The sequence below is a fragment of the Lycium barbarum genome, chromosome 1 (assembly GCF_019175385.1).
Source record: "Lycium barbarum isolate Lr01 chromosome 1, ASM1917538v2, whole genome shotgun sequence".
Lineage (NCBI taxonomy): Eukaryota > Viridiplantae > Streptophyta > Magnoliopsida > Solanales > Solanaceae > Lycium > Lycium barbarum.
The window spans coordinates 96,247,442-96,319,530 of record NC_083337.1 but is presented as its reverse complement, the minus strand read 5'-3'; the positions used below and the strand labels follow the sequence as shown (position 1 = coordinate 96,319,530).

At 40.4% G+C, this 72,089-nt stretch overlaps 1 protein-coding gene across 2 annotated transcripts; it reads right to left on the bottom strand.

Moving 5' to 3' along the window:
• Positions 1 to 16,701: 16,701 nt before the first annotated feature.
• LOC132641756 (uncharacterized) lies at positions 16,702 to 44,645 on the bottom strand. 2 transcript variants are annotated; one of them, XM_060358877.1, is made up of 3 exons: positions 44,181 to 44,645; positions 39,936 to 40,012; positions 16,702 to 16,990 (listed from the first exon to the last, which is right to left on the bottom strand). In XM_060358877.1, exons 1-3 carry the CDS (start codon positions 44,595 to 44,597, stop codon positions 16,894 to 16,896), a joined length of 591 nt encoding a protein of 196 aa, XP_060214860.1. In that variant the 5' UTR covers positions 44,598 to 44,645; the 3' UTR covers positions 16,702 to 16,893. The 2 variants fall into 2 exon arrangements, with proteins under 2 accessions (XP_060214860.1, XP_060214923.1); XM_060358940.1 differs by lacking the exon at positions 39,936 to 40,012.
• Positions 44,646 to 72,089: the final 27,444 nt, after the last annotated feature.

Sequence of the window (72,089 nt, the reverse complement as noted above, 5' to 3'; positions counted from 1 at the left end):
TTTGACCGGCGATGTCTATTCCGCCGCTCAGTTTGTATTTGATATGTTATTTTGATTTGGCGTGACCGCTTAAGACATATTTCGATAAGTTATGTTTGATATGATTTTTATGAAATTCTGAAATAAGTTTGGATTTGGCAATGAATACGTAATTTGGTCTGGGTACCCAAGTAGGGTGCCAGTCGCGGCCCACGGGGCTGGGTCGTGACAAAAGTGGTATCAGAGCGGTTTGTCCTCGGAATATCTACAGGCCGTGTCTCGTAGAGTCTTGTTTATCGATGTGTTGTGCACCACATCTATAAACAGGAAGCTACAGGGCATTTAGGATGTTACTTTCTTTGGAATCTTAGATCGTGCGATAGAGCTGTGCTGTTAGGGTGATTTTGATCTGACTCGCTATTGTGTTTGCAGTGATGCCTCCGAAGAAGGCAACGGCGGCCCAGAAGGGCAAAGCGAGGATGGGAGAGACTAGTCAGGCACAGCGCGCTACACGGGCTCGTGTCTATGATTTGCCCGAGGTTGTGCCTCATTCTGAGGGGTCTGCTACACTCCCACTAGTACAGCCTGGAGCAGGACCTTCAGCAGCTCCAGAGGTCCGTGTACCCGCTCCTGAGACTCCAGCTCCTCAGCCAGGGGCGGAGGATCGAACCCTGAGGGAGGCTGTACAGCTGTTGACTACACTGGTAGCAGGACAGGCTCGCAGACGCGGGCGGAGGGATGATGATGACGATGACGATGACAGGCGGGACAGCCTAAGAGTTCGGGAGTTTCTGTTATGTGGCCCTCCAGAGTTCTTCGGGTCTAAGCCCGATGAGGACCCCCATGATTTTATTCGAGGGATGCGACGCTCACTGGACTTGGTCAGGGCTTCAGAGACCGAGTCGGTTGAGCTGGCTTCGCACATGCTTCGAGATGTGGCTACCCACTGGTACGAGACTTGGGAGCTGTCTAGAGGAGAGGGTGCCCCTCTAGCCACTTGGGATCAGTTTGTGACAGCATTCACCCGCCACCTTTTGCCCCCAGAGTTACGGCGGGCGCGGGCTGATCGATTCTTACGTCCGCAGCAGAGGGGTCGGAGTGTTCGCGAGTATAACCTTGAGTTTGATTCTCTGGCCCGATATGCACCGGCCGTGGTAGCAGATATGTCTGATCGGATGCACAGATATGTTATGGGATTGGACCGGTATTTGGTTGATAGCTGTATGGCAGTGTCATTGCAGGCAGACATGGACATTGCCCGACTTCAGGCCTATGCGATGGGTATGGAGGACCGTCGCAGGTCTGATCCTTCTGGCAGAGATCGAGACAGGAGGCCGCCCAAGAGGGCTAGGTCCGAAGATTATTCTGGAGATTCTCGAGGAGGACAGCCTCAGCAGCAGCAGTCAGATAGACATTTTCCTCCGTCCGGCCGGAGTACTCAGTCAGGCAGCCGGAGATTTGATAGTGCGGGACCGTCTGGGGCCGGTCAGAGCTCCAGAGCGGCAGGTTCACAGGTATCCAGGGGTCCCAGCCAGGCCAGACCACCCAGGCCCCGTTGTCCTCATTGCGGGAAGTCTCATCCCGGGGAGTGTTACCGAGCGACTGGAGCTTGCTTTTCGTGTGGTGGTCAGGGCCACTTTATGAGAGACTGTCCATTGGCTAGCGGTTCTGGTAGTGCTGCTCAGCAGACAGGGTCAGCCGCCGGTTCTTCATTTGTTCCATCTGTTGCACGCCCTGGAGGGCGAGGTATTTCAGCACCGGCAGGACGCGGTCGAGGCCGCGGTGGCGTTTCAAGTTCTAGCGGTCCCTCGAACCGCATATATGCTTTGGCCAGCCGCCAGGATCAGGAGGCTTCGCCAAAGGTCGTCACAGGTACATTACTGGTTTTCTCCAGATCTGTATATGCATTGATTGACCCTGGCTCTACTTTATCATATATTTCCCCGCTCGTTGCTAGTAAGATTGGGATAGTGTCTAAGCCTATAGAGCCATTTGAGGTAGCTACACCAGTTGGGGATTTTATTGTAGCAAGACAGATCTATAGAGATTGTTCTGTGATCATTTATGATCGTAGCACTAAGGCTGATTTGATAGAGTTAGACATGCTTGAGTTTGACGTCATTATGGGCATGGACTGGTTGTCTTCCTGTTATGCCAATGTCGACTGCCAGAAAAAGGTAGTCCGTTTTCAGTTTCCAGGGGAACCAGTCATAGAGTGGTTCGGATCTACTACCTCGCCGAGGGGTAAGTTTATTTCATACCTCAAGGCTAAGAAGATGATCCAGAAGGGTTATATCTATCATTTGGTTCGTGTGCACGATACTGCAGCGGAGATACCTACCCTTCAGTCTGTTCCGGTCGTCAGTGAGTTTCCAGATGTATTTCCTGACGAGCTTCCTGGCCTTCCGCCTGAGCGGGAGATTGATTTCACTATAGAGTTGATGCCGGATACGCGGCCTATATCTATTCCTCCGTACAGGATGGCACCGGCTGAGTTGAAAGAGTTGAAGGAGCAGCTGAAAGATTTGTTGGATAAGGGCTTTATCAGACCCAGCACATCACCCTGGGGAGCGCCGGTATTGTTTGTCAAAAAGAAAGATGGGTCATTGCGGACGTGTATCGACTACCGGCAGCTAAATAAGGTGACTATTAAGAATAAGTATCCCCTTCCCCGGATTGATGAATTGTTTGATCAGTTGCAGGGTGCTAGACATTTTTCAAAGATAGATCTGCGCTCAGGTTATCATCAGGTGCGAGTACGGGAGTCAGATATCCCGAAGACTGCTTTCAGGACCCGATACGGGCATTATGAGTTCAGAGTTATGTCTTTCGGGCTGACTAATGCTCCAGCAGTATTTATGGATCTGATGAACCGGGTATTTCGGCCTTTTCTGGATATGTTTGTTATTGTGTTTATTGATGATATCTTGATTTACTCGCGATCAGCCGAGGAGCATTCAGATCATTTGAGGACGGTACTTGGCATTCTCCGTCAGCAGAAGTTATATGCTAAATTCTCTAAGTGTGAGTTCTGGTTGACTTCTGTGGCATTTTTGGGCCATATTGTCGGCGCAGACGGTATTCGGGTCGACACGCAGAAGATTGAGGCTGTGCAGAATTGGCCCAGGCCTACTACTCCGACGGAGGTGCGCAGTTTTCTGGGTTTAGCTGGGTATTATCGTAGGTTTGTGGAGGATTTTTCTTCTATTGCAGCACCACTGACGAGGCTTACTCAGAAAGCAGCAAAATTCCAGTGGACAGATGCCTGCGAGCGCAGCTTTCAGGTGCTGAAGGAGAGATTGATTACAGCACCAGTTTTGGCTCTTCCAGAGGGATCTGACGGGTATGTTGTCTATTGTGACGCCTCTGGTATTGGGATAGGTTGTGTATTGATGCAGCACGGTCGAGTCATAGCCTATACTTCCCGGCAGCTCAGACCGCACGAGAAGAACTATCCCACTCATGATCTTGAGTTGGCCGCGGTGATTCATGCTTCGAAGATTTGGCGGCATTACTTATATGGGGTCCATGCTGATATCTATACGGACCATAAAAGTCTCCAGTATATTTTTAAGCAGAAGGAACTAAATTTGCGGCAGCGGAGATGGCTTGAGCTACTAAAGGATTACGACGTTGATATTCTGTACCATCCGGGGAAAGCCAATGTGGTAGCAGATGCACTTAGCCGCAAGTCTATGGGCAGCTTGGCTGATGTACCGTCTGGTAAGAAAGATTTGGTTCGTGACATTCGTCAGCTGGCCAGCCTCGGAGTTCGTTTGGCGGATTCTGGAGATTCTGGGATTTCTGTTCGTCCAGTTGCTGAGTCATCTATTATTCAGGAGGTAAAGCAGCGCCAGTTTGAGGATCCTCTTTTGATTCAGTACAGAGGTGTGGCCCTTAATAAAGCAAAGACTCAGTTCGAAATCTCTCCTGAAGGAGTATTATTATACGACGGCAGATTCTGTGTACCGGACGTTGCGGGCTTACGGCGGCAGATTATGGGCGAGGCACATTATGCACGGTATTCTGTTCATCCTGGTTCCACTAAGATGTATCGGGATCTCAGGTGTTTGTATTGGTGGGACGGCATGAAGAAAGATATTGCTGAGTTTGTTAGTCAGTGCCCGAACTGCCAGCAAGTTAAGATCGAGCATCAGAAGCCCGGTGGATTATTACAGGAGATGGAGATTCCAGCCTGGAAATGGGAGATGATTAATATGGATTTTGTTGTTGGGTTACCGCGCACTCCACGCAGGTACGACTCTATCTGGGTTATTGTTGACAGGCTGACGAAATCAGCCCATTTCCTTCCGGTTCGGACTACCTATTCGGCTGAGGACTATGCCAGATTGTATATCAGAGAGATAGTCAGACTTCACGGAGTCCCTATATCTATTATTACTGACCGAGGTACCCAGTTTACAGCTAATTTCTGGAGGTCATTTCAGGAGGGATTAGGGACTCAGGTGAGCCTCAGTACAGCTTTTCACCCTCAGTCCGACGGACAGGCCGAGCGCACTATTCAGACGCTCGAAGATATGTTGCGGGCCTGCGTTATTGATTTTCGGGGCAGCTGGGATGATCATTTGCCGCTTATTGAGTTTGCCTATAATAACAGTTATCACTCCAGCATCCAGATTGCTTCGTACGAGGCCCTTTATGGCAGGAAATGCAGATCTCCTATTGGTTGGTTTGACGTGGGCGAGACTAAGCTGATTGGGCCAGATGTGATCCAGGAAGCTGTAGATAAGGTAAAGCTTATTCGAGAACGATTATTGGCTGCTCAGAGTCGACAGAAAGCTTATGCAGATAGACGACGTCGACCGCTAGAGTTCCAGATTGGCGACTGGGTATTCCTGAAGGTGTCGCCCATGAAGGGTGTCATGAGATTCGGTAGAAAGGGTAAGTTGAGCCCCCGGTATATTGGGCCGTATCAGATCGTTCGAAAGATAGGCAAGGTCGCCTATGAGCTAGACTTACCATCCGACTTGGAGGCCGTACACCCGGTGTTTCATGTGTCTATGTTGCGAAAATGTATTGGTGATCCTTCCAGGATATTCCCAGTTGATGACATTCAGGTGACGGAGCAGTTATCCTATGACGAGCAGCCTGTATCTATTCTGGATCAACAGGTGCAGAGACTACGCACTAAAGAAGTGCCCTCCGTCAAAGTCCTGTGGCGCAACAATAATCGGGAGGAGATGACTTGGGAGGCGGAGGACGAGATGAAAAGGAGATACCCTCACTTGTTCCCGGCGTCCACAGGTAATCTAATTTTTTTCAGTTTGTTGTGTTGATTGATAAAATGAATTATGTATGTCATTATTAAAAAGGGACACTCCTGCCTTGATCATAAGACCTTATAAGATTAATTTAACATTCGGGGACGAATGTTCTTAAGGGGGGGAGAATGTTATGTCCCGTGTTTTCGTATAATTGGAAATCGAGAAATAATTACAACTTATGTGTTCTAAGGAAATATTTTGATTTTGGTGAATGTGACTATGTTGGTTATGGAATCTTAAATGTTAAGACATCGGGGAAGGCCGAGGGTAAATTTGGAATTTCGGAAATTAGTTTCGGGAATTACAAAACGGGACTTTTCATGAATTGGGCCAAGAAAAATATGACACAAAGTGGAGGCCCAAAACTTGTGAAGTGGCCGGCCATATCCATGGCCCAAGCCTCTTCCTTAATGATCATATGCTATGCACATGATCAATTATTGGATATATATCATCCTCATTTAGTAATTATCAAGATCAACTAACAAATTCAAGAACACCACAAAAAGGGGCATTCGGCCGAGACTAAGAAAAGAGGAGAAAAAAATTTCCCAAGCTTTGTTTTTGATCCAAAAATCTCGTTCTTTCCATAATTGTAGTGTACTCAAGACGCTCTTCAACGTGACACAATTTATTTGGCGGAAGAATCACGTTTGCGGAAAGTCAGAATTTCAAGTAAAGGTAAGAATTTTGCCCTTTTAATGTTATGGAATTGGTATGAATATGATAAGGATTGAGAATAGACGAGAATTTCGTAGTTTTGATGTGTGTATGAAGCCGTGGGTGTGTGTGTATATTGCATGTTGGCCGTGAGCCCTAGGAAGAAGAAAGTGGTGTGAATTGATCTTGTTTAGTTTGTATAATGTGTTGTTGTAATCTTTATGTCGTAAATGATTGATTGATGAATTGGATTGGTGTTGGAAAATGATTTCGGAACGTTATCGGAAAGTGTATACCTTTTGTATATTCGCGTATATCATTGTATATCTTTGATGCAAAAGACTTTAAATGTGACATATAGTTGATGTTAATGAATTCGGAATGAAACGACGCAAGTTAGAATGTCCGTCGTGACTTTTGATGTTTTGAATGAAATATGGAGAATAATGAATTTCGGAAACTTTCGTATATGGTTTGGAATATATTTGGGATGTGATTGACTAATCTTGAATAAGTAAATGAATATAATGATGTGGATATAGATTTGGAGTTTTGGAAGTTTGAATGAAAAGTTGCGCACTTGTGTACTAAAGTAGAACTTTGAAGCTAGAGTGATTTGTATTGTTTGATGATGTGTGGGCTGTTGTTGTTGATGTATTTTGAGCCGAGTTAGGTCTCGGGGGTGTTAGATTTATAGGGGAAATGCTGCCGAAATTTCGGTAGGCAAGAATGAAGTTAAAGGCATTTTTAAGCCTAAGAGTCTCAATTGGTAACTTTGACCATTTGCAGATTTCGGGCGAAACGGGACTTGACTTTTGGGAGAGCGTAAGACATCCGTAAGGTATGTAAAGCTTCCCACTCCTTCGTTTGGCATATCTTAGTATGATAGGCGAATATGAGAACTTCCGGAGCATTCCTGCTCCTCGAAACCCGATCCACAGAAAAGTTACTATTCATTCAATTCAATTGAAGCCTAAGGGCTCTATTTTGGCTAGAATGCCACCACTCGTCCGAAACCTATCGAAATGTGGTCGGGTAACTTAGAAATGATTATGTATGACCCTTTGGCCTATAAATGTTCAGAAAATATGTTCGCCACCTCAATTTGACTCGAGGTGGGCCCGCTAACCCCGATACGCCCTATTTGCCTTATTGGGCTATCTTTGTGAATAAAGTTTGATATGATACTTTCGATTTTGGAACTCCCTCCTATGAGATATATTTGGAATATTATGATATGATAAGTTACGTTTTGAGCCATACGTACCACTTTGGAAACTTTTGTGAAACGTATCTTTGTATCGACTAAGTATTCGCTTATCTTGTGCTATGGAACGATTTGTAAAACTATTATGTTTTGAAAGACTATTTTGAAGTATGATTTGCATTTGCTTGCTCACGACTCCGCTCGTGCCTTATTATGACTTCGTTCACCGGTTCCCGGGCCGGTTATGATTCGTGTGCCCTATGATAATTCGGCCGTATGCTGTGTTACGGTTCCCGAGGCTTCGCCATAGGGCCGGGTTCCGTTTGGAGTTATGTTGTGATATGGCTCGTGATGCGATACGCTCACCTATGATTATGTTTGTGTTCGGGGATGTACGGAGATTTGAAACCTTCTGGTGTTATGCTGTGTGTGGCGCCAGCGTCGGAGTGGCGACCACGTTCCTAAGCGTTTGCATGATTTCGTTTGCATTATATATACGTATATGATTTTGATACGGATTTTGACATACCGATTTGTACCCCACTTTGTCATTCGGTTTGCTTTCGATTTTGATCCATATTTCTGTACTCCGTGCTTTATATACTAAGTACCTATTTCGTACTGACCCCCTTTCTTCGGGGGCTGCGTTTTATGCCCGCAGGTACAGACATTGGTGATCCTCCACAGTAGGCTTCACTCTTTGCCGTTCCGGAGTACTCCTCTTTGATCCGGAGTCCACTTTTGGTACAGACTCCTTTTGCTTTGTATATATTCTGTACATTTGACTATTTGGGTACGGCGGGGCCCTGTCTCGCCATATGTCTTTGTTTTGAATTCGTAGAGGCCTGTAGTCATATATGTGGGATGAGGGTCCTGTATGCGTTGGTTGATTTCGTTTTCTGGTCTTAAAGCGGTCTGTTCATTATGATGGCCCCAAATGGCCCTTATGCCTACGTTTGCACTTTTGACCGGCGATGTCTATTCCGCCGCTCAGTTTGTATTTGATATGGTATTTTGATTTGGCGTGACCGCTTAAGACATATTTCGATAAGTTATGTTTGATATGATTTTTATGAAATTCTGAAATAAGTTTGGATTTGGCAATGAATACATAATTTGGTCTGGGTACCCAAGTAGGGTGCCAGTCGCGGCCCACGGGGCTGGGTCGTGACAGTTATCCGTACCCAACTGCAATGGTACGCGCGATAGATATCATACCCGGCCATATAAGCTCGGTGTTCTTAATAGTCATACTTTGATATACATATATATATATATATATATATATATACACACACACACATAGGAGTACATACGTATCCTCAACATCATCATCATCATCATCATCACTTTCATTATATCCTTCCTTAGAGGATCAACTATCATAGGATGGGACCAATGGTATCATGAGAATATCAAGAATCATGTGCTTTAGTGATTCTAGGAATGAAGTCATCTTGGAAGACATTATGGAATTCACGTGAAGGTACACAACAATGGGATCATGCCTTAAGAAAGAAGGGTTAGCCTTACATACCTCTTTGTCTTCTTAACTACTTAACGTTTACCACCAAAGCTTGAGAAATCTACATTTAAAAAGGATTCATACCAAGGTTAAGTCTTAAGGACACTTTTAAATTCAAACTTGACTAATTCATGAGCTAACGAGAATTGGGCAGCATTTCCCCTATTTCCTCTACTTCTACCTAATTTCAGAACAACCCCCAACAACAAAGACATTATGAACAATACTATAATCAAGAGACTCTACTCAAATTTGACATCATTCAATCCCCGAAACTCATTTTCAAGATCATTCATAACAATAGCTACAACACACCATCATATATACTTACCTATAATACCTCCCCATCATCATTAATATCATCCACAACAAGATTATACTTATAATATGACAAGACACAATTTAAGTTAACGTATAGCTCACAATATCCTTAAATTCATGCTTGACCCCATTTTCACCTTTTCTTCCTTCAACCAAATGTTGTAACAATCAAATAGCCTTAACCATATGTAAAAGATGTAAAAACTTACCTTAATCACACAAGAACAAGTCTTGGATCAACTTACTCCACCAAAGTGAAAAACCCTAACATCAACACCCAAGGAAAACTTGAGTTCCACAAGCCCTAGCAAGATCCTTAGCACTTGGATCTCTTAATTTTCTTGGACTTGGCTTAGATTAGTTTATGGAGTTGAAGAGAGGGATTTTGGAGAGCTCTTGGATCTGATTTGGGAAAACAAAATGTCTAAATGAAGTGAAATGAAATATATAAAGCGTGACTTAAAAAGCCGTCGAGCAATCCTACGCCCACTTAGACGGACCGTCAAAATTCCTACGGTCCGTCAAAGTGCACCGTCAAAGTTGCTAGCCCAACATGGCTCACTGTGACTGTTATACGGTGGTGCTCCACAATTTGATGGGCCATCAAATGTTATACGGTCCGTCAAATTGCCATCTTCCGATAAGTTGCTCCTTTCAATTCGTTTGACTCCCAATCCTTATAGAACCTTCATGGCACTTGCATAATACTTCATTAACCATACAAGAGGCCCCATAGTGCCTCCTCAATACATTACTAAATAAATATTAGCTCACTTATAGAGAAAACCTTTCCAAACATGACTTACATCTCACTTCCTTCAACGAACTTAATTCCACATATTCATATGACTTTAATATTCTATGGTACACACTTTAAGCTATCTAATACTTTCCTTAATCTCGTAAGGACTTCTTATTCACCTTAAGCTCGCATTAGTCTACTCACAATGCAACAATCCGAAATCTCTGAGATGTAACACGAGATACGGCACCTCAGAAAGAAAAGACGCCCTTTGTGATTACAGGGGATGGAGTACTTAGGTATTGGGGTAGATTATGTGTTCCCGATGTTGTATGCCTTCATCGGCAAGTTATGGGGGAAGCCCATTATTCTTTCTATTCTGTTCATTCAGGAACAACAAAAATGTACCATGATATCAAGGAAGTTTACTAGTGGGATGGTATGAAGAAAGACATAGCGGAGTTTTTCGCTTAATGTCCAAATTGCCAACAATTCAAAATAGAGCACCAGAAGCCCGGAGGTTTATTGCAGGCTATTGAGATTCTGACATGGAAATGGGAAGTAATTAATATGGATTTCATTGCAGGTTTTCCCCGTGTTCAGCGGAAGTATGATTCAATATGGGTCATAGTTGATAAGCCTGCAAAGTTAGCTCACATTCTACATGTCAGAATTACTTATTCAGCTGAATATTATGTGAGGCTCTATATTAGAGAGATTTTACAATTTCATGGTGTTCCTACATCTATTATTTCAGATAGAGGGGCACAGTTCACAGATAACTTTTGGAGATCTTTCTAGAACGGATTGGGGACTCAGGTGAGTCTTAGTACTGCATTTCAACCACAGACAGATGAACAAGTTGAGCGTACTATACAGACACTTGAGGATATACTGAGAGCGTGTGTGATTGACTTCTGAGGTAACTGGGATGATCATCTGCCTCTTATTGAATTTGCATATAATAAAAGTTACCATTCTAGCATTCAGATAGCTCCTTATGAGGCTTTATATGGGCGGTGATGTAGATCACCTATAGGGTTGTTTGATGTTGGAGAGAATCAGCTAGTAGGCCCAGATTTAATTCAGCAAGCGGTTGACAAAGTAAAAGTGATTCACGAAAGGTTACTAGAGGCACATAGTTGACAGAAATCCTATGCAGATAATCGGCGACGTAAGCTAGAATTTGAGATAGGCAATTGGGTCTTCCTGAAGATCTCACCTATGAAGGGAGTACTGAGATTTGGTAAGAAGGGTAAGTTAAGCCCTCGATACATTGGGCCATATAGAATCATTCGTGCAGTGGGTAAAGTAGCATATGAGTTAGAACTACCTTCTAATCTACAGTCTGTGCATCCAGTAACTACCTTCTAATTTATAGTCTGTGCATCCAGTAACTACCTTCTAATCTACAGTCTGTGCATCCAGTAACTACCTTCTAATCTACAGTCTGTGCATCCAGTATTTCATGTGTCCATGCACTGTAAGTTTATAGGAGATCCCTCGAGAGTTGTACTGGTAGATGATGTTCAGGTGACTGAGCAATTATCATACAAGGAGACCCCAGTGGCTATATTAGATACACAGGTTCATCGATTGTGAACTAAGGATATGGCTTTTGTTAAAGTGCTATGGACAAATAATAATGTTGAAGAAATGACATGGGAAGCCGAGAATGATATGAAGATCAGATGTCCACACCTATTCTCATCTTCCGAGGAGGTTAAGACTTCAGGTATGTGATACTTATGGCTATTTTATTTTTGTCGTGTGAGGTCATAATGTGGTATATTTTAGCATGTGGCCCTGTGTAACATTATTTTGTGTTGCTGTGTACAGGTTGGATTGGTACATTTACAGAGGAGACTCTACCGATTGGATGTTTTTGATTATATATTTATATGTAGGCATTGATATTATTGTTGTTGATGTTTTTGTTGATGTTTGGGTTGAATTGGAAATTGAGGGACTGTTAAGTTTACAAAGGAAATGTTGTCCGAAATTCGTTAAGTTCCTTTCGTAATTGAATTGGATAATAGGTGATGTAGATGGTCTAATTGTGACCTATGTTATCTTGATTGTAGACTTACGATTTCGAGAAGTAGACGTTGGATGATTTGATACGCTCCAAGGTATGTTAAGGCTGTCCCTTCTATTCTTTTGCCATGATCCCTATCATATGAAAAAGAGAAGCAAGCGAGCGAGTTCCAAAGACTCTACTCTTAGGTGGTATAGAATTTATTGTACTCTTGACTTCATATGTTTCGTATCTACAGTTTCCGGAGTATCCGTTCATGAGTCTTTCATGCATTTATATATATATATATATATATATATATATATATATATATGCTTAGCTATTTTCTCACACCACGTCGCGCTATAGTCGGCCGGGTAGGCACAAAGATATGTATACCACTGCAGTGGGCAGATTATGAGATTACCCCAAACGTGAGATGATATGATATATGGATCGGGTTGTACATTCCACAGCACTAACATTATGGGTGTGGTTGTACGTTCCTCAGCACTAACAATTATATTATATATGTATACGATTTTTTTTAAAGAGAGCATGCATATCATACGCCGCAGAGGCACTTTCAGACATTGAGATTAGCTTTCCTGTTTCAGATATCTTTCATGGTTCTTATGTACTTGTTGTTCTTATGCCTTACATACTCGGTACATTATCCGTACTGACTCCCCTATTGCTCGGGGGGGCTGCGTTCATGCCCGCAGGTTCAGGCAGACAGACAGGAGGTTCAGTCAGTAGGACTTCCACTCAGCGGTAGTCAGTGGGCTCTACTTGGTCCGGAACTGCAGTCCATTTTTGGTATGCTACATTTGACATGTATATATGGGTATATATAGGTATAACGGGGCCCTGTCCCATCCTTTTTACAACTTTGCACTCTATTAGAGATCAGTAGACTGTTGTATGTAGTTGGCATGTGATGTAGCCTTGTCGGCTCCTATTTTTTTGTGTATAGCATATATAGCGGCCTAGTCGGCTTGCACTGTTCTTTTCAGTATTTATATACACAGGTGGTTGTGATTTCTTTATGCATAGCTTATGGTATTCTTGTAGAAGTCAGTAGAGCTCAGTTGCAAGTCATATATGGGCCACCCTGTTGTTTAGTAATGTCCAGATACGAGTATAAGTGTGTCCAATCAGTAGAGGTTAGACACTCGTCATGGCTCATCGGCGTGGGTATTGACAATATCATCTCTACCCAATCAGCTAAGCCATTCTGTACTTTGCCGGGGTACAAGACATGAATATGACATGAATGGATCCAATAACCCACAATGGGTAAACATGAAGGAATTGTCCTAACTGGGCGGAGCGATCCTTATCCTACGCTGATATACGTAGTTTCGGGTATTAAACCTTCTCGATATTCAGTGCAACTCCCAAAACATGAACATGGATATAATTGGGTTAGTAGCCCATGAATTAAATAAACATGATTCAATATTGTATTGTAACATGAAGATAGATATATAGTATAACTTGTATGAAAACATGGAAGCATGTAGCGGTTCATGAAAATAAACATAAAAGTTCATATCTTGCATTTAAGAACCCATGGAATGCAAAGTATGGGTTTTCATGGATTACAGATAGATACTGAATAATCAGAGTAGACTATTAAGAACACAATAACGAAGTAATAATACAACATGGTATATTATGGTACATGCAATTAGGGTTATCATGAACATGGCTGGAAACCCTAGTTTTAGTGAAATTTTGTATACTCATGAAAATAACATGGCGTGGGAAAGAACAAAGATGTTCCCATACGTAGATAGAAACCCTACATACCTATTAATGCTCCAAAACTTGCAACTAATGGTCTGAACTTGGAGAAACATCCAAAAGCCTTAATCTTGAATCCCTCAGATGTGTTTTCTTGAAACCTTAGGTTCGAAACAATGGATTCTTGTTTAGAAATCATGGATACATGTTAGAATTATCTTGAAAGGCTTGGAATAGACTTACCTTAGTATATATTGATGGTAGGAGGAGAAGAACTTTGTTCTAGGGCTTGAGAATATGAAAAGTGGGATTAAAAACTGAAGTCCCGAATTTATACTATTTGCTGAATCAGGGAAAGTACGGGCAATAAGTATGCCTGTACAATATTGTATGTCCCGTACAATCTGGGCGTACCTCATGTGTCAAATTTTAGAAATCACAATTTTTAGTCTGTGAGGTACGTGATGAAAAGTACAGCCTGTACTTTAAAGTACGTCCCATACAAATTGTATGGCCAAGAAGTACGGCCCGTACATTCAGGCCGTACCTGAAATGCCAAATTTTAGTTGTTCTTATTTCTACCATGTGAGGTACGTCCAAGTAGTACAACCCGTACATTTTGACGTAAAATGTACTTTTATCGTTCCAAGGGAAATTTCAATCCAACCACTGCCCATCGTGATTTTTAAGTCTCGAATCATGAACATAATATAGTTAGCAGGTATGAGGTGTTACAGGATATTAGCAATATGGTGTCTCCTCATCTATGTGATTTGTTAGATGACGAAGGAACAGATGGCTTTAGGCCAAATAACAGGTAAATACATTTTTATGTATTATGCAGAATACTTATGCAAAGAACCTTGTCGTACATCAAAGCGCTCTGAAAATGTATTTATTCAAGAGATATTACGAGGAAATGAGACTCGTTGTTATGAAATTTTCGATTGAAGAAGGTGGTGTTTATTGATGTATCCAATGACTTAACTGAAATATATGGGCTTAAACCCAAGTGTGGAATGTCTACACATGAAATGTTAGGCTTGTCCTTGATGACTTGTGCACATAGAACTCGAAATTGAATGATATAAGAAATCTTTCAACATTCTAGAGAGACGGTTCATAGACACTTTTATAGTGTTTTAAAGGCCGTTTGTAAGCTTGCAAGAGATATCATTAGTCCACATCCAAATTATAATGATGGTGCAAAAGCTCACAAGCCATGTAACGAAAGATATCTCCCTTTCTATAGAGTAAGTAACAAGTTTTTTTTTTGGCATACTACTTTAAATTAAGTAACCAGTACTATAAAATTATACCTTTGCATAATACTTTGTTATACTTTAAGATATCCAAGAATGCATGTTTCTTTGGTGCTTCTCAATAAAAGAACTTTATATGGTAGAAGTGTAGCAATTCAGTGGTTCTGAGTGTTCTGACCAAGTGAATGACTTAGGCCAGAAGTGACAAAAGATAGATACAAATCATGCTATGATGGTGCCGGACATAATTGCTTGATACTGAAATCATGATATAACCAAATTCTGCATAAAAATAGCTAAACATTCTAACAATTCTTTTCTGTCTAACGAATTGATAATGTAGAGTACCAAACCAGTTCCAATAAAAAAAACTCATGTTTACTAATTCTCTCATTATTACTTAGTAAAGTTAATTTTATATATTTATATACTTGTAGGATCGTATTGGAGCTATTGATGGCACACATGTTAAAGCTAGAGTACTGCAAGGTCAAGAGATCCTATATATTGGACGAAAAGGTTCTCCGACTCACAACATTCTTGCTATTGTAGATTTTAATATGTGTTTTACATTTGCATGGGCTGGCTAGGAAGGACCAGCTCACGATAGTCGTATATTTGGTGAGGCTCTTCATAGACGAGAGCTCAACTTTCCACATCCACGCGGAAACAAATATTATCTAGTTGATGCAGGATATTTGCACATGAATGGATACATGGCTGCATACAAAGGAGCTAACGTGAGATATCACCTAGCTGAATTTCGTCGAGGTGCAACACGACAATTGCGAGAGCCAAGAGGACGCATTGCTAGATTTAACCAGTTGCATTCTTCTTATAGAAATATAGTAGAGCGCACATTTGGCATTTGGAAAGCAAGATGGTCTATTTTGCGAGACATGCCTTACTATCTCATTGACCCTCAAAGGGACATTGTACTTGCAACTATGGCCATTCACAATTATATTAGAAAGAAATGAAATGTGGATGATGCATTCCAAACAGCTGAGAATGAAAGATATATTCCATCGGTTGATTCGAATGTTGGCACAACTTCAAGAGCTAATAATGTAGATGTCGAAAATGTGGGAGAACAAAGTGATGTCTATTGGATGGGGTTTCATGATATGGTTGCTAGTGAAATTTCTAATGCTTGATGCTCGTATTACATGAATCTTGATGCTTGTATTACATGAATATTTTCCACTTTTGTATTTATAGCTTCGGCAGTATGACCACTTTCCAGTGTGAACACCTAACTTGAAGTTATGTAAATTTAATAGTTCGGACATTAAGAATAAGCTTGGGGTAGTTTCTTTTCAGTGTGAACACCTAATTTTTCTTATCATACTCGAGGTTTTTCACCACTTTTTAGCATTTGCATATTTTCTAGCATTAATCTTGACTATTGAACTATTGGCCTTCTGTCGTTGTGATTAATTTTATCCCTAAAACTTTATATTATGGTTCAATCTTTATCCAACTTAAAACTAAAAGTAACATATATTTATAAAATTAACTTAAATAATCAGTTTATATTGAAATTGAATTAAAATATAAATTAATTATATTTTGAATCAATTTTGAATTAAAAATCTTATAGTAATCAACTTTTTTGTTGTGTTAACAACTTTAAGGGTATTTCAGTCATTTTGACAGAAAAAGTGCTTAACAGCACTTATGTACCAAGCACAGCAACAATTTATTTTCAGCTTTAGCAGTTCTATCCAAACACGTAACTGCTTATTTATAAAATAACTTTCAGCACTTATGCTTAAAAGCTACGTTTTTCAACTAATCCAAACAGGTTCTAGATGATATAAAAGTAATAGAGGCATGATCTGTCACGACCCAATCAGGCTAAGCTGTGCGGGCACTTACCTTTTCCACTTCGGTAAGCAAACCCTCAACTCAACAAAAAATAAAGGCATAAATAAATGAATCGATTAAGCGGAAGATAATAATCATGTAAGTCTTACGATAATAAAATAGAAAAAGTGCGGAAATAAAGAAATACACCCAGGGTCTGGTCTAAGCCATACAAGAGCATCTAGAATTTGAAATATACAAGTATGGAAATATAATACTACATCAAATCTGTATATGTCTCAGGATGGGAAAGTAAGACATAAATAAGGAGGAGTCTTCAAGGAACTGACATCTCGTGCTCACCCTGTAGACTCGAAGAAGTCCTGACAGCGACTATCAGCCACAGGAGACAGAAAAAGATCCAACCTGGAACTCTGCACTCGTTAAAGAATGCAACAAGTGCAGATCAGTACAAAACCACAATACTGGTAGGTATCATAGGCCGTCCTCAATTAGTTAACATATATGCAGAAAGTAAATGAAAGATAGGCATGCTCACAATCAAGTACAAGTAAAAAACATATTCTCATCAACACGTATTAAGTCCTCAAGTGTCCATAATACAAGTCAGTATTCAACCGTCAGCTACCAACAAAATTACATGACTGATCCAATCTATAGGGAAGTATCTAAACCCGGGTGCTTCCAGTCTAATCATATCCAATCAAGCCTATTGTATAAGCATCTGATCCTAAGTGTTCCAAGTACTCATCTTAACCGATAATATATGCAATCATGTTTTCGATCAAGTAACCGCCACACAATAACAATACAATGACAACGATGATAACAAGTGCAAAGCAATGCAATGATACGAATATTATGAATGCAATGGCCATATATCAATAATGTGTGCACACATGCCTCGAGTGGAACATAATGTCTCGATAGTCATGACCCATGGGAAACCCATGACGTCTTCATATCACTCGCTCCGGAATGTCTCATCAGATCACGGGCACAATCAACATACAGGCCACATCGTCACCCCCTATCAAATGTGTTATATCCCGTATTTTATACGTTCGGACATTCCAAAGTAGTCGTGGCAAGTTAAGGGAAAGGCTACGTTCAAAAATTATTTTAATATATAAGTTGGTTATAAATATCAATTATGGATATTAGTGTTATGGAAATATTGAGAAACGTTAAGGGTAAAAAGGGAAGAGAACTCTAGGAAATAAAGAAAGGAGCATGTGGCCATTTCATAAGTGAAGGGGGCAAAGTGTAAATATGAAAGGGCTAAAGTGTAAAAAGAGAGAAGACACTTGGTCTTCTTTGACCAAGTAAGAAAATTCAAAGAAAAGAAAAGTCAAGAAAAAGGAAGAAAGTTCTAGAGAGGGGCATGTGCCCCTCACATGCTTGGGTATATATATATATATATGAGCTTGTCTTCCAATTCAAGACAAAAGAAGAAGAATAAAAGAAAAAAAAAGATGAAGAGAGTGCAAGGGTTTCGGCCATGGCTCTAGAAATTTAGCCATGGGAAATTGACCAAGGAAAATTATTTTCTCCTAGCTTTTCTACTAATTGGAAGATGCTCTTTAACATGGTGAAGTTGTTGGAGCAAGCAAGACACTTATATGGACAATTCATGAACCTTAACCAAGTGGAGAAGTTGAAGAAGAAAGGTGAGTTTTAATCTTGTCTTATGTGTTATGAAGGGTTTATATGTGTTGTAGTATGCTAAGATGGAAGTTTGCATGAAGAATATGTAAGTTTGCATGTGGCCGAATGGAAGTGGTATAATGTAGATGTGCCAAATCGATTTTATCTAGTAATTTGATTGTTGCGTTGTGAATTCTATGATGTGAAATGAATGAAAACCATGAGACCTTGCATGTTGTGTCTTGGCCGTGTGTATGTAGTATGTTGGCCGTGCATATGTTATGTGGTATAGAAAGAATGGAATAATTTATGAAATATGTTGGTTGTTGTTGTAACGTATAGAAATGAATGGAAAACTCATGAAAATATGCATGTTGTTGTGGAGGCCGAACATGGTGATATTTGAAAGTGTGAAAGTGAAAGTGTTATACTAGTTCTTAAACCTTAATTCTATTCCGTAGCCATGACACTAGTTTCTAAAAGACTCCAAAGCGTATGAATTGACGGTTATAATGCCCATAATTTCATTTTATGCTCTGTCTTAAAGCTATTTTGCGTTGGAAGTCTCGCCTTAAAATACTTGTTCCTTCCAGGCGAGACAAGGCGACCACGATTGTTCCATAATGTAATCGGAGGCTACCGACCTTACGTCACTCCGACGTGGAAATGGTTTTCTTGGACTCTCGAACATGTTGTATGCATGTTACGAGTATGTGTATATGATAAAACAACCAGAGCGCTATAGACGCTGATGTATGTACATGACACATGTATATGTATATGATAAAAGAGCCAGAGCGCTATAGATGCTAATATATGTACATGATGTATGTCTACGCATACGGGGAAGATGGAAATAAGGGCAGCGCGTTATAAACGCATATCCACCTGATCAGTTGGCATTATATGACATGATATCGTCCCGGACGCGGGATGCCCGGACGCGGGATGTGTATATTTATGGTTAAATGGATCGGCTGCCGACGCCTCGGCAATATGATATGTCTTATTTTTATATATACATATGAACAAGGAATGATTTTAAAGGAAAGCTAAGCATGCATGGTATCCGCCAAAGGGCATTTATATGTACAGGTTAACTTTCCACCTCATGACATGGGCTATGTCTCCTTTATGTTAGTATCCCTATTCTATACCTTCTGTATGTTATTATGCATGCCTTACATACTCAGTACATTGCTCATACTGACCCCTCTTCTTCGGGGGCTGCGTTTCATGCCGCGCAGGTACTCCCAGATGATTAGAAGAACTTACTGAAGGTGTTCCAGCGGAGATGGCGAACTCCATTTGTCCCGGAGAATTGCCAAGTCCAAGTATATGCTATGATGTTTTGTTCTATGTTAGAGACTTTGCAGACAAAGCAATGGGTATTGGGTTGTCAGTCTGTAAGCGGCTCCAGCAGCCGATATGCTATTATGTTTTATGTCACGAGTCCTACATGATGTCAGAGCTTACTTATGGAAAAAACAAAAATATTGGAGAGCTTACTATGTATTTCTTTCTTTACTGATTCAAGGGTTTCTATACGTAACAAGAGTCAGCGGGTTCGCTCGGCTCCAGATATGGGGTCGGGTGCCCATCACACCCTAGTAAAGTCGGGGTGTGACAAAGTGGTATCAGAGCAGGTCGGTCCCAGGGTTGTCTGCAAAGTCGTGTCCAGTAGAGTCCTGTTTATGGGTGTGAAGCCGGCCACATTTATAAACAGGAGGCTGCGGGGCATCTAGGAAATGTTGACCTTCTTTCTGTCTCAGATCGTGCGATAGAGCCAAGTCATAGGAAATAAGATTCCTTATACTAACTGTCAATTCTCGCAGACGCTCAGTGATGATGAAAGAAGACAAGTGCCGAGATGGCGAGCATGTGCCATAGAGTTGTACGTTCTGTAAGGCATTGATGACATTGGCCGTATACAGGTTTTGAATAATAGGAACAGTAAAGAAGGTTTTGCCAGAACGGGTACGCCCCACAGGAAGAAGTATGGGAAAGAAATACTGTGAATGGGTAATAAGTGAAATGTGTTGGTTCAGAAAGGTTATGGATTTGGGCGTGGCAACAAAGGTAAGGTCGCTACCATCGGGAATCTGGAAGCCCAAGACAGGAGGTAGTCATACACACAAGCGAAAGGTGAACATCGGGAACCAAAAGGGTAAAACGGTAATTACAAGAGAAGGGACGTGTTACGAAAATGTTTTGGGAACTGTAAGACTTTGACTTGCTCCAGAGCATGCAATAAAGGTCATGTGAGGAAGCTGACGCGAAAATATCTGCATTAAGGCACCGAATTTCAGTGAAGCTTTTGGGTTAAGCGTGCTCAGGTGGGAGCAATTCCATGATGGGTGACCCCCTGGGAAGTTTGTAAGGAATTTTACAAATTCTGACATAAAAGACAAATGGAAAACTGGAATAGCCTAAGTGGAACTACGGTATATAAGATGACGGGAGACCATGAGAAGACGCGTGAAACAAGGCAGACTAGCTCGGTAAAGAGACAGAAAATGCATCATAGCCCTGGAATTAGGATAGGCTTGAACAACGCTTGGAAGTATTTTGTGAACCAGTTGATCGTGAATATGTATGTATATACGAATGTGTAAGATATCCCGAATAATTGTATCGGTGGCGTGCGAGCCCCAGCAACCGAAACTACGAGAGGAAAGGTATTGATCACGTAAAGGTGCAGAAGTGCGAGTGACAGCAAGAATAAACGGTGCCACCGTCATAAGGTAAATCGTTATTATTTTACCGTAGGTTAGAATTGAAAGATTTAGTGCAGCGATACTTGGAAAAGAAAGAGAGTGTGAGTAAATGGAAGATAGGAAGCTTAAATGTCGGAAAAGGAGAAATGGGGGGAGGTTGAGAGTTGATTTCAACAAGTAGGTCTAAGTGAATGATGACCAGGGTAGAGGAATGTAAAGTAAGAGAAAGAATGCTTAGGATGGTGATGGTGTTGAGGTGACAGATCTGTAAAAGGACAAGTATGTAGCCATAGTAATATGCTTAGAGGTTTAAGAGAGTAACGGAACGTTTAAGAAATATGGGCACACAGCTACAATACGAACATGTAGTTAAGAAAGAATTACGGGCAAGTGAGCTAAGCAAGTGAAAGGACGAATAAGGGATAAAGGTATAAGCGAAGACTTCATTAAGGACGATGAGCATATAAGGAACCCCTTAAAGGGGGGGAGACCATATTGGGCGTACAAGGAATGACGATAGACGAAACGAGCACCAACACATGAAGTCAAAGACAAGTGTACCTGTATTGAGAGATACAAAAAAAAAAAAGGGGAGATTAAAGAGGAGTTGTGGTAAAGATCTAAAGGTGTGGCTTTTGTTAAGATATGGTCATGGAGCAGTAACAGAAGAGAGATGATCTGAGAAAGACAAGGATAATACGTTGGCCCAACAAAGTAGAAAACCCACAACACGGGAAGAAGATCCATGTAAAAACCGAGAAGTTCGATTATAAAGGGAATGAAGTAAAGGACAAGGAGTGAGCATGAAGGAAAGTACAACTACAAAGGGATCCTCCCGAAATATTATGACACCCCATAAGACCAGTTGAACATTCGAGGACGAATGTTCTAAAGGGGGGGAGGATGTTATATCCCGTATTTTATACGTTCGGACATTCCAAGGTAGTCGTGGCAAGTTAAGGGAAAGGCTACGTTCAAAAATTATTTTAATATATAAGTTGGTTATAAATATCAATTATGGATATTAGTGTTATGGAAATATTGAGAAAAGTTAAGGGTAAAAAGGGAAGAGAACTCTAGGAAATAAAGAAAGGATCATGTGGCCATTTCATTAGTGAAGGGGGTAAAGTGTAAATATGGAAGGGCTAAAGTGTAAAAAGAGAGAAGACACTTGGTCTTCTTTGACCAAGTAAGAAAATTCAAAGAAAAGAAAAGTCAAGAAAAAGGAAGAAAGTTCTAGAGAGGGGCATGTGCCCCTCACATGCTTGGGTATATATATATATATATATATATATATATATATATATATATATATTTATATATATATATATATGAGCTTGTCTTCCAATTCAAGACAAAAGAAGAAGAACAAAAGAAAAAAAAAAGATGAAGAGAGTGCGAGGGTTTCGGCCATGGCTCTAGAAATTTAGCCATGGGAAATTGACCAAGGAAAATTATTTTCTCCTAGCTTTTCTACTAATTGGAAGATGCTCTTTAACATGGTGAAGTTGTTGGAGCAAGCAAGACACTTATATGGACAATTCATGAACCTTAACCAAGTGGAGAAGTTGAAGAAGAAAGGTGAGTTTTAATCTTGTCTTATGTGTTATGAAGGGTTTATGTGTGTTGTAGTATGCTAAGATGGAAGTTTGCATGATGAATATGTAAGTATGAATGTGGCCGAATGGAAGTGGTATAATGTAGATGTGCCAAATTGATTTTATCTAATAATTTGATTGTTGCGTTGTGAATTCTATGATGTGAAATGAATGAAAACCATGAGACCTTGCATGTTGTGTGTTGGCCGTGTGTATGTAGTATGTTGGCCGTGCATATGTTATGTGGTATAGAAAGAATGGAATAATTTATGAAGTATGTTGGTTGTTGTTGTAACATATAGAAATGAATGGAAAACTCATGAAAATATGCATGTTGTTGTGGAGGCCGAACATGGTGATATTTTGGCAAATTGTAGTGAATTAATTCTACTTAATGTTTTAGTTGTTGTATTGAGAATTTCATGGTGAAAAATGAAGGTTTGGTGATTTAAGATGAAGTGGTAATCGTTATCGGAATAATGAAGAAATAATGCGACGCTAGCTTGAATTCGTATATTGCATAAGTAAGGTTGTTGATGAGAATTCTGAACCTAAAATAAGAGAAATGTGTTGTTAATTGTTATTGTTTTTGTTGGAGTTGGAAAGTCTTGAAGGAAGTAGTATGTTAATTAAAATTGTTATTATGATTGTTGGCATTGTTGTTGATAGTATTGCCGGGTTGAATTCCCGGGATTGTTGTTGATTAGAATTGGACAAGTTGAACTTGGTGGGATGGCACATTTACAGGGGAGATGCTGCCAAAATTTCGGCAGACGAAGTATTACTTCAAAGAATCAACTTCTAAAGGCTCTAATCAAGTTTTGGTAAACATGACCAATTTGTAGATTTTGGCGGGTTTGGAACGTGAATTTGGAGTCGCATAAGAAGCAGAAAAGGTATGTAAGGCTTCACCCTTCTTTCTATGTCATGTCTTAGATGTAATATGTTGAATAAGAACCTCGGGGACCCTTCTACCCTCCAGAATCCGCATCTAAAGTTTCCCCTTTTTCAATCAGAAGAATTGAACTAAAAAGTGTGCAAAATGTTGGAAGAATTTCCTAAACCTCTAGGACTCGCATAAATAGAACCCGACTACCCTAAAACCCTCACAAGTAACGCCATGACATGTAACATATGTAAATTTGGTGCGCCGCCTCATTTGATCCGAGGTGGGCCCACTGTTCCCGGATTTACCTTATTGTTCCGCTTGACTTACCTAGAAGCTGAATCCAAAAGAAACCTTCGATCCTTATCCCATTACCAAATGGCAAGTACTATATCTATCCCGACAAGAATACTTCTATGACGATAAAGATAGCTATGATGTCAGAAAAGAGAATATGCCCATGATAAGTACGACAAGAATGATTCCATGACTAAGAGTCTTGAGCTAAGAACCTAATGTGAATATGAAAGTGTTATACTTGTTCTTAAACCTTAATTCTATTCCGTAGCCATGACACTAGTTTCTAAAAGACTCCAAAGCGTATGAATTGACGGTTATAATGCCCATAATTTCATTTTATGCTCTCTCTTAAAGCTATTTTCCGTTGGAAGTCTCGCCTTAAAATACTTGTTCCTTCAAGGAGAGACAAGGCGGCCACGATTGTTCCATAATGTAATCGGAGGCTACCGACCTTACGTCACTCCGACGTGGAAATGGTTTTCTTGGACTCTTGAACATGTTGTATGCATGTTACGAGTATATGTTTATGATAAAAGAACCAGAGCGCTATAGACGCTGATGTATGTACATGACACACGTATATGTATATGATAAAAGAGCCAGAGCGCTATAGACGCTAATATATGTACATGATGTATGTCTACGCATACGGGGAAGATGGAAATAAGGGCAGCGCGTTATAAACGCATATCCACCTGATCAGTTGGCATTATATGACATGATATCATCCCGGACGCGGGATGCCCGGACGCGGGATGTGTATATTTATGGTTAAATGGATCGGCTGCCGATGCCTCGGCAATATGATATGTCTTATTTTTATATATACATATGAACAAGGAAAGATTTTAAAGGAAATCTAAGCATGCATGGTATCCGCCAAAGGGCATTTATATGTACAGGTTAACTTTCCACCTCATGACATGCGCTATGTTTCCTTTATGTTAGTATCCCTGTTCTATACCTTCTGTATGTTATTATGCATGCCTTACATACTCAGTACATTGCTCGTACTGACCCCTCTTCTTCGGGGGCTGCGTTTCATGCCGCGCAGGTACTCCCAGATGATTAGAAGAACTTACTGAAGGTGTTCCAGCGGAGATGGCGAACTCCATTTGTCCCGGAGAATTGCCAAGTCCAAGTATATGCTATGATGTTTTGTTCTATGTTAGAGACTTTGCAGACAAATCAATGGGTATTGGGTTGTCAGTCTGTAAGTGGCTCCAGCAGCCGATATGCTATTATGTTTTATGTCACGAGTCCTACATGATGTCAGAGCTTACTTATGGAAAAAACAAAAATATTGGAGAGCTTACTATGTATTTCTTTCTTTACTGATTCAAGGGTTTCTATACGTAACAAGAGTCAGCGGGTTCGCTCGGCTCTAGATATGGGGTCAGGTGCCCATCACACCCTAGTAAAGGCGGGGTGTGACAAAATGTGCCTTACATACATATATGCTACCACTCCTAGGCCACATCGTTACCCCCCTGTCAAATGTGCCTTATATATATACATAATCTGCCACCACCTAAGCCACATCGTCACCCCCTATCAAATGTGTCTTATCATCACCCCCTGTCATATATATACATATATATATATATATATATATATATATATATATATATATATATACATGTGCAAGATGAATGTGCAAATATAATTTCAATGTATGGAAACACAAGTATGGAAAGATACTCATATGTAAGCATGAAGATGACGACAACAAGATCTCATATAAACTACCAATGTGCCGCTCATGGACACCTCAAAATATCAAACTCATCTTATTCGTTCTCAGCAAGAGACCTCGGGAAACGTACACTCATTACGCTCCGGTAAATGACGTCGGATTTCACACTCTCTCACTTATCATCATCAGCACATAACCATGAAATTGTTACATCCCGTAGTTTTGTATGTTGAGATTCGAGCTACCTTTCAGGAGATATATGAGATTATCTTATGATTTTGAGGGTTAAGTTCATATAATAAGCCATGGAAGGATTGGAGGATAAGTGAATCAAGGAAATTAAAATTTATTGGGACTTTGAAGAAAATATGAGGGGCAATTTTTACCCAACTTGAAGAAAGAATATCTTTTAGTATATGAGGAGTTTTGAAGCAAAGCAAAAGCCTAAATTGAAGTTCATGAAGTCTAGTTTTCAACGCAACAATCTTCTTGTCGATAGTTCATCGAAGTAGAGAGTTATGGACGTTACAAGTTAGGCCGCCAGAGCAGAAAATTTCCCTATGCGAACGCGACCAATGGGCTGCGAATGCGAAGAGGAGGGATTTTCCCTTCGCGAAAGAGATCCAAGGCCACGAACGCGAAGGATGATACACAGATCAAGATCATAGTATGACACATAGATGTAGTTAAGGATATAAGAGTGTAAAGAGACATGCGTACTAGATTCCCATTAGTAAGTCGGAAGTGCCAGGTTGATTCTTATCCTTTTTCTTGTAGTATATGTTTATTATGTTACATTTCCGCCTTACATACTCAGTACACTATTCATACTGACGTCCTTTCTTGTGGATGCTACGTTCATGCCCGCAAGTGTAGATAAACGGGACGAGGATCTTCCACATTAGGCTGCTCTCAGGTACTAGTTTTGATTGGTGGGCTCCATTTTTTCCTAGAGCATTGCCGAGTCTAGTTTGTATATGTATTTTGTGTTAAGGGTATGTCAGAGGGCCCTGTCTCGACTAATGTACTTCAGTCATGTTCATAGAGTCTTTACAGACAGAATCTTGTATACTGCTTAGTTATGTTTTGTTAGTGGATATGTTGACGTCGTAGTCCCATTGTACATATACGTATGCATGATATTATGTTCATATTTAGTCTCTTCGGTCTTATGTTTCCATTCTAGAGTTAGAGAGTGTAAGTTACAGCTGGGTTCGCTCGGCCCTAGTAAGGTGCCGGGTGCCAGTCACGCCTTACCAAGGTTGGGGTGTGACAAAGTGGTATCCGAGCAGGTCTATCCTAGGGTTGTATACAAGCCGTGTCTAGCAGAATCTTGTTTATGGCATGCAATGCACCACACTTATAAACAGGAGGCTACAAGGTATTTAGGAAGATATCCTTTCTTTCCTATCTTAGATCGTACGATAGAACCATGCTATGAAGATTCTCTTTTCCTGACCATATGTTATAATTTCAGTAATGCCTATTAACTGAAAAGCAACGGCGGCCCAGAAGGACAAGGCAGTGGCCGGAAGAAAGATTGAACTGGAGCCGTCGGTAGATATAGAGGATGGCGGGTCCCAGAATGGAGTTCCATCCCGGAGCTATTATACCTCAACCGCTCCAGAGGGGCAGGAACTCCAGCACCCCCCGTTCCCCCACCTGATGCCTCGGGTCGGGAGGTACAAGAGGCTATTTGGTTGTTGACTCAGATAGTCGCCGCTCAGGCCCAGCGGCACGGTGTAGGTTACGGTGATAGAGCCGTTAGTGCTAGAGTCCCAGACTTTCTTAATTTGGCCCCTCTAGAGTACTTTGGGTCAAAACCAGAGGAGGACTCACAAAATTTTATAGATCAAATGATGAGGATGTTGCGAGTGATGCATGCTTCAGACACCGAGTCAGTGGAGTTAGCTTCCTACAGATTACGGGTTGTGGTTGTGTATTGGTATAATGCTCGGATGTCTTCTAGAGGGGCTAATGCACCTCCATCCGTGTGGCAAGACTTCGTAGATGCCTTTCATCGACATTATTTACAACCAGAGGTCCATCGGGCGAGAGTAGACAGATTCCTAACTCTTAGGCAAGAAAACAGAAGTGTGCGGGAGTATAGTCTCCAGTTCAACTCTTTGGCCAGGTATGCTCCCACTATTATAGCAGCAACGGAAGATCGAGTGCACCGGTTTGTGGCGGGACTCGAGCCGCATTTAATTAACTAATGTTCCACATCTGCTTTACTTGATGGTATGGACATTGCCCATATCCAGGCATATGCTCATAATCTAGAAGATCAGAAGAGACGGCAGTCTGAGGATTTGAATGAGGGTCAGTTTAAGAGAGCTAGATCTTCTAGTCAGTTATAGGATGTCAGGGGTAGTTTTAGGCCCCCACTTTCAGCTACTAGTATTCCTTCACCATCACGGAGGATGCGTTATGAAAGTCCAGCTTATTCTGAGTTAGGTCGAAATTCGAGGGCTTCGGATATTCAGCATCGGAGAGAATCAGCACAGAAAAGTATGCCCCTTCATAATGCAGTCAGTGTGGCAGAGCCCATTCTGGACGATGTCGTCAGGGCTCTGATGTATGTTATACATGTGGGGTTTCAGGTCACTATATGAGGGATTGCCCGATGAATGATAGAGGTGTTACGGCTCAGTCCACTAGATCAGTAGCAGCTTTAGCTTTCTCGGTACGCTTCCCAGAATGAGGCCCTCATACTTCAGTTAGCTGAGGCAGAGGTAGAGGTGGAGCATCTAGCTCTGGCGGTAGTAAGAACCGGAATACGTTTTGACTAGGAACCAGGATCAGGAGCAGTTACCCTATGTTGATACAAGTATATTTACTAGTTATGTGTGGCTAAACAGTTATTATTACTTATGGTGGCCGACGTGGTATTGTGCATTTTAGCTTATTGTGTCACAGGTTGGTAGTATTATAGTTACCGAGGAAACCCTACAGAAATTTCCATAGAGATCCCTAAGAGTTTAACATTTGAGGACGAATGTTTTTAAGGGGGGGGGGGGGGGGGGGAGAATGTTACACCCCGTAGTTTTGTATGTTGAGATTCGAGCTACCTTTCAGGAGGTATATGAGATTATCTTATGATTGTGAGGGTTAAGTTCATATAATAAGCCATGGAAGGATTGGAGGACAAGTTAATCAAGAAAATTAAAATTTATTGGGACTCTGAAGAAAATATGAGGGGCAATTAAGGCCCAACTTGGAGAAAGAATATATTTTAGTATATGAGGAGTTTTGAAGCAAAACAAAATCCTAAATTGAAGTTCATGAAGTCTAGTTTCCAATGCAACAAACGGCTCATCTATAGGACATCAGAGTAGAGAGTTATGGACGTTACAAGTTAGGCTGCCAGAACAGAAAATTTCCCTACGCGAACGCGACCAAGGGGCCGCGAACACGAAGAGGAGCAGGGATTTACCCTTCGCGAACGCGACCCAAGGTCGTGAACGCGAAGGGTAAATTTTGAGTCAGTGGAAACCAACTCTAGAACCTTATAAAAGGGGTTACCCACCCCCCTACCCCCATTTTCATCCAAACACCCTCCACAAACATCCCCAAACCTCTAGAATGTTCTCCCAACTTCCGCCCATAAAATCTTAGCCCAAATCAAGTAAAACCTCGGGATTTAGGTTCGGATAGCGTATAGTTGTGATTATAATATCGTATTGCGGTAAATCTTGGCTTGGATTCAAGGTGAATATTAAAGATATTGTTGTTCTAGTGAGGACCTTATTAATATTAATTTAGGTTTATTTATGGAGATAAAGTTATTAAATAGTCGTATTACAAGTTGGTTAGTTGAGAAATTTGAAAAACATTGTGTGGGATGTTTTATGGAATATATTGGTATGGATAATGGTGTTGATGATGTTGGTATTGTTGTTGTTGATTGGTTGTTGATATTGTGATTTCGGGTTAGGCATATAAACAAGTGAGATGATGCCCGAATTTTGGCACATTCTAAATGAATTTAAATTGAGGGCCTAAGACTAGCGTATGAGGATGAGCCTAACAATAGTGTGAATTTTTTTATATGAAGATTACGAGACTACGAACGATCTTAAGTAATTTGCAAGACATGGAGTAAGTTGGAAAGTCGAGAAGTGAGTTTCGTATGTTAAGGCTAAACCTCCTTCTTTCTTAAGGCATGATCCCTTTGTTGTGAACCTATATATGATATCCTCAATAACCCTATTTCAAAAAAAAAGTACCAAAGCTTACAATTCCCGATGTTATTGTGATATCATTGAACTTGTTTCATGGCTATTAATGTTATTCATTAATGTTGATCTCACCTTATGATTTTGTTCCTTCAAGATGAGATGTGTCACACCCAGACTTTACTAGGGTGTGATGGGCACCCGACCCCATATTTGGAGCCGAGCGAACCCGCTGACTCTTGTTACGTATAGAAACCCTTGAATCAGTAAAGAAAGAAATACCTAGTAAGCTCTCCAATATTTTTTTTCTTTTCATAAGTAAGCTCTGACATCATGTAAGACTCGTGACATAAAACATAATAGCATATCGGCTGCTGGAGCCGCTTACAGACTGACAACCCAATACCCATTGCTTTGTCTGCAAAGTCTCTAACATAGAACAGAACATCATAGCATATACTTGAACTTGGCAATTCTCCGGGACAAATGGAGTTCGCCATCTCCGCTGGAACATCTTCAGTAAGGTCTTCTACTCATCTGGGAGTACCTGCGCGGCATGAAACGCAGCCCCCCCGAAGAAGAGGGGTCAGTACGAGTAATGTACTGAGTATGTAAGGCATGAATAGTGACATAATGAAGGAATATACAGTATGAATAATAACGGAATAGACATATGGAGCTTATCTTGGGACAGAAGTAACCTGTACATATGAATGCCTTTCAGGCAGATGCCATGCATGCTTAGTCCTTTTTTTCAGAAAAACAATACTTCTTATTTACATGTACAGAAAACAGAACATTTCAGAAAACGGTGTCCTTTATTTACCTCCACAGACGCCGAGTACATCGGCTCTCCCACCCCCTTCCCCAACAGTGTCCCAACATATTATATATATATCACATATACAGACGCCGTATTCGGCTCTCCCATATCCCGCGTCCGGGCATCCCGCGTCCGGGCATCCCGCGTCCGGGACAAAATCCAGCTTAATCAGGTGGTGATATAACAGTGGCCCTTCCCCTTTTCCCATGTACATATACATATACATATTCACATTCATATACATATGTCATACCATTGGCATGCATGAGAGCCCAAAGAAAGTCATGTGTCCATCGGAGTGACGTAAGGTCGGTGACCTCCGATTACATTATGGAATAATCATGGTCACTTTGTCTCACCTTGAAGGAACGATAATTATAAGGAGAGACTAGCAACGAAAGATAGCATTAAGAGAAGACATAGGATAAGATCATAAGCCTTTTAAAACATTACCTCATATACTTTAGAGTCTCTTAGGACATGGAATCATAATAAGGAATAGAATTGAAATCATGAACTAACTCGTTGTCCTTATATTCATATTAGATCATTAACTTATGACTTTTAGACATGGAACCATTCTTGTCATAGTCATCATAGACATATTCTTATCATTGTCATCATAGAGGTACTCTCATTAGAATAGTTACAAAACTTGTCATTTGATCGATGGAACAATAAAGAGGAATCCGAGAGCAACGGGCCCACCTCGGGTCTAATGAGGCGGCGTACACAATTTACGCATGTTACATGTCATGGCGTTACTTATGAGGGTTTTAGGGTAATCGGATCCTATTTACGCGAGTTCTAGAGGTTTAGGAAGTTCTTCCAACATTTTACACCATTTTTAATTCAATTCCACTGAATGAAAAAGGGGAAACTTTAGGCGCGGATTCCGGAGGGTAGAGTTATCCCCGAGGCTCATATCCAATATATTACGTCTAAGACATGCCATAGAAAGAAGGGTGAAGCCATACATACCTTTTCTGCTTCTTATGCGACTCCGAAGTCACGTTCCAAATCCGCCAAAATCTACAAATTGGTCATATTTACCAAAACTTGATTAGAGCCTTTAGAAGTTGATTCTTTGAAGTAACACTTTGTCTGCCGAAATTTCGGCAGCATTTCCCCTGTAAATATGCCATCCCACCAAGTTCAACTTGGCCAATTTTAATCAACAACAATCTCGGGAATTCGACCCGGCCAAACTATCAACAATACCACAATTCTTATCGACATTCCATTCAACATACATTCCAACATTAGTAGCTCTTTTTACATAATCCAACGACATTTTCTTTCTTCCATATTCATGAAATATAACCACCACACATCAACAATATTATTCATGCAATTATAAGGAACCACACCAAAGTCACACTAACTCCTTCGATAATCCACAAACAAGCACAACTTCATTTTTAACCCCTTAAATTCTCATTTTTCATCATGAAATCCGTAACACAACAATTAAATTACTAAATAAAAATTAACTCACCATCTCTACACAACACTATGTCATTCGGCCACCACACCACACACATAGCCACACTTCAACATGCATGATCTCATGTTCCTCATCCATTTTACATCATGGAATTCACAACACAACCATCAAACTAGTAAATAGAATCATTTCATCTTTTCTACATAACAACACATCATTCGGCCAACACAACACATAACATTTCCATACTTTTCATTCATTCCTATACATCACAACATGCATAACCATCCATAATACATATAAGAAGATTGGATTCTTACCTTTTTCCTTCAACTTCTCCTTTAATTATGATCATGAGCTTGCAACAAAGAGGGGGTTTCTTGCTCCAATACTTGTACCATGTTAAAGAGGACCATAATTTTAGTAGGAATACATGAAGAAACAATTTTTTTGGACAAGATTTCATGGGGTGGGTTTGGCACCCTCTTGGCCGAATGGCCTTGAGTTGCTCCCCCTCCTTTCTTTTGTTTTTTGTTCTTGCTTTCTTCATCTAAAAGATGAACTATCAATATATATATATATATATATATATATATATATATATATATATATATATATATATATATATATATATATCCTCCACCACCTTTATATTTGCACTTAGGTCCCTCTCTAGAATTTTCTTCTTTTTTCTTTGCTTGACTTTTCTCACTTGGTCAAAGAAGACCAAGTGTCTTCCCTTTTACACTTTAGTCCATCCATATTTACACTTTGCCCCCTTCACTTATAAAATGGTCACATGCTCCTTTTTTTTTTTATTTCCTAGGGAATTCTTCCATTTTCTTGAATACTTGTGAAATTACCATTTTACCATTTTGTGAGTTTCTCTTTTTACCCTTAACCTTTCTCAATATTTCCATACAGTAATATTCATAAATAATATCCATAACCAACTTGTACATTAAAATAATTTTTGAAAATGGTCTCGCCCTTAACTTTCCACGACGACTTTGGAATTTCCAAACACATAAGATACGGGCTATAACATCCCCCCCCCCCCCTTTAGAGCATTCGTCCTAGAATGTTCAACTGACCTTGTGGGGTCTTGTAGCACTTCGGAAGGGGGTTCCTTTATAATTTCCCTTTTCTCCATGTCCATTCTATATCTGTTATCCTATTTTCCTTGCTATCAAACTTCTGGATCTTTACATGAGTCCTCATTCCATGTCATGGGTTTCTTTTATAGCTGCTCTCTCCATCATGCTCGTTCCTTATCCTTTACCTTATTTTTATTATAATCGAACTCCTTGACCTTTCATGAGTCATTGCTCCATGTCATAGGTTTTGCTAACTTACTGTGTCACCTCATTATCCTTGTTCCTTCCGGGTCCTTTCTTTTCTATTATTGTCTCGTCACCGCACCTTAACGGTAGTCATGTCTTAGTACGCAATCCTTACTTGACGATCCAATATAGCCGTAGGCTATTTCTTTATCCGCAGGTCTATCTCTTACTACACTCATTGTTATTTCGCTTCTACTCTTCTCCCAAGTTTCTTGCGACATGCCGACATATTTTAAACTTTGATTCCAAGCTAATAGATTTCCTCTTTTTTTTTTACACTTGATAGTGTTGCAATTCCTTTTTAGGTCTAATATGGTCTCCCCCCCCCCCCCCCCCCCCCTTTAGGGGACCCCTTATATGCTGACCGCCTTCGAGTATCTTCCTTCTCTTGCTATGTCTTCATATGGGTTTTAAACTTAGAAACTATTCCTTTGGCCCTACTTATTGGAATCGATCCTTAAACTCCTCATTTTTTCCTTTTGATCTATATTGCCACACTCTATCCCTTCTCACACCTATCTTTTTAAATTCTTGGCCCAAGTAGTCTCGTGTCTCGTCGATAGTTTCTCTCGGGTTTTCCCTCACTACCTTTTCTTACTTTTCTTTCACTGCGATTTCTTATCGTTGACCCTTCCGTGCCCTCTGGTCTCCTTATATGCCAATAGTCCTTTATGAAGTCTGCGTTTATACCTTTATCCCTTATTCGTCCTTTCACTTGCTTAGCTCACTTGCCCGTAATTCTTTCCTAACTATATGTTTGTATTGTAGCTGTGAGCCCATATTTCTTAAACGTTCCGTTACTCTCTTAAACCTCTAAGCATATTACTATAGCTACATACTTGTCCTTTTACAGATCTTTCACCTTAACACCATCACCATCCTGAGCATTCCTTCTCTTAATTCACATTCCTCTACCCTGGTCATCATTCACTTACACCTACTTGTTGAAATCAACTCTCAACCTCCCCACATTTCTCCTTGTTTCCTTTTACCTTATGACGGCGGCACCATTTATTCTTGCGGTCACTCGCACTTCTGCACCTTTGCGTGATCAATACCTTTCTTCCCGTAGTTTCGGTTGTTGGGGCTCGCACGCCACCGATACAATCATATGCGGGATATCTTACAAATTCATATATACATACATATTCACTGTCAACTAGTTCACAAAATACTTTCAAGCGCTGTTCAAGCCTATCCTAACCCCGGGACTGTGGTGCACTTTCTGTCCTTTCACCGAGCTAGTCTGCCTTGTTCTACGTGTCTTCTTATGGTCTCCAGCCATCTTATATGCCGTAGTTTCACGTAGGCTATTCTAGTTTTCCTTAGATTACCCTAGCTTTTCATTTGTCTCTTACGTCTCAATTTATAAAACTTCTTGTCAACTTCCCAGGGGGTCACCCATCATAGGATTGCTCCCACCTGAGCACGCTTAACCCAAAAACATCGCTGGAATTCGGTGTCTTAATGCTGATATTTTCGCGTCAGCTCCCTCACATGACCTTTATTACCTGTTCCGGGGCAAGTCGAAGTCTTACAGGCTCCGAAACATTTTCGTAACACGTCCTTTCTTTTATAATTACCGTTTTGCCCTCCTTCATTTCCAATGTTCACCTTCCGCCTGTGTATATAGCTACCCCCTATCCTGGACTTCCAGATTCTCGTTAGTAACGTTCACACCTCCGTTGCCATACCAAATCCACGACCTTTCTGGAACAACGCATCTCACCTATTGTCGGTTTGCAATATTTCCTTTCCACACGCCTTCCTGTTAGGCGTATCCATTCTTACAGAGTCTCCTTTACCATTCCTACTCTTCACAGTCTGTACGTAACAATTATCGACGATACTTTACAGAACATACGGCTGTATGACAATATTCCAGCCATTCAGGACTTCCTGTCCCAAGTAACAGAACAATTATCCAGGCTTACCTTTGTAACTTGCCATCTCGTCACTTGTCTTCTTTCGTCACCACTAAGTGTCTGCGAAAATCGACGGTTAGTATAAGGAATATTATTTCTTAGGACTTGGCTCTCTCGCACGATCTAAGACAGAAAGAAGGTCAACATTTCCTAGATTCCCCGCAGCCTCCTGTTTATAAATGTGGCCGGCTTCACACCCATAAACAGGACTCTACTGGACACGACTTTGCAGACAACCCCTTAGACCGACCTGCTCTGATACCACTTTGTCACACCCCGACTTTACTAGGGTGTGATGGGCACCCGACCCCATATTTGGAGCCGAGCGAACCCGCTGACTCTTGTTACGTATAGAAACCCTTGAATCAGTAAAGAAAGAAATACCTAGTAAGCTCTCCAATATTTTTTTTCTTTTCATAAGTAAGCTCTGACATCATGTAAGACTCGTGACATAAAACATAATAGCATATCGGCTGCTGGAGCCGCTTACAGACTGACAACCCAATACCCATTGCTTTGTCTGCAAAGTCTCTAACATAGAACAGAACATCATAGCATATACTTGAACTTGGCAATTCTCCGGGACAAATGGAGTTCGCCATCTCGGCTGGAACATCTTCAGTAAGGTCTTCTACTCATCTGGGAGGGACAGAAGTAACCTGTACATATGAATGCCTTTCAGGCAGATGCCATGCATGCTTAGTCCTTTTTTTCAGAAAAACAATACTTCTTATTTACATGTACAGAAAACAGAACATTTCAGAAAACGGTGTCCTTTATTTACCTCCACAGACGCCGAGTACATCGGCTCTCCCACCCCCTTCCCCAACAGTGTCCCAACATATTATATATATATCACATATACAGACGCCGTATTCGGCTCTCCCATATCCCGCGTCCGGGCATCCCGCGTCCGGGACAAAATCCAGCTTAATTAGGTGGTGATATAACAGTGGCCCTTCCCCTTTTCCCATATACATATACATATACATATTCACATTCATATACATATGTCATACCATTGGCATGCATGAGAGCCCAAAGAAAGTCATGTGTCCATCGGAGTGACGTAAGGTCGGTGGCCTCCGATTACATTATGGAATAATCATGGTCACTTTGTCTCACCTTGAAGGAACGATAATTATAAGGAGAGACTATCAACGAAAGATAGCATTAAGAGAAGACATAGGATAAGATCATAAGCCTCTTAAAACATTACCTCATATACTTTAGAGTCTCTTAGGACAAGGAATCATAATAAGGAATAGAATTGAAATCATGAACTAACTCGTTGTCCTTATATTCATATTAGATCATTAACTTATGACTTTTAGACATGGAACCATTCTTGTCATAGTCATCATAAACATATTCTTATCATTGTCATCATAGAGGTACTCTCATTAGAATAGTTACAAAACTTGTCATTTGATAGATGGAACAATAAAGAGGAATCCGAGAGCAACGGGCCCACCTCGGGTCTAATGAGGCGGCGTACACAATTTACGCATGTTACATGTCATGGCGTTACTTATGAGGGTTTTAGGGTAATCGGATCCTATTTACGCGAGTTCTGGAGGTTTAGGAAGTTCTTCCAACATTTTACACCATTTTTAATTCAATTCCACTGAATGAAAAAGGGGAAACTTTAGGCGCAGATTCCGGAGGGTAGAGTTATCCCCGAGGCTCATATCCAATATATTACGTCTAAGACATGCCATAGAAAGAAGGGTGAAGCCTTACATACCTTTTCTGCTTCTTATGCGACTCCAAATTCACGTTCTAAATCCGCCAAAATCTACAAATTGGTCATATTTACCAAAACTTGATTAGAGCCTTTAGAAGTTGATTCTTTGAAGTAACACTTTGTCTGCCGATATTTCGGCAGCATTTCCCCTGTAAATATGCCATCCCACCAAGTTCAACTTGGCCAATTTTAATCAACAAAAATCTCGGGAATTCGACCCGGCCAAACTATCAACAATACCACAATTCTTATCGACATTCCATTCAACATACATTCCAACATTAGTAGCTCTTTTTACATAATCCAACGACATTTTCTTTCTTCCATATTCATGAAATATAACCACCACACATCAACAATATTATTCATGCAATTATAAGGAACCACACCAAAGTCACACTAACTCCTTCGATAATCCACAAACAAGCACAACTTCATTTTTAACCCCTTAAATTCTCATTTTTCATCATGAAATCCGTAACACAACAATTAAATTACTAAATAAAAATTAACTCACCATCTCTACACAACACTATATCATTCGGCCACCACACCACACACATAGCCACACTTCAACATGCATGATCTCATGTTCCTCATCCATTTTACATCATGGAATTCACAACACAACCATCAAACTAGTAAATAGAATCATTTCATCTTTTCTACATAACAACACATCATTCGGCCAACACAACACATAACATTTCCATACTTTTCATTCATTCCTATACAACATGCATAACCATCCATAATACATATAAGAAGATTGGATTCTTACCTTTTTCCTTCAACTTCTCCTTTAATTATGATCATGAGCTTGCAACAAAGAGGGGGTTTCTTGCTCCAATACTTGTACCATGTTAAAGAGGACCATAATTTTAGTAGGAATACATGAAGAAACAATTTTTTTGGACAAGATTTCATGGGGTGGGTTTGGCACCCTCTTGGCCGAATGGCCTTGAGTTGCTCCCCCTCCTTTCTTTTGTTTTTTGTTCTTGCTTTCTTCATCTAAAAGATGAACTCTCAATATATATATATATATATATCCTCCACCACCTTTATATTTGCACTTAGGTCCCTCTCTAGAATTTTCTTCTTTTTTCTTTGCTTGACTTTTCTCACTTGGTCAAAGAAGACCAAGTGTCTTCCCTTTTACACTTTAGTCCATCCATATTTACACTTTGCCCCCTTCACTTATAAAATGGTCACATGCTCCTTTTTTTTTTTTATTTCCTAGGGAATTCTTCCATTTTCTTGAATACTTGTGAAATTACCATTTTACCATTTTGTGAGTTTCTCTTTTTACCCTTAACCTTTCTCAATATTTCCATACAGTAATATTCATAAATAATATCCATAACCAACTTGTACATTAAAATAATTTTTGAAAATGGTCTCGCCCTTAACTTTCCACGACGACTTTGGAATTTCCAAACACACAAGATACGGGCTATAACAAGATGTGTTCATGATGATGGTTCCATAATAATAACCCAACGAGTTTAGGAACAGGTTCTTAAGAAATGTTTTGTAGGACATGAATAGAGTGGTAGTAGAGGATCCCTAACGCGGTATTTAATGTTTGAAGAGAGGTTTATGTTGTATCTTAGGATTTGGTTATTGTCCAATCAAACGGGAAGAAGTACTAATGGCCTGAGTTATGCTTATAAGTCTTATGTGATTATGTAGACCCTACGGGTTAAGTGATGACCCTGAGAAGTGCATAGATATTACTTGTAGAAGTTTGGTTAAGATGTCGATTATAATTACCACTGGTCTACGACCAGTCGGGCAGATGTTACCACCGGGCTACGGCCGGTGGGCAGATATGTGTTACCATCGGGCTACGGCCGGTTAGGCAGATATATGTTTACCACTGTGTTGTGGCTGGTTGGGCAGTTATTACCACTGAGCTACGGCCGGTTGGGCAGTTACCACTGATCAGTCGGGCAGTTGCGCTCTACCGTCGAACGATAATCAAACGGGCAGTTACAACCGCGCTACGGCCGGTCAGGCAGTTACCACTGATCAGTTTAGCAGGTAGCACCAGGATGATACGCAGATCAAGATCACAGTATGATACATAGATGTAGTTAAGGATATGAGAGTGTAAAGAGACATGCGTACTAGATTCTCATTAGTAAGTTGGAAGTGCCGGGTTGATCCTTATCCTTTTTTTTGTAGTATATGTTTATTATGTTACATTTCTGCCTTACATACTCGATACACTATTTGTACTGACGTCCTTTCTTGTGGACGTTGCGTGCATGCCCGCAGGTGTAGACAAACGGGACGAGGTTCTTCCACATTAGGCTGATCTTAGGTACTAGTTTTGATTGGTGGGCTCCACTTCTTCCTAGAGCATTCAAGTCTGGGTTGTATATGTATTTGTGTTAAGGGTATGTCGGGGGCCCTATCCCGACTTATGTACTTCAGTCATAGGCTTTGTAGACAGATTCTTGTATACAACTTAGTTATGTTTTGTTAGTAGATATGTTGACGTCGTAGTCCCATTGTACATATACGTATGTATGATATTATGTTCATATTTAGTCTCTTCGGTCTTATATTGTCATTCGAGACTTAGAGAGTGTAAGTTACAGCTAGGTTCGCTCGGCCCCAGTAAGGTGTCGGGTACCAGTCACGCCTTACCAAGGTTGGGGTGTGACAAAATCAACGTATCATGGCAATGCGTGTTAATACAATACAACATAATATCAACAATAAGGCTACACAAGAAGTCACAGTGGAACCACAATTCTCATCTCAAAATCAATCAGGTAAAGTACCGCAATATCATGGCCATGATATACCACTAATCACAAGTATCCCAAGTCTCAACTTGGCGACAAGCCAATAAGTAAAATAGAACAAGACAAGTCAATAATACAACGGGGTAGCTAGCCCCCAACTCACACAACAGGGCCCAACCTAAGACAACATCCATCCCATCTTCATACTCGAAGGTTCACATGCTTTCTCCAACACAAGTAACTATACATATGCTTCGCTAACCGAAGTCTAACTAGAAGGTAAGTCGTAACCTACGTGGATGGCCGAACAGCAATACACCAACAATCACTCCTTAGCCTTGCCCTTCCGCTGAGTTTCAAGGTCAAGAAAGTCTAGGCATATTCGAAATTTAGATTAGAAATCATGAAGATCGATACCTATTTTGCTATCATTCAAATTAGGCCAAACCAACCCTAGAATTTAGGGAAACGGGGCCCACAAGGTCAAAACAATAAATTCGGGGGTAAAATATCCAATTAAACACTAGGTGATCAAAACCCATCAAGTAATTGCTAAATTAGCTCAAGGATTCATCCTATTTAGAAATTCAATTAAAACCCCAATTTTGTGTATAAACCCTAACTCTTAGATTCAAGAATTCAACACTAATAATGGAAAATATATGATTAACAACCTTAGATACATCATATTCTAGCGTAAATCCAATCAATTTCATCATTAAAAAGCCTAGATAGAATGTCCATTAAATCCACTTTTATCTTCCATTACTAAGGAGCTAATAAGGAAAGAGGAGTTCTAAGATAATTAGGAACAATGAATTAGTAAGGAGATTATCAAGACTTACCACCAAGGATTTCCCCCAGGAATCTTCTAGAACAGTTCCCAAAAGCTCAATTTTCGTAATGGTGATAAATGATAGACTAAAGGCTTTTAATACACACTTAAAGAAAATAACATGCCCAATACCGTAATGGTGGCGTCGGGACCGCCATGGAGCCACCGCCCCAACGTTATCACAGACCGTCGGGACGGTCTGGGCAAAAATAGGCTTGGGTGGCCATTCCACCGGGACGGCACTGGTGCCGCTCTGGCGGACACCAGGTACCAGAATCCTAAATATCTTTCCAAGTCTCAATCGAAATCCCAACCAACTCCCGAGGCCATCTGCTCACAACCTATATACACAGACCCACATAACAATACGTTACGAAAGAACTCGTGGCCTCGGAAGGTCTCGTTGACCGAGTCAACCCCCGATACCTCATGTCCAACTTCCCAACCCAAGTCCCAAAATGCATCCGAGTGCATTGGGAACCAAACCAGATATACACACAAGTTCTAAGCGATCATTCGGACCTCTCGAAATCAATGGATTTCCAAAAAAGGTCCGTTTACCCAAAAGTCAACTTTGAGTCAACTCTTTTTCGCTTTAAGCCCAAATTTCATAAAAGATCGCCCGAATCAAATCTAAACACCTCGAGAAGCATGTCAACGGTCTTCTCAAGTCAAAAGTGAGATAACCAAGCTCGGGAAAGGGTCAAAAGGGTCGGAAATGCAATAACAACCAAACGGGTCATTACATGATCGTATGAGGAAGTTCTAGTAGCGATAAAAAAACCAATAAGTCCATAATACTAAGGAAGAGTTCTACAGTATCAAGAATGTGGAAAAGATTGCATAGGAAGAAAAAGTAGAAACGAGGCATTGAAGCTTGACATTTGGAAGAGTTTACCAGGATTTGAGGTATGTCTGCTTCGAAAACCTTTTTTGACAATTAAAGTCTTTTGAAAAAAGGCTTTATGCATGTGTGTAACAAACTTGCATCCAATCTCCATACTATTGAACTTGGAATTCAAACGATGATTTTAATCTGATTTACCCTCAGTATGGGCTTTAACTTGAAACTTCATTAATGGTTTTTTAACATGATTTCTAAATCGAGTAATGGCTTTAGAATACCATTAGCCAAATATGAATATGAATGATAAAAAACGATTTGGCTAATATGTCATGATTTATAAGAACGTTATGAACTAATTGATGTTGAATTGTGTGGCCTTGCTATTGTGGGAGGACAAGTAGTCGTTTGGATCCTAATGTATCGAACAATCTTGTTATTCAGGAAGACAAGTAGCCATCGTGAGTTGGCGCTCTGGTGCGTCGCTTATGAACCGTTGGTGTGCAATTGAGGATCTCTCATCTATTGGTATGATTTATCCTTTGCTTGCATGTTGATAATTTATTGATTTGGTATGATGTTTGTTGGCACGATTAAACTCTCAAACATGATGAACTGAAACTGAATAATTACTTCATTGTTGATTTTATTGAGTTTCATGATTTACTCTGTCTATTGGTTTGAACTGTTTTATTGATTTCGTTTCACTATATTTATTATGATGATTACTTTTGTTATTTAAAATTTTCCTCTACACTCATTGAGTACCCGGTAATCAGGCATACCCTTGTTGTATATTGATGGTCTGTTAGATAACATAGAAGAAGAGGTAGAGGAGATCGCGTGGACTTGGATAATTGCTGCTTTCAGACTTTTGGTGCTCCCACATGCTTGTTCGTGGGACTCCATTTATCTATTCTTTTATTCATGAAATTTCAGGTTGGCCTGAATTATTTTATTGTTTTATTCTTCGTAGAAGCTCTATAGACAAGTGTTAGTATTGTGGGCATCTGGTACAGTCATTGGTTTGATTTGTTGGGATGCCAAAAACCAGATTATTTATTAGAGTATTGATTCACTAGCATTGATTTTTAATCTAAATTCAGGATAGTTATTAAATTATGTCTTGAATTTAATTATGCATTAATGAATCATTAAATGAGAATAGGGCATTATTTGGTAATTTGTTATCTCTATAAGATGTTTTCGTGTGATTCCTTAGCATTGGATGTCTGTTGTGCCAAGGTCGAGTTTGGAGTGTGACATGTATACCTTTATAACCTTTTGAATATCCTTGTGCTCATCTTAGAGCCTGAACGAGAGCATAATACTTAGTAGAACTTTTCAAGACTTTTACCTTTTATTTGGTTTTGATTAATTATCTGCATTAAACATGTCTATTATTTTGCTTGAACTCCGATAGCTGCTTAAGTGATGTTAATTGTTAATTAAATGTCTATGCTTCTCGTTCCTTGCTCTTTTCTCCTTTATCTCTCTAATTATACTATACAGGTGAAAGGTAGTGTTGTCTTTTTTAGTAACACTCTCCATACTCTCTCTATTGAGAGAGGTCTATGATAACCTGTACACGTGATTATTGTACTCATGCTACACTTACTGCATTTTTTGTGCCGGTTCAAATTCTAGCACTACCGAAGTTTGTGATTGAGTTTCCTAACGTGACTCAACCTTCAGTGGTAAGCCACTTGCCTTCTATCGCTACGGCCACGATGTTATTTCTACTTTAAATTATTGTACTTCCTTTATTAGACATTATACATATTCAAATAAGTTGTAATCCTATTCTTAGTTTGCTCATAACAAGCAACACTAGTTCTTGGGTTATTTGTTTGGGTTTTACTTTCATATTGTACTAGATTGTTACCTTTATTTATAATATTATCGACAGTTCGACTTTAAATATTTTGCTTCCGCTTAATAAATTTGGGTTGACGAATGCCTTGATTCGCCTAGCTTGGGATAGTCGAGTGTCATCATGACTATGAAAATTTGGATCGTCACCTTATTTTTTTTCCTTTGTTATCACTTCAAAAAATTCTACAAACGTTATATTTATTGTATCTCACATGGGAATAATTTTGTCTTAAAAAATTCACATTTCTAATATATATAAGTGTGAAGAGAGGACTAACACAGCAATACAAATTTATACCAAAAGCTATAGAAATTGTACATTTTAACCAACTACTTTTTTATCCCACGTGTACATATGTCATAGTACTGAATATTTATCTCTTCTCATGTATACACGTATGTACTTCAAATTTAATTCTCCGACACATTTATTTCTTTTGTGCACTTATACTTGTTGACTTTTGACTTTTCAAGTTCTTTAAGAAATAATAAATGAAGTACTCCTTCCGTTCCATATTACTTGACCACATTACTAAACTACTTTTTTATCTCACGTAGACATATGTCATAGTACTGAATATTTATTCTCTCCTCATGTATACATATATGCACTTCAATTTTAAATCCTCGACAACAAGTCAACATTAATAAAAATATATGTCCAAATTACTTGTTCATTTACAAAACCAAGATAAAATTAATTAAATATTTCCCATCATATCCTCTCCGTCCCATATTAATTGGCCACATTACTAAAAATATATGTCCAAATTACTTGCGGATTTTCACAGAAACTAAGAGCAACATAACTTGCAGATTTTGTTGGATTAGGTATTAAATGCAGCTTCTACCCATTGACGAATAGGTTAGAAAAAAAGTGTAACTTACCAAAAACAGCAACAGGCAAGAAGCTTCACATAAGTAATTGAAAGAAAGCAGTTCAAAGTTTCCTACTTTCCTGTGTATATTTTTCTGTGTGCACATACCTCAACGACTTTAACTGTAGAAGTATTTGAGTTGCAACCAGCTAACCACCGGCTAACCTCACCCTTCCGTGGAGCACCTCGATATACCATAGCATTCTGTAAATCAACAGGAAATTTGACATTCAGATCAATCATTGGCGTCGCCCTTGTATCAACATTCCTTTCACTTCCATCAGTTGATATATTGCCTGTTGTATTCTTCTGGCTACTTTCAGCTGACTTATCATCTTTCAGAATAATTTTTTCTGCTTCATTGGATCTATTTATATTGACACAAGAATTCTGAAATGTCCTAAGGTAATCCAAGGAGGGCACAACCGGGTACAGGAATAAATGAACAACTGAAACCAATGTCACAATTGAAGCAACTGCAGCCACTGTGGACCATGAACACTTCCATTTCTGGATAGAGAACATGATCCCCTAGACAACCTTCTCTTCCTATTAGAGTTCAAATTCAAATCTTGATTTGATTCTATTATATATAAGTGTCCAAGAGGGACTAACACAACAATGAATACTTGTACCAAAAGCTATATAAATTGTACACTTTAACCAACTACTTTTTAATCCCACGTGGACATGTGTCATAGTACTGAATATTTATTCTCTTCTCATGTATACACGTATGCACTTCAATTTTAATTCTCCAACACATTTATTTCCTCCGTGTACTTGTTCACTTTTGACTTTTTACGTTCTTTAAAAATTAATAAATGAAGTACTCCCTCCGTCCCATACTACTTGGCCACATTACTAAAAATAATAGAAATATGTCCAAATTACTTGTTCATTATAAAATCAAGATAAAATTAATTAAATCTTTCTCATCTTACCCTCTCCGTCCCATATTACTTGGTTACATTACTAAAAATATATGTCCAAATTACTTGTTCATTTACAAAACTAAGATAAAATTAATTAAATCTTTTTCATCTTACCCTTAATAATAAATGTTCTTGAAAATAGTCAATTTTGATTATAATGTATTTATTGGAGACAGATAGGGGTAAGATAGTAAAATACATCTTTTATTTATGATTTCTTAAGGGGCGTGCACAAGGAAAAGTGGCAAGTAATATGGGACGGAGGGAGTATATATTTTACCATAATATTTGAAAAAGAGTAATTAATGTGAAGGGTAAAATTAATAATAAGAACAAAAATTTCTTTCTCTCGATATGTTAGCATGGATAAATAAAAGTGAACGGAGAGAGTGACTTTTATCCCTATTTTCCTTCTTTGTCAATACTTTAAACGTGAAGAGAGGACGAACAATAACAATGTAAATTTGTACCAAAAGTTATATAAATTGTACACTTTAACCAACTACTTTTTTATCCCACTTGGACATATGTCATATTACTGAGTATTTATTCTCTTCTCATGCATACACGTATGCACTTCAATTTTAATTCTCCTACACATATTTATTCCCTCCGTGCACTTTTACTTGTCCACTTTTCACGTTCTTTAAGAATTAATAAATGAAGTATATATTTTATCATAATATTCATATTTATTGGCGTATCTAGTCTCAATAGCCTTAGAATATGATTTGAAAATGAGTAATTAATGTGAAGGGTAAAATAAGAAGAAGAAAAAATTCTTTCTCTTGATATGTTAACGTGGATAAGTACAAGTGAAGGGTGGCAGTGACTTTTATCCCCGTTTTCCTATTTATCAATATTTTACTTATTTTACTCTCGTTTGCATTATCTGATTATTATTTCTTTATATTTATAAAATGTATTACTTTATATTTTCATTTCGGAATTAAAATTTGGTGATTTACGATATAACATATATCTTTCTAATTTTCATTTCTTTGTAACAATTTTTTTATCTATAATTGTTAATATAAAAAATTATAATATATTTTTTAATTAATTTAATAAAAATATTTTATTAGTTTTGCTTTTAAAAAATCCAATATATACAATAATGATTCTTATGTTTGGATTTGAACAGTTAGTTAATTAAGATGGATATCAACCTGTCGGTATACATATAAGATATTAAAGAATTTAAAAGAAAAAATCTAGAATCAAAATATTAATTTTCCCTCATATTCTTACTAATTTTATTTTTCACATCGATGAATAACTTTCATTGTCATGAGAATGAGAAAAAAAGTCCAACTCTTTCCATCTCAAAAACTTAATTCCATCATATGTTTTTAATTTTTAAAATCTATTTTTTAATTATAACTAAAGTGATGGTACATAAAATACATTTTGTATATGTTGCTATATATAATAACAATTAAAATGTTTTTAAAAGTTATTTTCAAAATACAAATCTTAAAAACTGGCTAATTAAAGTGAATAAATATGTTCTGGCATATATTGCTAGTATGTTAATTAAAGCAAGAAGAATGATAGTTCTGGAATATATTATAAAATCATCAAGGTAAACGTCTTTTTCAAGCAAAAACCAGTATTACCTAGTGGTTAAATAAACAAATAAAATAACAGTCTTACAGAAAGCAATAAGAAAGAAAAAAAAATCAGCACTTACGACAAGTCCCAAGCTGCTGGAAATAAATCAAATAACAAAAAAATATGTAGAAATCAGGATAGTCAATATATGCACGCAGCATGTCAAAATTGTCTTGGTTTGAAGTCATCTATGAACACTTCAAAGCTCTCAGCAGGTGCTATGAAATCATGAAATCAAAACCTACTGAATATTCATCAGGCAAACTGAACATGCAGCGGATCTTCAATCTCAGTTTTTTAGAAAATCAGAATATTGTTCAACTACAGTGTGGAGATCTTTACTAAGATACAGACACATTCTATCACCACTAGTTCCCTGCTAATAGAATGAACATCTGAAATGTTAATACACACATTAGGAAGGATCTAGTGACAATTTTATATATCTGCAATCAAGTTAGTGTTTCTGAAAAGTACTGATTGCAGATAACACTGTATGTAAACACTATAAGTTTAGCGTTACAAAGTTAAACAACGGGGAGATTTTTGAAATAATTCCTTTAATATAAGCACCTCAACACTAATCCTATGAATTATAATATTAAAAAATGAAATTAAGATTAACACTCCCTTCGTCTCAAAATAACTGTCACCTTAGTAAAAACGATTGTCCTAAAATAAGTGTCATTTAAGGAATTCAAGACAAAAATTGGCAAGTGTTTTCAACTATGCCTTAAGTATTAAAGAAGTAGCCATTTTTAATATTGCTCAATTTTAAAAAAAAAACACCTAATAAATAAGGATAATTTAATAAACTTCGCATTGTATTTATTGATTTCTTAATTGATGCAATTTTTATAAATGTGACACTTCTTTTTGGACGGATAAGCATTAGTTATCGTTCACTTTTATGATGTCTATCGAGATATTTAGTCCCGAGTCCAACCGGCCCCCTCACATCATTCATAAGACCACTCTCCCATTATTCAATTTAAAGTTTTATATTTATTCATGAATGCCTCTTTGACATAAAAACGTGCATAACTGAAACAACTATTCTCCCATTTATTCAAATCATTTCCAGTGTATTGTGACTGAGAACTCTGATCAAGAATTTCCTCCGGATTAAAAAGAGTGTTCATTTAATTTATTTATTTTTTTGGTTAAAAAGGAGAAATTTGTACGATTGCCCTTCTTTGGAGGTGGTCTTTAATTTTTGTCATTCGCTTAAAATACTCTGAGGTACTGGATTTGAACCCTGGCTTAATCATAAAAATAAAAAACAATTCGCAAGGTAAGGCTTCGCGAAAAGTCTGCCTTATGCGGCAAACTTTGCCTTAAGGTGTAACTAAAAGTCTGCTGGATACGACAGACTTTTAGTTATGCCTTAAGGCAACATCTGCCGCATAGGGTAGACTTTAGTTATACCTTAAGGCAAACTCTGCCGCATAAGGCAGACTTTTTGCAAAGCCTTGCCTTGCGGTTTTTTTTTTACCAAGCGGGGGTTCGAACCCAGAACCTCAAGGTATTTTCGGTCACCTTTTTAAGCGAAGGGCAAAAATTAAAGATCAGCAATTTGAGGGGAAAAAGTTAAAGACCAGTGCCTTTGAAGGACAATCCGCACAAAAAATTATCAAAAAGAGTGTTCACTTATCAAATCAAGAAAGAATTAATATTATTTTTTCAAATTTGCCCCTATTAAGTGTTATCGGATTAAATTTCAATACCTATTTAATTAGGGGTAGTTTAGTCATATTACTTATTTTTTTCTAGGAGTTTGTATTTTCTTAAAGAGTGTGCATATAGCTAAGTGGACACTATTTTTTATCCGGAGAGAGTAGGATACATAGGTAAAAGTGCACATGGAGTCCTTAACGTTAATGCACATGCTAAACAAATTACTCTTTCTGTCCACTATACTAAAAATAATTTTTTTACTTTTACTTGTCCACTTTAGCAATATCAAGAGAAAGACAAACTTTTTTTTTTTCTTGTTTTACCCTTAACATTAATTACTTATTTCCAAGTCTATTCAAACTATACACCAATTAATATGAGTATTATAGTAAAATATATACTTCATTTATTAATTCTTAAAGGACATGCAAACTCAAAAGTAGAGAAGTAAAAGTGAACGGGGGAATAATAACTAAAACTTAGAAGAAAAATGGTTAACATTATATGTGTCGCTGTTGAGTTTATTTGGGACCGCTCTTTGTCAAATGAATACATAGACGTGGCGAAGTCAATCCATTTATTGATAACTCGCTCAATCCATCCAAATTTTAAAGGAGTTGAATTAATATGACTCTTTTCTTTCGCTTACATAATGAGTTGAATGTCACACCCCACCCTTGGTAAGGCGTGACTGGCACCCGATACCCTACAGGAACCGAGTGAACCAACTTATAACTTGCATCCTTCATGTCTCGAATGGTAAAAATACGGCTAAGGGCTAAATATGAACATAATATCATGCATAAATATATGTGCAATGGACCTGTGATACTAACATAACAACCGACATAATATAACTAAGCTATACACAGGAACTGTCTGCAAAGCCTCTATGAACATGACTGAAGTACACACGCTGGGACAGGTCCCCCGACATACCCTCTTGTCACAAAGAACATATATAACTCAGACTCGGCAATGCTCCAGGAAGAAATGGAGCCCACCAATCAAAACTAGTACCTGAAAGCAGCCTACTGCGGAAGATCCTCGTCCCGTCTGTCTACACCTGCGGGCATGAACGCAGCGTCCACAAAAAGAGACGTCAGTACGAATAATGTACCGAGTATGTAAGGCGAAAATGTAATATAATCAACAAATGCTGCAAAGAAAGAGGATAAGAATCAACCTAGCACTTCAGACTTACTGATGAGAATCTAGTACACATGTCTCTTAATACTCTCATATCTTTAACTGCATCTATGGACAATATTGTATCTCTAACTTACTTATTGTCCTAGTGGTAACTGCCCAACTGATCAGTGGTAACTGCCCGACCGGCCGTAGCACGGTGGTAATAACTGCCCGTCCGATTATCGCCGGACGGTAGTGTCATGACCCGACTAGGGGGCCATGACAGGTACCCGGAGCTGATTACCGAGCACCACTCATGCTGCTAGTTATCATGCTTATTCTGTATTTTATCTATTGCTCCACACTTCTAGTCGTAAGGAAAACCATTTACAATTTGAAACACATACGCATTTATATACATAAGCCCTTCGGCTATCAAAAAGATATATACATATATATAATAAGGACATCGTGAGACCATACTACCCACACATACGTATCTACGAGCCTCTACTAGAGTACTAGACATACGAACGGGACAGGACCTGTTATGTCCCGTGTTTTGTATAAGTGGAATTCGGCAAATAATTAAGATTTGTGTGTTATAAGGAAATATTGTTGATTTTGGTGAATATGACTATGTTGGTTATGGAATCATTAATGTTAAGACCTCGGGGAAGGCCGAGGGTAAATTTGGAATTTCGGAAATTAGTTTTGGGAATTACAAAACGGGACTTTTAATGAATTGGGCCAAGAATTGGACAACAAAAAATTGAAGCCCAAGTCCTTGAGGGTGGCCGGCCAAAGCCTTTGGCCCAAACCCATTTATAATGTCATGTGCTAAGCACATGACTAGATGTGGATATATATCAACTTACCCTTTGAATTATCAAGAATTAAGATCAAAAACAAAAAAAAAAAAAAAAAAAAGGGGCATCAAATAAGGCTCTCGGCCGAAGTGGGTTTAGGAAGAGAAAAAAAATTGGCAAGCTTTGATCTTAGCCTTAAAAATCTTGAGTTTTGCATAGTGGTGAAGTACTCAAGACCCTCTTCGTGGTGGTACAATTAGTTCGACGAAAGGACGACGTTTGCGGCGAATCGGAATCTCAAGATTAAGGTAAGAAATCTATGTTTTTGTGTTATGAAATGGATTTACATGTTATAGTGATTGATGTTGCATGAGGATTGTGGGATGGTGTTGTGTTTGTGCATGGTGTGTGTGTGTATAAAGGGTGTGTTTGGCCGTGAGTCCCATGTAGTGCAAGGCATAAGAATTTTATCTTGTTTAGTTTGAATAATGTGTTGTTGTGATCTTTATGTTGTAGAGGATTGATTAAAGAATTGAGTTGGTGTTAGAAAATAATTTCGGACGTTATCGGAAAGTGTATACCTTTGGTATATTTGTGTATATCATAGTATATTTATGATACTAAAGACCTTAAATAAGATTTATGGTTGATGATAACGAATTTGGAATGAAACGACGCAAGTTAGAGCGTTCGTCGTAACTTTTGGTATTTTGAATGAAAATTGGAAAGTAGTGAACTTTGGGGATGTTTGTCTGTGGTTTGGAACTTGTTGGTGGTGTGTTTGAATAATTGTGAATGAGTGAATGAATGGACTAATGTGGAAATAGATTTGGAATTTTGAAGTTGAATCAAGAATTTGCCAACTTATGTATTAAAGTGAAATTTTGAAGTTAATTTAGCATGATTGTGGTTTGTATGGTTTAATGATGTTTGGGCTGTTGTTGTTGTTGTATTTTGAGCCGAGCTAAGTCTCGGGGGTGTTAGATTTATAGGGGAAGTGCTGCCGAAATTTCGGTAGCCAAATATAGCCCAAAGACTAAAATGTTAATTCTCATGAATAGTAACTGGTAAAAGTGACCATTTGCAGTTTCTGGACGAAACGGGAATTGCGATTTGAGGAGCGTAAGGCGCCAACCAGGTATGTAAAGCCTACCTATCATTCTTTTGGCATGTCCTAGACATACTAGGTTAAGATCGGCCCCTCGGGAATAACCCTGCTCTTGGAAATCGAAGTTCAAGTTCGAGCACTATTCATTCAGCGCGATTGAACCCTTTTTGTCGCATTTGGTTAAAAGAATGTTCGTACCTCCATAACTTGTGTTGTTGTGTCCGAAACTCCTCGAAACTTTCGTAGATGGCTCTATGGAGCCGAAAGTCTGTGATTTGTGTCCACCGCCTCAATTTGACCCGAGGTGGGCCCGCGAGCCCCGAGGCTCCCCTTATTCGGTTTGTTTGGTCCGTTTGTGTCCGTTATAATCTGCGACCGTCTATTTATGACCAAGGATGCGTTTGAATCTTCCTATGCCATTAATGTACGTTTTCCCCTCTGAATGATGTGAGATTTTCGGAAAATGACTTATGAACGCTTTTTTTCTTGAGAATTTGGCAGTTTGGAACTTCGTAACTTTTACACATAAACTTTGATCAATCTGATTCCTGCTCCGAGCCTTCTGGCGTCAGTATATACCTATACGTAAACTATATGTTGAGTCCGACAAATTATTTTTGATATGCATATGGTTTCTGCACTACTCTGTTCGTGCTGTCTGCTATGACTTCGTTCGTCGGTACCCGGGCCGACTTTGTGATCGTGCGCGCTAAAATATATTCGGGAGTTATGATGTGTTACGGTTTCCGAGGCCTCGCCATAGGGCCGGTTACCGCTTATGGAGTTATGATGTGATATGGCATTTGATATGTTCTGATGATATGATGTGTGTGTGATATGATGTGTCTGGAGACTGTACGGAGATTTGAAAACTTCTGGAGTTATGATGTGTTGTGGCACCAGCGTCGGGGGGGGGGGGGGGGGACCACGTTCCTAAACCCTATACATGATTTGATTTGCATTTGTACGTTCGCCTCCCGCGCAGGTTTGCTTTGTTTACGATGTTGGTGTGTTTGTTCTTTCTGACTCCAGCTGTGTTTGTGATTTCTGTACCTTCTGCTTTACATACTCAGTACTTCTCCCGTACTGACCCCCGTTTCTTCGGGGGCTGTGTTTCATGCCCGCAGGTACAGAAGCTCGTTTGGGTGGTCCTCCAGTCTAGGCTACTCACTCTGCTGTGTTGGAGAGCTCCCCTTTGATTCGGAGCCTAACGATTGGTACATATCTTTTGTTGTGTCTGTATTCTGTATATTTGGATGAGTGGGTATGGCGGGGCCCTGTCCCGTCCTATGTTCGTATGTTCTGTTTTGTCTAGAGGCCTGTAGTCAGATTGGTGGGTCGTGGGTCCGGTGTGTTTGCATGTGAGTCTGTTTTGCGTTCTTAAGCGGCCCGTACGCTACTATGGCCAAGTCGGCCCCTGAGTTGTATGTATGTGTATGCATTTGGGGGCGATGTACATTCCGCCACCCTTCTGATGTGTGTGTGTGAAATTTGGCGATGTATATTCCGCCTCCTTTCTGATTTGTGATTTGTCTGATCTGTACGGGCGACTGCTTAGGATAAGTGTTCGGTAGATGTCTGATTACGATGTTGAGTTTGAATAACGTACGTTGAGTTTGGACGAGTCTGATTGCGATGGTCTGGGTGTGAGTTTGTTTGGGGTGTCCCAGAAGGGCGCCAGTCGCGGCCCACTGGGCTGGGTCGTGACAAAAGTGGTATCAGAGCGGTTTTTCCTTGGAATGTCTACAGGCCGTGTCTAGTAGAGTCTTGTTTATCGATGTGTTGTGCACCACATCTATAAACAGGAAACTACAGGACATCTAGGATGTTGTGTTGCCTTTTCTTTGGAATCTTAGATCGTGCGATAGAGCTGTGCTATTAGGGTCATTCTGATCTGACCCGTTGTTGTGTTTGCAGTGATGCCTCCGAAGAAGGCAACGGCGGCCCAGAAGGGCAAGGCGAAGGTGGGAGAGACCAGTCAGGCACAACGAGCTACTCGGGCTCGTGTCTATGATTTGCCTGAGGTTGCACCTCATTCTGAGGGGTCTGCTACACCCCCATTAGTACAGCCTGGAGCAGGACCTTCAGCAGCTCCAGAGGTCCGTGTACCCGCTCCTGAGACTCCAGCTCCCCAGCCAGGGGCGGAGGATAGGACCCTGAGGGAGGCTGTATAGTTGTTGACCACGATAGTAGCGGGGCAGGCTCGCAGACGCGGGCGGAGGGACGATGATGATGAGGACAGGCGGGACAGCCTGAGAGTTCGGGAGTTCTTGTTATGCGGCCCTCCAGAGTTTTTCGGGTCTAAGCCCGACGAGGACCCTCATGACTTCATTCGGGGGATGCGGCGTGCATTAGACTTGGTCAGGGCTGTTACATCCGACATTTTTGTTCATTCGAAAAATTCAAGATAAAATGACTTGTGATGGATAAGGCCACAATTGGACCTTACTTGGTATGAATGTGTAGGTTATGAATGCAATGGTGTGGAATTACAAAAGGTGACCAAGGGCAAAAATTGGAATTTTGGAAACTTGTCCCATAAAATTACAAAATTAGCCAAGTGGGCTCAAAAAAATAAAAATAATAAGAAAAGAGGCCCAATTGGGAATGGCCCAACCGGCCACAAGGCATAGCCCAAGCCCATGGTTGTTATATAATTACCATGTGATAAATATATGCATCCTTATCACAAGATCATTCAAGAAACAAGATCAAAACAAGAAAAAAAAAATAGAGGGTTCGGGTGAGAGGAGAAAGAAAAGGAAAAGAAAGAAAAAAAAATTTTTGGAGCTAATTCTTGGGTTTAAAAAGTTCCTCTCTTGAGAGATTATTGCTAAGCACAAGATTATCTACAAGTTGATATAAAGATTTTGGCAAGAAAACAACTTCAACCCCAAGTGAAGAACTTGAAGAAAGGTAAGGATTTCATGCTTTTGTGTGTTAAAAAAAAAATGATGTATGTATGTTGTAGTATGTGTGAATGAATGAAAAATATGGAAATTTGGTGTGTTGGAATTTTTGGGTGGTGGCCGAATGCATATATATGTATTGCATGATTGTAATGGTTTGAATTCTTGTGTAAGTTAGTTGTAGTATGGTGGAAATTGTATTAGAAAGGAAAGTGGGATGAATTAGTGAGAGTTGGAAAATATAGTATGTTGGCCGTATGGTACTATGTGTAATATGGGATGTGAATTTGATTTTGGTTGTATGTTAATTGTGTATGGCTTTGTGAAGTAGATTGAAGGATAATGGTTAAGCCAAAAACGAAGAATTGTTTGTTAAGTCGTTGTCGGAAAGTGTGTCGCTTTAGCCTAATGTCTTAAAATTTTGATTGATGATAATGAACTTGGAGTATGAAAATGCGTTTATGAACTCGTATGTTGAAAGTTAGGAAAGATTGGAAAGATAGTGATTTGATAGAAAGTTGAATGTTTGAGTAACTTGTGAATGTTATGTGAATATGGTATGGATGCCTCCGATGAGTGTCGTAATGATTTTGGTAGGTAATGGATATGAAAATAATAAGGTTTGGTTGGAAATGCAAGTTTGAAACGAAAGATGATTCGTCGTGTCGAAAGGTGGCTAATAATGCCATAGTGTATGATTTAGTGTTTATTGATGTTGTTGTTGTTTGGATGTCTCCCCTGGGTTGTTGTGTTGCTAAATTGAGCCGAGCTAAGTCTCGGGGATGTCGTATATACAGAGGAAATGCTGCCGAAATTTCGGTAGGCAATTATGTGTAAAGATAGAGTATTGAAAGAATGAAACTAACCAAATGGTAAACTTGACCATTTCCAGATTTTGGACGAAATTTGGAGTGACGCCAAGCGAGCTTAAGGCACCATCGAGGTATGTGAAGCACTTCTATACGCTCCTAGGCATGTTCTGGATGTGGTAGGCTCGGCCGCGAGCCCTAGGTCCGACTCCGTTCCCCGGAATTCGAGACGGAAAACCGCTCCAATTCCTTCAATTCAATTGAAACTATTTTATTGCAAATTGCCCTTAAAGTGAGATTTTGTACAAAACTTCCCCAAACGGAGTCGGAACACTTCCGAATGAGTATGGGTGACCTCATAAGGTCAATTATCCATAATTTACGCATGTAGCCTCGGATTGGTCCGAGGTGGGCCCACAAGGCCCGATACTTCCGGTACGATTGTAAAATACATCTGTTTTGGTCCGACTTTCTCCAAAAATTTCTGAACTATTATTTTATGTATATTATGGCTATTTTTGTGTAGTTTATACAATATGATTTCTGGACATCCGAGAATCCCATTCTGATGATAATCTGTCGTGCCTTCCCAACTAGGATATAGGCGCGTACTATGCATATTATCTGGATATTCTGATTTTGGCTCGCCGTTTGGCACCCCCTCAGTTTGATCGAGTCTGTATGTTGAGTCTGTAGGTAGGTGGTTTCTCATTTATCGATTCGTGTCTGTCTCAATGCATTCTTTCACTGCGACCCGGGCCAGGTTCTGTTATCGTGCATATTTCTCTGCATTGTTCACCGCGTCCCTCGGCGTACGGGCCGGGATCTGTATGTCTGTATGATCTGTGTATGGGGATGGCGGCCAGGATGGCATATGATCTGATTTGATTCTGTCTGTCCACCGCGTCCCGTACTAAGAGGGCCGGGTTCTGTTACCGCGCCCCCAGACAGGGCCGGGATCTGTATGAATATATGCGTGTGCTATCTGTACTTATAAAGCACACGCCTCTGTATGATTTTGTATGACTCTGTGCTACTCTGCATGCATAATTCTGTCCGACATACTACTGTCTGTCCGTCTGTGCTTCGACTATTTCTGTATGTCCTTATGGATTCTGACTCTGTATGTCCGTATGGGTTCTGATTCTGCCCGTCCGTCCGTATTATGATTCCGTCTGTCTGTCCGAACTATAATTCTGTTTATTTGTATGGAACACGATTCTGTATGTCTGTCTGGATCATAACTCTGTCCGTCAGTCTGATTTATGGTTCTGTCCGTTATATTTCTGTGACTCCGGTTCGGACTATGTTTATATCTGTTATGTTTCTGCTTTACATACTCGGTACATTTTTCGTACTGACCCCCGTTCTTCGGGGGCTGCGCTACATGCCCGCAGGTACAGACGCGCCAGGTGACACGCCGCCAGCGTAGGTTCTGACTCTGCCATTCGAAGAGCTCCTTTGACTCGGAGCATATCTTTTGGTATATATTTTCTGTCTTCTGTGTACTCCGTATGTATGTATATTCTGGGTACGGCGGGGCCCTGTCCCGTCATATGATTCTGTATGTCTGTAGAGGCCTGTAGATGGATATGTGGGTTACGGGTTTCGTCTGTATGTTAGCCTTATCGGCTTGTCTGTAAATGTCTGTATGTTCAGGTATATGTATATATATATGTAAGTTACGCGCGTGCCGTAATTGTATCGGCCTACTTTTGTAATTTCTGTTTTAAAAAAAAAAAAAATCCGTATGATTCGAAATTCGGTCGGGTAGGTACGTATGGGTACCCAGTTAGGGTACCAGTCGCGGCCCACGGGGTTGGGTCGTGACAAAAGTGGTATCAGAGCGGTTAGTCCTCGGTATGTCTACATGCCGTGTCTAGTAGAGTCTTGGTTATCGATGTGTTGTGCACCACATCTATAAACAGGAAGCTACAGGGCATTTAGGATGTTACCCTTCTTTGAATTCTTAGATCGTGCGTTAAAGCTGTATGGTTAGGATGATTCTCCCTTACGAATTGCTGTATCTACAGCGGGGCTCCAAAGGAGCAGAAGTGTCGGTATTCGGGAAAATGTTTCTGACCCTCTCCTTGCAGGTAGTTGTAGGTTGGTGACGAATGAAGAGGACGGCTTCCGACAATGAGGATGGGGGTGCCAAGAAGGCCCCCAGGTTGTCACCGGGGCCGAGTAGGCAGGGCCCCAGTTACTCGATCGAGACGGATCCTTCGGAGGATTCCCCGGAGGATAGCTACGATACGGATCCGTCGGAGGACCCATCTACGACTCCTCCAGAGTCCCCGAACCCTGGAGCAGAGGATCCCGTGGAGGATGGCTACGATACAGATATCTCGGAGGATTTGGCGATGACCCCTCCGGAGCTTCTTACCTCTGAGGAGGAGGATAGTCATGAGGCAGGCCCGTCGGAGCATTCTTCTGGGATGACGCAGGAGGAGATTTTCAAGTATGCACCAGCTCTTATTATTAGGGAGAACCTTGATAGCCCGGCCACCTCGGAGAGTGCTATGGATTTCTCCTGTTCTTGGCCTGGGTCACCAGTGGGCCAGGATTTGTTTGATCGTCCATACCCCTCCGATTCAGATGCGGGTGATAATGGAAACCGGGTAGGTAGGGAGCAGACAGGCGTGGATGATAGTGGGCATACCTCTCACGGCAGCTCCCCAGGTCAGACTCGATATTGATTATTTATAAGTGTATGAGTTTTTAGAACTTCCTATGTGTGTATGATATTTGTGAGACGTTGTTCTATGAAGACGACGGAAATTTAAAGGAATTAGAGACCTAGTGACCCAAGGCAAGGGCGACGGAGATGTCCCCACCGTCAGTGTGAGTCTAGAAATCCTGGATGAAAGTAAACAGGAAGGTGCCTCCGATGCTGTTTGAGTTGGGCACGTGTGGTAAGTGTCGACGACATTATAATTCTCATTTGAAGTTATCAGCCCCGTGTGCCTGCGATACGACATGATATGATATGTATGTATGTGTATATGAGTTGGCCCTGTGAGGTATGATTGGTATTTCTGGTGTACAGGTTTTGGATAGTAAGAAATGCAGAGGAAACTCTGCCCAAAATTTTCCAGGAATATGGAGGTTAACATGTAGATTAAGTACAAAAAGGTCCCGCGATACTTGTCAGACTTTAGTTCCTTCTGTCGGTGGCCGAAGAACACCTTGCGGTGACATTTTATCAGATTCCACCGATTATTTGGAGGCGGAATTCGTGTGACGAAGACTTAAATCCGTGGGTTATCTGTCATCATATGTATATGTGTATGAAAGTGAATGTTTAAGATTCAGAAAGGCGACATGGTAGTGGTACGACTTAGCCGGGGGTGGGACCCGCTACAAAAATTTTCCGAAAATTTGCGAAGACCCCGATTTGCTCTAAAATTTCGTGACAAAGGTCGTGCGGGGCGATCGACGAAATTATATCTTCCCTAACGCGTCGAAATGCATGAAAGTTTCGGAGTTAAGCGTGCTCAAGCCAGAGCAATTCTGGGATGGGTGACCCCCCTGGGAAGTAATGCAAAGTTTTGCACAAGTGTAGGTATGACTGATATAAATGAAAGTTTGGGGTAATCTAAAGGAAAAGAGAATGTATGGAGTAATTAGTGCCTTTACAAACACCACACAGTCCGATGCGGTACATGGGCAAAAAGCCAAGGGTGCGATACCACTCGGAAAATTTAGCGAATCTGGATAACAGTCAGCGACGACCCGAATGTTGTCAGGGGATAGAAAACGCCCAATTACATCGTAAGTTAGTATGGTATGACGATAGTTGTAAAAGGAAAAAGAGTATGGATAGTAGGGAAGGAGAGAGATAAGTAGAGCGAGTAAGCAGAATCTTTGAAAAAGTCGATAAGCGACACCCAATGCGATTTGTATGATTGACTCCGAATACGTTTCTGTCTGACATATCTCTGTACGATTAACTCTGATTACGAATCTGTCTGACACACCTCTGTATGTCTGACTCTGGATATAAATCCGTCTGGTGTGCCTCTGTACGTCTAATTTTGATCACGCATCTGTCTGATACATCTCCGCATGTCTGATTCTAAGTGTGACTCTGTATGATACATTTCTGTAAGCCTGATTCCGACTTCGAAATCCGCCCGATACCTTTCTGTACATCTGACTCTGATCTCAGATCTGTCTGACATACTTCCGTATCTCTTCTTTTGATTATGAATCCATCCGCCATAGTTTAGCATGTCTGCTTCCGATTACGAATCCGTCCGATATACTTCTACGCGTCCGGTTCTAGTGCTGAATTTGTTGGTATGAAGTGTCTGGTATGAAGAAGGATTACGATAACGTGGTAGAAATCTCCGGAGTGTAACAATAAATGATACGGACTATGACGTCTGGAAAGCGTTCGTTAGTTACAAGAATATAGCTTATGGTTCGACGATTGCGTGGGGTACGAGAAGATATATTATGAAGGCATCTGAATCAGTGATGTGAAAAATTACCCCATAATGTTGGTAAAGAAGCCATGTCGGAAGGTTAGCAAAGGACGACTACAAAGAGAACCCTCCCGGAGTAGTATGGCGCCCCATAAGGTCAATTTAACATTCGAGGACGAATGTTCTAAAGGTGGGGAGGATGTTACATCCGACATTTTTGTTCATTCGAAAAATTCAAGATAAAATGACTTGTGATGGATAAGGCCACAATTGGACCTTACTTGGTATGAATGTGTAGGTTATGAATGCAATGGTGTGGAATTACAAAAGGTGGCCAAGGGCAAAAATTGGAATTTTGGAAACTTGTCCCATAAAATTACAAAATTAGCCAAGTGGGCTAAAAAAAAAAAATAATAAGAAAAGAGGCCCAATTGGGAATGGCCCAACCGGCCACAAGGCATAGCCCAAGCCCATGGTTGTTATATAATTACCATGTGATAAATATATGCATCCTTATCACAAGATCATTCAAGAAACAAGATCAAAACAAGAAAAAAAAAAAAAAAGAGGGTTCGGGTGAGAGGAGAAAGAAAAGGAAAAGAAAGAAAAAAAAAATTTTGGAGCTAATTCTTGGGTTTAAAAAGTTCCTCTCTTGAGAGATTATTGCTAAGCACAAGATTATCTACAAGTTGATATAAAGATTTTGGCAAGAAAACAACTTCAACCCCAAGTGAAGAACTTGAAGAAAGGTAAGGATTTCATGCTTTTGTGTGTTAAAAAAAAAAATGATGTATGTATGTTGTAGTATGTGTGAATGAATGAAAAATATGGAAATTTGGTGTGTTGGAATTTTTGGGTGGTGGCCGAATGCATATATATGTATTGCATGATTGTAATGGTTTGAATTCTTGTGTAAGTTAGTTGTAGTATGGTGGAAATTGTATTAGAAAGGAAAGTGGGATGAATTAGTGAGAGTTGGAAAATATAGTATGTTGGTCGTATGGTACTATGTGTAATATGGGATGTGAATTTGATTTTGGTTGTATGTTAATTGTGTATGGCTTTGTGAAGTAGATTGAAGGATAATGGTTAAGCCAAAAACGAAGAATTGTTTGTTAAGTCGTTGTCGGAAAGTGTGTCGCTTTAGCCTAATGTCGTTGTCCCGTCATATGATTCTGTATGTCTGTAGAGGCCTGTAGATGGATATGTGGGTTACGGGTTTCGTCTGTATGTTAGCCTTATCGGCTTGTCTGTAAATGTCTGTATGTTCAGGTATATGTATATATATATGTAAGTTACGCGCGTGCCGTAATTGTATCGGCCTACTTTTGTAATTTCTGTTTTAAAAAAAAAAAAATCCGTATGATTCGAAATTCGGTCGGGTAGGTACGTATGGGTACCCAGTTAGGGTACCAGTCGCGGCCCACGGGGTTAGGTCGTGACAAGGGCGTCCGAGACCGAGTCGGTTGAGCTAGCTTCGCATAGACTTCGGGATGTTGCCGCGCATTGGTATGAGACTTGGGAGCTATCCCGGGGTGAGGGTGCTCCTCCAGCCATGTGGGATCAGTTTGTGACTGCTTTCACCCGCCACTTTCTGCCCCCAGAGTTACGACGGGAACGAGCTGATCGGTTTTTGCATCTGCAGCAGAGGGGTCGAAGCGTTCGTGAATATAATTTGGAGTTTGATTCCCTGGCCTGATATGCCCCTGCCGTGGTGGCAGATATGACAGATCGGATGCATAGATATGTTATGGGGTTGGATCGTTACCTGATTGACGGCTGCATGGCGGTGTCATTACAGACAGATATGGACATTGCCCGTCTACAGGCCTACGCCCAGGGGATGGAGAACCGGCACCGAGCAGATCGGCCCAGCAGAGAGTATGATGGGAGACGGCCCAAGAGGGCCAGATCAGCGGGGCATTTTGGAGATTCTCGGGGCGGGCAGCCTCAGTATCAGTCCAGTGGGTACTTTCCTCCGTCAGGCCGGGACACACAGCCTGTTAGTAAGAGATTTGATGGCGCAGGACCGTCCAAGGCAGACCAGAGTTCCAGAGCCCCAGGTCCTCAGGCGAGCAGGGGTCCCAGTCAGACTAGGCCACCTATGCCCCCGTGTTCGTATTGTGGAAGGTCGCACCCAGGTGAGTGCTTCAGGGCCACAGGGGCCTGTTTTGCTTGCGGCCGCCAGGGCCATATCATGCGGGATTGTCCGTGGACAGGCGGTTCCGGTAGCGCAGCACCGCCGATGAGATCCGTTGCTGGTTCGTCATCTACCCCTTCGGCCACGCGCTCCACGGGGCGAGGTATGCCAGCACCGGCGGGCCGCGGTAGAGGCCGTGGTGGGGGTTCAGATTCTAGCGGTCCCTCGAACCGCATCTATGCTTTGACTGGTCGGCGGGACCCAGAGGCATCCCCAGACGCAGACCCAGGTATATTACTAACCTTTTTCTGAATGAATATGTGCAATGATAGGTCTGTATTCCAGTATATTATGCGATATTCTCTTTCTGTGTGTCAGTAAAAGTAGGGTAAGAATCCGAATTAATGAAAATATTTGAGGCAGTTATTTGTATATGTGGGAGGCGAATATATGGAATTTGGAAGGCTAGAACGATAAACCACAGAGCCAGAAGAGCAAACGACCTCTTCGGGTCAGAGTGGGGCCCGCTATAAAAACTTCCCGAAAAATTTGCTAAGACACCGTTTGGCCCTAAAATTACGTGACAAAGGTCGTGCGGGGCAATGGACGAAATTATATCAGCCCTAACGCGTCAAAATGCATGAAAGTTTCGGGGTTAAGCGTGCTCAAGCCAGAGTAATTCTGGGATGGGTGACCCCCTGGGAAGTAATGCAAAGTTCTTCATAAGTGAGAATATGATAAAAATAAATGGAAATTTGGGGTAACCAAGAGGTAAATAGAATGTGTGAGGAGTAATTAGTGCCCTTTTGGGGGTCGTGCGGAACGAGGCGGACTAAACGGGCATAAAGAAAAAGGGTATAACACCGCTTGGGAAATTGAACGAACTTGAATAATAGCCAGTGATGTTTGCCAGTAAGGTCTGAATAAGTGTGTGTATGTGTACGTGTATGTGTATGTGTGTGTATGATTTTCATTCGGTGCCATGTGGGTTAAGAGCCGAGCCCCGGCAACTAATGTTGTGACAGATGGAAGGTAAGCAGTGTGAATAAATAGAATCTTTGAAAGAATCGATACGCGAGACGCAGGGTAATTTGTGTGACAACTTGGTGAATAAATTTGCAAGTAAAGGGAAATTCCCATGAAGCCTTGGAGCTTGAATATGAACGATTCGATTCTAAATTGACATTCCATCTGTGGTGCTTCTGCACTTCCGATTCTGATGAGGCTCTGCCTAGTACGCCTTTGTATTTCTGAGCTCGATGATGTTCCCGTCCGATGAATCTTTGTGTGTTTGATCCTGAATACGTTTCTGTTTGGCACACCTCTGTATGTCTGACTCTGGATATAAATCCGTTTGATATGCTTCTGTGCGTTTGATTTTGACCGCGCGTGTGTTTGATACATTTCAGTCTGTCTGATATACTTCCGTACCTTTGATGTTGACTATGAATCCGTCCGCCATAGTTGAGTATGTTTGCCTCCGATTATGAATCCGTCTGATATGCTTATGCGCGTCCGGCTTTAGCTCTGAATCTGTTTTGCATGAAGTGTCTGATATGAAGTAAGGTGGGATTTCGACGATGTGGTAAGGAAACTCAGGAGTGTGACAAGAAAATGATATTGACTATGATGTCTGGAAAGCGTTCGTCCATTACAAGAATATAGCGTGTGGTGCGGTGATTACGTAGGGTATGAGAAAAGGGATCATGAAGGCATTTGAATCGGTGATGTGAAAAAATTTGCCCCCTAAAGTTGGTAAAGAAGCCGTGTCGGAAAATCCACGAAAGGCAACCATGAAGAGGACCCTCCCGAAGTAGCATGGCGCCCCATAAGGTCGATTCAACATTCGAGGACGAATGTTCTTAAGGGGGGGAGAATGTTATGTCCCGTGTTTTGTATAAGTGGAATTCGGCAAATAATTAAGATTTGTGTGTTATAAGGAAATATTGTTGATTTTGGTGAATATGACTATGTTGGTTATGGAATCATTAATGTTAAGACCTCGGGGAAGGCCGAGGGTAAATTTGGAATTTCGGAAATTAGTTTTGGGAATTACAAAACGGGACTTTTAATGAATTGGGCCAAGAATTGGACAACAAACAATTGAAGCCCAAGTCCTTGAGGGTGGCCGGCCATAGCCTTTGGCCCAAACCCATTTATAATGTCATGTGCTAAGCACATGACTAGATGTGGATATATATCAACTTACCCTTTGAATTATCAAGAATTAAGATCAAAAACAAAAAAAAAAAAGAGAAGGGGCATCAAATAAGGCTCTCGGCCGAAGTGGGTTTAGGAAGAGAAAAAAAATTGGCAAGCTTTGATCTTAGCCTTAAAAATCATGAGTTTTGCATAGTGGTGAAGTACTCAAGACCCTCTTCGTGGTGGTACAATTAGTTCGACGAAAGGACGACGTTTGCGGCGAATCGGAATCTCAAGATTAAGGTAAGAAATCTATGTTTTTGTGTTATGAAATGGATTTACATGTTATAGTGATTGATGTTGCATGAGGATTGTGGGATGGTGTTGTGTTTGTGCATGGTGTGTGTGTGTATAAAGGGTGTGTTTGGCCGTGAGTCCCATGTAGTGCAAGGCATAAGAATTTTATCTTGTTTAGTTTGAATAATGTGTTGTTGTGATCTTTATGTTGTAGAGGATTGATTAAAGAATTGAGTTGGTGTTAGAAAATAATTTCGGACGTTATCGGAAAGTGTATACCTTTGGTATATTTGTGTATATCATAGTATATTTATGATACTAAAGACCTTAAATAAGATTTATGGTTGATGATAACGAATTTGGAATGAAACGACGCAAGTTAGAGCGTTCGTCGTAACTTTTGGTATTTTGAATGAAAATTGGAAAGTAGTGAACTTTGGGGATGTTTGTCTGTGGTTTGGAACTTGTTGGTGGTGTGTTTGAATAATTGTGAATGAGTGAATGAATGGACTAATGTGGAAATAGATTTGGAATTTTGAAGTTGAATCAAGAATTTGCCAACTTATGTATTAAAGTGAAATTTTGAAGTTAATGTAGCATGATTGTGGTTTGTATGGTTTAATGATGTTTGGGCTGTTGTTGTTGTTGTATTTTGAGCCGAGCTAAGTCTCGGGGGTGTTAGATTTATAGGGGAAGTGCTGCCGAAATTTCGGTAGCCAAATATAGCCCAAAGACTAAAATGTTAATTCTCATGAATAGTAACTGGTAAAAGTGACCATTTGCAGTTTCTGGACGAAACGGGAATTGCGATTTGAGGAGCGTAAGGCGCCAACCAGGTATGTAAAGCCTACCTATCATTCTTTTGGCATGTCCTAGACATACTAGGTTAAGATCGGCCCCTCGGGAATAACCCTGCTCTTGGAAATCGAAGTTCAAGTTCGAGCACTATTCATTCAGCGCGATTGAACCCTTTTTGTCGCATTTGGTTAAAAGAATGTTCGTACCTCCATAACTTGTGCTGTTGTGTCCGAAACTCCTCGAAACTTTCGTAGATGGCTCTATGGAGCCGAAAGTCTGTGATTTGTGTCCGCCGCCTCAATTTGACCCGAGGTGGGCCCGCGAGCCCCGAGGCTCCCCTTATTCGGTTTGTTTGGTCCGTTTGTGTCCGTTATAATCTGCGACCGTCTGTTTATGACCAAGGATGCGTTTGAATCTTCCTATGCCATTAATGTACGTTTTCCCCTCTGAATGATGTGAGATTTTCGGAAAATGACTTATGAACGCTTTTTTTCTTGAGAATTTGGCAGTTTGGAACTTCGTAACTTTTACACATAAACTTTGATCAATCTGATTCCTGCTCCGAGCCTTCTGGCGTCAGTATATACCTATACGTAAACTATATGTTGAGTCCGACAAATTATATTTGATATGCATATGGTTTCTGCACTACTCTGTTCGTGCTGTCTGCTATGACTTCGTTCGTCGGTACCCGGGCCGACTTTGTGATCGTGCGCGCTAAAATATATTCGGGAGTTATGATGTGTTACGGTTTCCGAGGCCTCGCCATAGGGCCGGTTACCACTTATGGAGTTATGATGTGATATGGCATTTGATATGTTCTGATGATATGATGTGTGTGTGATATGATGTGTCTGGAGACTGTACGGAGATTTGAAAACTTCTGGAGTTATGATGTGTTGTGGCACCAGCGTCGGGGGGGGGGGGTGACCACGTTCCTAAACCCTATACATGATTTGATTTGCATTTGTACGTTCGCCTCCCGCGCAGGTTTGCTTTGTTTACGATGTTGGTGTGTTTGTTCTTTCTGACTCCAGCTGTGTTTGTGATTTCTGTACCTTCTGCTTTACATACTCAGTACTTCTCCCGTACTGACCCCCGTTTCTTCGGGGGCTGTGTTTCATGCCCGCAGGTATAGAAGCTCGTTTGGGTGGTCCTCCAGTCTAGGCTACTCACTCTGCTGTGTTGGAGAGCTCCCCTTTGATTCGGAGCCTAACAATTGGTACATATCTTTTGTTGTGTCTGTATTCTGTATATTTGGATGAGTGGGTATGGCGGGGCCCTGTCCCGTCCTATGTTCGTATGTTCTGTTTTGTCTAGAGGCCTGTAGTCAGATTGGTGGGTCGTGGGTCCGGTGTGTTTGCATGTGAGTCTGTTTTGCGTTCTTAAGCGGCCCGTACGCTACTATGGCCAAGTCGGCCCCTGAGTTGTATGTATGTGTATGCATTTGGGGGCGATGTACATTCCGCCACCCTTCTGATGTGTGTGTGTGAAATTTGGCGATGTATATTCCGCCTCCTTTCTGATTTGTGATTTGTCTGATCTGTACGGGCGACTGCTTAGGATAAGTGTTCGGTAGATGTCTGATTACGATGTTGAGTTTGAATAACGTACGTTGAGTTTGGACGAGTCTGATTGCGATGGTCTGGGTGTGAGTTCGTTTGGGGTGTCCCAGAAGGGCGCCAGTCGCGGCCCACTGGGCTGGGTCGTGACAGGACCCCGCCGTGCCCAAATATGTACACAAAATAATAAATCAAATAGCACCTCCGGAATAATGGAGTGCTCCTGTAAATCTGTTGATAGCTCCTATAGATCTGCACCGTCTCCCTGTCTACGTGTGGGCATGAACACAACGTCCAAAGAAAACGGACGTCAGTACGAACATTGTACTGATTATGTAAGGCATCAACAATAACAATACGCCAATGAAATAAGGAAGCATCAAATGAGGATCAACCTGTAACTGACTATCAATTATAAAAGAAATAATGTATGCTGGCTTACTCCATAATCATCATCATATCATGTATGCATATATGTATAAGCTGCCCGACCATATAGGTACGGTGTGATAATCATTAGCCCGCATTTGGGGTACCATCTCATGCTGCCCACTAGTGATGTCTGCCCATGCCATCTAGACATGGTGTATACGCTGCCCGCCTTAGCGGTGTCTGCCCGGCCATGTAGGCACGGTGTAATATTATCATCACATACTTATCATGAATCATGCATAAGACTCAAGACAAACTGTACAGTTATTGAGGTGACATAAGGTCGTGAACCCCCGATTCCGTTATGGAGCATGCATAAGTATTTTGCCTCACCTTGAAGGAATTAGCATATAAGGTGAGTGTATACGATAAACAACATCAATGGATCATAATAAGAATCCTTAGCTTGGTAGAAACATAATATCATGGGCCTTAGACTCATCATCATCCTTATCATGCTCGTAACATATCTCCTATCTTATCTCATATGAAGCTCTTTACTAAGATTGACTCATAATTTTCGGGATGTAGGAAAGTCATGAAGAGATAGGGAATATCATGTCATAAGAAATGCCTTAGAAATGTTATGTCCCGTATTTTTATACATTGGGACAACCCGGATTAACTATGATAAGTTAGGGCCAAGACCATTCCGGGACTTGAAGTCGAGACTTTTGACCTTCGATTTTATTTTGAGACATAAGTTGTTCATGAGATTGTTGGCATGGAACAATTAGGAAAAGTTGGGACCAAAAGTCACAAATTTGGAAGTTGAAAATCATGCAAGAAGTCCCACACTTTGTGGCCATTTTTAAATGGTCCAACACTTGTGTGGGCCATGGACACTTGGAGAGTTAGTATGGGAACTTAAAAGATGACTTCTAAGTCATCTTCTCTCATTCCATACTTAGCAAGAAAATCAATAAGTTGAAGAACTTCAACACCAACTTTCGGCCAAGCCAAGAGAAAAACCAAATCCAATTTGAGCCATTCCAAAAATATTTCTTTGGTGCAAATCCACTAATTGAAGGTCCCTAAGTAACGTGGAAGTGTTGTTGGAGCGATCAAGCCATCCGTTTAGTAGATCGCAAACCCTAGGTAAAGTGTGGAGTTGAAGAAGAAAGGTAAGATTTGGTCTTGTTTATGTGTTGTGAATGTTGTATGCATGTTGTAGTATGCTAAAATGAATGAAAATCATGAGATAGGGTATGTTGGAAGTGGGTTGTGTGCTTGGTGTGTTAGCCGTAAGAGGTGTGTGTATGTTGTGTGGTTTTGAGGTGATGAATTAATTCTATGTAGCATGTTTGATTGTTGTAGGGTGATGAAATAAATGAGAACCGTTTAAATGTGTATGTGGGTATGTGGCCGTGTGTAGCCTCCCATGTGTGGCAAAGGATGAATTAATATTGCTTAGTGTTTTAGTTGTTGTCGTTATGAATTCTAGTTTGGAAATGAGCGTTTAATGACTCAAGATTGATGTTGAAATTGTATGGGCTGGTTTGAGGGTTATTGTGCGTTTGATGTAAGTTGTACATTTATGAGAATGCTATCGTTATAGTGTGGATTGTTGATACAAATCATGATTTGAAAATGAGGAGTGCGTTATAGTGAGGTTCTCGGGTTTGGGGACTGTTTTCGGGTAAATTGGAACAATTGTTGGGTTGTTGGAAATATTATGTAAATTGTTTAACATGTCCTTGAATATCGTTGGTAAGGGTTCGGGTTGGAAATTGAATGGATGAGCGATAATATGTCTTGAATGTAAGCCGTCGAATTGGATATTATGAATGTTGTCCAATGATGTGAAAGAAAGTTGTTAATGTTATATTATCCTTCGGATTGGTCATTGGGGTTGGTTATTGTTGTTGTTGTTGATTCTGGCCGAGTTAAATTCTTGGGGTTGGCCTATTTACAGGGGAAATGCTGCCCAAATTACTGTAGAATTAAGTGTTAGTTTGGAATAAATTGCCTAGTGCCGATGTCTAATGTGTAATACTCGTTGACGTATTTGTAGACCTTGGGGAGCCCGAGGCGTAAGTTGGATTAGCTTGAGTTGAGTTAGCTTGGAGTGCGTACGAGGTATGTAAAGCTCAACCTTCTTTCTTTTGGCATGTCTTAATTATAAATAGGCTATGTCACGAGCCTCGAGGAAATTCTAAATCCGCAATCCGAGTATGTTATGATCTCTATATATATTCCTTGGCATTCGTATGTTTGATGTGATGAAATATGAACCCTTATGTTTTCGAAATAATTGATTTCCAATGTTGCACTAAAAGTTTTGTTTTAAAGAATTCCGTAACTATGAACGCCGTAACTTTCATAGAAAGGCTCGGATTGCTTCGATATCTTCGTAGGAGTTTGCATGGAGTATGATAAGTATGTTTTCCCATAGGCGGGCCCGGCTCGGGTCGATACCCGTCCGTGGGTCCCGCGACTTTCCTTTATGTAATTCGGAGGACTTTAGAAAGAATGTAGTATGACTATTATCTTGATTTTCAAAGTACGGTCATTTTACTTATAATTGAGTCCATGATAATGATTTTATGCATATGGTTACTCATGACTCTGCTCGTGCGTTCTGTTATATCTTTCGCCAGTTCCCGGGCCGGTTCTGTTGTCGTGCGCCCTTTGATATATTCCGGTGTTATGCTGTGTTGATGGTTCACCGAGCCACTCGCTAGAGGGCCGGGTTCCACTTATATTTGGTGTTATGCTGTGTATGGCGTTATGCTGTGTTATGATGTGTGACGAGGATACAGAGATTTGAAACCTTCTGGTGTTATGCTGTGTTATGGCGCCATCGACGGGCGGGCGACCATATTCTCTGTGCCCTATGCATGACTTATATTTTGAGAGTAAACATTTTGATAATTTGGGTTTGCACTTATGTTCTGAACTTCTATTTCGTTTATGCCTCAGATTTGTTTTCTGTATCTTCTGCTTTGTATACTCAGTACATATTTCGTACTGACCCCCTTTCTTCGGGGGGGCTGCGTTTCATGCCCGCAGGTGCAGACGCACAGTTTGGTGATCCAGCCGTTTAGGATACCCTCTTCTGCTGTTTAGAGTGCTCCTCTTATTCCGGAGCCTACATTTTGGTATATATCTTCGTTCGTTGCATATATATGTATTTGTTCAGGGGTACGGCGGGGCCCTATCCCGCCATATGATTCGGTCTGTCTGTTTAGAGGTCTGTAGACGTATATGTGGGTTTTGTGCCTACTTCTGTACGGGTGTGTTTGTTTGATCTCATTTGCCATGGCAGCCTTGTCGGCGTGCGTTTGTATATGTTTTGGGTCGTTGCGCCATTTGATAGCCTTGTCAGCTTCGGATATATATGTACATATATGGTTGTGTTTGAAATGTGTCTGAGACAGTTTGATATAATTTGAGGCAGCGTGTGATATTTGAGCCCGTATACGCTATCTGTATGTGATTCGGATCTGATGAGTGTGTTCGGGTGCCCAGTTCGGGCACTAGTCATGGCCTACGAGGTTGGGTCGTGATAAGAAAGAAGGGACTAGCCTTACATACCTTTTTGTTTAGCTACTCTATTGCTTGAACGTTCCTCTCTAATATTCACGTTTCTACCTTCAAGAGAGTTCATACTCATTTTAGATAATCGATAACATAAGCGTGTTTGAACTAAAGCTAGAGAAAATTGAGCAGCATCTCCTTTGTTTCTACTACTTTCTCCATATCATATATCAACTCCCAAACGTCAATAATAACATTCATAATATCATCATCAATAACTTTTGTCAAATTCATTATTATCCAATCCCCACAATTTCCTCTCAAGGTCATCCATAATCATGATCATAATACAACATTACATTCATTCTCACCTAATGTTTCTCTCATGCTCTTAACATCATTCATAACGTAATTAGAATCACAACATATCAATATTCATGATTCATATTAATCTACTACTCACAATTGCCACTAATCTCATATTTTGTAACCCATTTTCCATCTGCTTCCATAATCCAAGTGTTTCAACTTTTCAACACCTTAAACAACATGGAATAATCATAAAACTCACCTTTGAATGTGTAGGAACGGGTTTTGGTTGGCAACACTTCACTTGAAGAAAACCCTAGCTTCAACTTCTAAGGGATTTCTTGACTCTAGCAACCCCAAAGAGCTTTCTTGCACTCGATTCACTTAAATTTATGATATGAACCTTTGATTTCCCTTGTATTCTTGAAAATGAAATGTATGGAATGTTCTAGAGTCTTGGAGAGAAGTGAAGAAGTGAGGAGAATGAATATAATGAGGTGGGAACACATTTAAATACTTGGAAATACTCAGCCCGTCGGGACTTATACGGACCACTTATACGGTCCGTATAACATTGTACGGTCCGTATAAGTGTCCGTGGTTCACCACCATGGAAGACATTCTTCCTGTTGGGTTATACGGACCCTTATACGGTCCGTATAAAGCTCCACGGTCCGTGTAAGGTGGTCGTGTAACTCACAGTTTTCCGAAGTTGTCCTCGTCGTTTCGTTTGATTTCCAATCCTTATATAACCTTCTTAACACTTGTTTAATACTTCATTAATAATCTAAACATCCCTATAACTCTTCCTCAAGGCCTTACCAAACAATCCTTAACGCAATAATTTACGAAACCTTTCCTAAGCCCCACTTATACTCCACTTGTCCTTATCAATCCTTATTTCATCTATTCATATAACTTCAAAATCTTAACGTATACATTCAAAGACCACTAAATATCCGTCTTATAGTCTTAAGAACTTCTTGTTATCCTTAAGCTTGCATTGGTTCATTCACTACATGACGACATGAAATTTCTAAGGCGTAACAGGTAGAGCGCAACTTCCCGACTGATCAGTGGTAACTGCCCAACCAGCTATAGCATGGTGGTAAACACATATCTGCCCAACCGGTCGTCGCACGTTGGTAACATCTGCCCGACTAGTCGTAGACCAGTGGTAATTATAATCAACATCATAACAAAACTTCTACAAGTAATCTCTATACACTTCCTGTGGTCATCACTTAACCCGTAGGGTCTACATAATCACATAAGACTTATAAGCACAGCTCATGCCATTAGTACTTCTTCCCATTTAACTAGACTATTGTCACGACCAAACCGATGAGTCATGACGAGAGTCTGACCTCTAGCGACCAAACACCCCTATACTCATATCTGAATCTTACTATACATCAAGGGCCCATAATGACAT

Excerpts from the sequence above, each read along its gene's own strand:
- LOC132641756 (XM_060358877.1), bottom strand. The coding sequence starts at position 44,597 with ATGTTCTCTATCCAGAAATGGAAGTGTTCATGGTCCACAGTGGCTGCA. Across the intron at positions 40,013-44,180 it reads CTACAGTTAAAGTCGTTGAG|ACTTTCTTGACCTTGAAACT; the intron begins GTATGTGCACAC and ends GAATATGCCTAG. Across the intron at positions 16,991-39,935 it reads ATTGCTGTTCGGCCATCCAC|AGTTCCAGGTTGGATCTTTT; the intron begins GTAGGTTACGAC and ends TAACGAGTGCAG.